The sequence below is a fragment of the Bidens hawaiensis genome, unplaced genomic scaffold, assembly GCF_021521415.1.
Source record: "Bidens hawaiensis isolate Kalapana, Puna unplaced genomic scaffold, B.hawaiensis_p1.1 tig00004444_1, whole genome shotgun sequence".
Lineage (NCBI taxonomy): Eukaryota > Viridiplantae > Streptophyta > Magnoliopsida > Asterales > Asteraceae > Bidens > Bidens hawaiensis.
Window position 1 is genome coordinate 840,630 of NW_027491267.1, and position 72,089 is coordinate 912,718.

General features: G+C 37.8%; 2 protein-coding genes across 2 annotated transcripts; both read left to right on the forward strand.

Moving 5' to 3' along the window:
• The first annotated feature begins 11,500 nt into the window (after nucleotides 1-11,500).
• Nucleotides 11,501-16,951, forward strand: LOC143626593 (serine/threonine-protein kinase STY17-like). The gene is made up of 15 exons (XM_077096644.1): nucleotides 11,501-11,694; nucleotides 11,970-12,084; nucleotides 12,746-12,846; nucleotides 12,982-13,095; nucleotides 13,442-13,496; nucleotides 13,577-13,687; nucleotides 13,783-13,833; nucleotides 13,900-14,072; nucleotides 14,151-14,258; nucleotides 15,185-15,258; nucleotides 15,352-15,527; nucleotides 15,734-15,829; nucleotides 16,192-16,272; nucleotides 16,365-16,418; nucleotides 16,729-16,951. The coding sequence occupies exons 1-15, from the start codon at nucleotides 11,501-11,503 to the stop codon at nucleotides 16,882-16,884; spliced, it is 1,659 nt and encodes a 552-aa protein (XP_076952759.1). The 3' UTR covers nucleotides 16,885-16,951.
• A 3,577-nt stretch (nucleotides 16,952-20,528) lies between these two features.
• On the forward strand, nucleotides 20,529-21,506 carry LOC143626584 (uncharacterized). Its single transcript, XM_077096638.1, has one exon. It carries the CDS (start codon nucleotides 20,529-20,531, stop codon nucleotides 21,504-21,506), a length of 978 nt encoding a protein of 325 aa, XP_076952753.1.
• The last annotated feature ends 50,583 nt before the right edge of the window (nucleotides 21,507-72,089 follow it).

Consider the following 72,089-nt stretch of genomic DNA (forward strand, 5'->3'; position numbering starts at 1 on the left):
GATCATTCAAAGATGAATCTGTCATGAATTCTTAATCCCTCATGACAAAACAACTCACAACAAAACCAACTTGACGAATCTGATATATTTGCAACTCTGCAACTTTCTTTAATTCGCTTCAATGTCTGAAAAAATTTTTGAATAAAAAGACCAATACCCCTGTTTAATAAAAAAAACTTATGCTTCCCTGAATAAACTTTAGCGTATGAACAAGTTTTATGCAACGATGGCTTGGTCTACTGAATAACTTGGCTTCTTAAGAAAATTTTCAAACTAGGCGAATGGTCAAGCGGATGACCAAAGGTTATCGGCTAAGATTAGGTGTATAGACAAATTGGAACACCTCTAGAATTTAAACAAGAATGGGGAGATTGAAACAGTGAACAAAGCTGTCAAAATACTTCCTGACAATAATATTTGTTGTTACTGCTGGAATAATTTGTTACAGCAAAAACTCGATAAACAAACAATTCGCCTAAAAAACTACTTATCGACAGTTATGGCTGGAAAATTAAGGATATCGCTGGAAAATCAAAACGATCACAACTAAGTGTAGCAATCTTCAATTTCATGAGCTAATCCAAAGCACTAATTTAAATCAATTTTACACGTGATGTCAATATTTCCGGAAAAGTAAGCTGTCAATCGGAATATTCACCAGAAAAATGAAGTTCGCTGGAAATGGTAGTTGGGCCGCCAGAAAACACTTACTATGTTGGAAAAACGTTTATCACGCCAGATTCTTCACCGGAATATTCAAAATCATATCTAAATATCAAACTGAACTCAATTTTGATTAAGAACAAACTTGTATATCAAGTCTAAACAATCCTATACATCAACTGATTATCCTCCAAATCAATTGGAATTCAATACGAAGAACACGAACATTCGGAATCAAAATCGAACGTGATCATTGAACGATATCACACGAGATTAGGCGATTAAATATAGAATCGAGAGACCAAAGCTTTGATACCACTTGTAGTTGATGATATGGATCTGAATACACGATTAGATTCTATGTATTCACCGTAAACGTGAGAAAAGGTGTTTATGGTGCTAATCGACGAGCAAAAATGACCGAGTATGAAGACGAGATGTAAACAATAACGCGTTGAAGGTCATATATAAATTTCGGCAGAGGTTCATTGCAATTGGTCAATCGTAAAAGCGTTCACTACTCGAATGCATAACATTTGCACATATATATACTCCAGTCGCTAACTGCTCCTCATACGCTTCACCTAAATATTTCTAAGCGAATGGCATAACCTCTCTAAGGGTATGCTTGGCATAACTAGCTGGTGGCTGCTAGCTGGAAGCTGGTAGCTGTTAAGTGTAGCTTTTTAGATATATTTAGGTGTTTGGTAGAGCAGCTGGAGCTTTTTAGATATATATTTAGGTATTTGGCAGAGTAGCTTGAGCTTTTAATTAAACTAATTGGGTGCCAGCGCGGTGCGGCGGAGTGCGCGCGCAACCTGACATCAACCGCATAATTAGTGTCGGACGTGATTCACTTGATATTAGTGCACGCATAACCCGAATGCAGACGTGTACTTCGTGCAAAGGCAGTAAGAGTGTAATCGGTGACGAAAATCAAGAAACAAAGCTAAAATATACTGTAATTTCAAATAGATAATTTTTTAAACCAATTTCTTTTGATCTGAAACCCTTTCCGACCCGACACCATTTTAATCTGAACCATCTTTTGACCTAGCCCCATTCGACTCAAAACCGTACCGGCATGAACCGAAGTAAATTAACCCTTTTTATCGACTAGTTTCGACCCTAATTTGGTCTTGCGCATGACCCGAGCTCGTCTGACTCGACTTGTTGCCAATCATAATCGGTAAAGAAGTATATCAATATCATACTCAAATTAAAGAGAATAAAATGCTCTTTTTTATGATGTAATGTGTTTAAAAAAATATTAACGTGTGAAAAAGTTATGGACTTTTAAAGAGTCATGGGGGTAGTTAGTTTTGAATAAGGGTAAAATATATAACTATTATATAAATTAACAAAAGTTGATTAAAGTTCAAGTACCAAAATTGTAAATTCAATTGTAAAAACTTCTAGCTTTTTTTCAAACGCTAGTAGTAGTAGCGTTTAGAAAAAGAGCTTTTTCTCCTAATATAAAAGCTTCAAGTCCACTGAACCAAACAAGGCTTTTTGTTGGGTAGGAGCTTTTTCTTAAAAGCTTGAAGCTTGAAGCCCCAAAAAAACTCCTAAAAGCTCCTTGCCAAGCATACCCTAAGTCTCATACACCTTCATTTGCTTAATTCCTTGCGTATGAGCCTCCATGCAAGTGTATGGAACCCTTCATGCAAGCGTATGGCGCATAACAACATGCATATGACCATCTAGAGCTACACACACATACATCTAGACCAAACCAAACATTCTAAACAACATATTGTGACCTAATACAAAAACTAAGTGACGATTCGGTTCAAATCCCAACACTTGCCACATTTAATGTGCTAACAGAAAGATCTAAATATGAGACAACAACGATAGGCCGGGTTACTTAGTGATTATGATTGTGAAATTCGCTACCATACCGATAAAGCAAACGTAGTGGCCGATGCCCTTAGTCGTGAAGGTTATCGAAGGCACAACACATCTCAGTCACCGAAGGCAACTTGTATGACGAGTTTTCGTCTAGAGCCGAACTTTAACTTGAAACCAAGCGCGATGGTGTACTCTATTTTCAAAACCGTTTGTGAATCCCTGATCATAGCGATCTTCGCAAATTAACTATGGATGAGCTCATAAGTCAAAATATTCAATTCTTCCTAATGCAGATAAAATGTATTTCTATCTTCGTTCTACAAAAGGATATTGCTTTATATACGGAAAATGCCTTATTTTCACATAGGTTAAAACTGCGCATCAAAGACCATTCGGCTTACTCGAGCAACCCTTAATTCTCGTTTGGAAATGGGAAGATATTACTATGGATTTTATTACCAAACTTTCGACCACTCGAAACCAAAATGATAGTATTGGGTAATCACTGATTGATTGACCAGGTCAGTTTATTTCCTCCATATCAAAGAAAAGTTTTATGTTAATCAACTCGCACAAATTTATTTCAAGGAAATTATTTGCCGTCATTAGATGCCCTTAGCTATTATTTTCGATCGTGATGGTCGTTTCACTTCATATTTTTGGAAATCACTTCAATCAGCTTTAGGAACTCATTTAGACCTTAGCATTGCACACCATCTTCAAACCGATGGTTAACCTGTGAGAACCATTCAAACTCTTGAAGACATGCTTAACTCTTGTGTCCTTGATTTCAGTGAAAATTGGGATTCTCATCTACCGTTAATTGAGTTTTCGAATAATAATAGTTACCACTCTAGCATTGGTGTGGCACTATTTGGACTTTGAAGAACTTTATGGTCGTAGATGTCACTCTCCTATTTGTTGGAATAAGATCGGTGAAGCTCAATTCACCGGTCCTGGAATGGTTCAACACACCACTGATCGAATTTCTCAAGTCCATCAAAATTTTCTAGCTGCTAGAAGTCGCCAAAAGAGATATGGTAATAAACGAAAAAAACCCCTTGAGTTCAATATCGGTGACCTTGTCCTTCTTAAGATATCACTTTGGAAAAGAGTGTTCGATTTGCGAAGAAGCGGAAACTTGTTTCTCGTTATGTTGGTCCATTCAAGATCCTTGAAAGAATCGGAAACGTATCTTACAAGCTTAAACTACCAAAAGAACTCTTTAGTGGTTCCTCTAACTTTCACGTGTCAAATCTCAAGAAGTGCTTAACCGACAACAATCTTCATATCCCTCTTGATGAATTACAAATAGATGAAACAATGCATTTTGTAGAGAAACTCATGGAGATTATAGACTGTGAGGATAAGGAAACCAAGCGTAGCCGAATCCCATTGGTCAAGGTTTGTTGGGAATCCAAGCGCGGAATGGAATTTACTTGGGTACATGAGGATCGAATTACGACCAAGTACACCCATCTCTTTGTTGCAAATTCTTTATTTTTTGAGACGAAATTTCCAAAAGTATCGAATACTGTGGCATTCATCATTTTTATATTTGTTTACCCAACCTGTTTTGTATTTCGGATCTTCATTATTAATAAAGCTGAGTGTTCATGCTCATTTATGTTGTGTATTTATGATTTATAATTATTTATGTTGTTATGATGTTACAAACTCGACTACAAACGCTATTTCATGTATTTAATACCTTATCGGCATTTAATCTAAGTTTAGGGGATCAAACTTTCAAAAACCAAACTTGCTGCAAAAATCCATTCGTCGAGATACGGGAAAGGATCCTCCTTCATATTTCACGATACACAACAACTGTAGGATATTAACTTGTCCTCAATTGGGTCGTGCTACCCGACAAGTTCATCCTTTGTTCTTCGCCATATGTGATCGACGCCAAGAACAATGTTAGTTATAATTGTGCTGTGCTACGCGAAACTCATTCATTTTATGCATCGTGATACACGACACAGTTGTATCAGACGTGAACTTGGTCTACAAGCCAAGTTGATTAAGCAAATCGTTTCCAAATTTCTTCTTGATTCAATTAACCGACCTAGGATGTTTCTAGTCCCTTACCTACGCAAAATCCCTTATCTTTCTCGTCAATAATTGCTAAATCTTTCTCCTCAATAATTGCTAAAAATGATTGAATTCATTTATTTCTTCCAAACTTAGTTATTGGCAATTCTTTGCAATTAAAGCAATTTGATTCGTTTGTAATCGAAAATGCATTATAAAGCCCATCCTCTACTTCTGCTCATTCGTTTCACCTCTCATTTCACCTTCAATAACTGTTTTATTTATCCAATTAGTGTTCCTACTTGTTTGATCTCTAAAAGTCAAACCCAAGTCACTTTCTCATCCTCTTTGTGCCTCCTCCGGGTAATTGTTTTTTTTTCATCTTTGATTGAAACGAAACCCCTCTATCAATTTCATTTGATTAAGGTGTTTGAACATCTAATTTAGCCAATTTCCAACCTAGGGTGTATGTTCTTGAAAAATTAGGGGTTTTGTCAAATTAATCTTTAACGAGTTATAATCTAACCTTTGATATGTTCAACATTAATGCTACATTCTAATTTTGTCGGAGACGCACGACATATTTCCGGGTTGGAGTCCATAAAACCGAACCATTTGCTTAACAAAATTTATTTCTACAAATTGGTTCCGTTTATTTATTTTGACCAAACCAAAACCGCTAAAATTTATTAATTATTATTTTAACCTAGTTTTGTAATAAAACCAAACCGTAAATTAAAAGGCACTCATTAAACATAAGTTTTTCGTTAAATCTTAAATTTTAAATTGGTTTTGTTTAAACCCCAATTGAAGAATCAAACCTATGGCTTTTCATACTTGTTATTATAGTTTATTGAATTTATTCTAAAAATTAGATTATTTAAATAGGATTTCTTGTTGAACCAAGTCACATCCATTCTCTAGCTTAATGGGTCTTTTGCTTTAGTCTCTTTCTTGCACATTATCATGTGAGTATTTCATATCTTCTTCTTATGTTTTCTATCATTTTGGGGTGTGGCATGTACCTTACACTATAACAAGCTTACTTCATGTTCTTTTATATTTTCAATACGATTTATGCTAATGTCATCAAGTTATTATTCATTCATGTTTGTTCATGCTTTACATGCTACATCACTAAGTGTTTATTTTTCGTTGTTGATGGTGGAAACTCTTTCATATACGCTATAGTAGATGGTCCTTGAGACGAACTTGCAGTTCTTAGTAATTTGACTTTATGTCAAAGAGAATGGATGTTTTCATTTACTTTTACGCATTTACTTAATTGTTTGGATTATTTCTTGTTGGCATATGGTTCGTAATTTTTTGCATAATATATTATATAAACCCTATGATTGCTCACAAACCATTTTGCTGACAAAATTATTTTATACACGCTACAGGTCGAAGATGCTCAAGATGGAAGCTCGCTTAGTTAGGGACCTTTAGGATATTTTAAATAAATTAAACTTATTTGGATTCTTTGTTTTGAATCTTTTTTTTGTTGATGAATTGTATAACGTGACGAGTTTGTTTTAATATTATGGATTCGATATATTATTACTTTAATAGTGTTGTGTGCTATGAATAATCAACGTCTCATGCCGACATATTCTGTCGTTAGTTAGGATGTGACAATTATATTTTATTTTATTAATACTTTAAGTGAAGAAATTAAAAGTTGTTAATACTAAAAGAAAAGAAAATGATAGTTTATTGAAGTCTAATGGAAAAAGAAGAAAATTATAAAATATATAAATACGAAAACAGGTGTACAAATTAACCTAGCACAAACCAAATTAATTAGTGAAGTAATATGTATAATTTAACATATACACACTATTTAATTAGAAGCGCATATGCAATAAATATAAAGATATAAATCATATAGGGCTAAGCGTATATAATGATATAGTGTGACTGTCATAATGTTATCCAATTTTACTAACAAGCATTCAAAATTCTTAACATCTAATCTAATGAGCAGTTTCCTATTTTATCTTTGTAAAATTTTGAAAAATAAATTATTATGTAATACAAGTTTTGAACCCAAAACCTCATGTTTCAAACTAAAATGCTTACCAACTCCACTTAAGTAGTTATTGTGTTAAATTTCTTGACTTCTAAATAATATATTGTTAATTCACTTATAATTAATGTATTACATATTACAATTTTTTATTTTTATTACATTTTTCACCCGTGTGAAACACGGACTCTAACCTAGTATAAAATTAAATCTTTTGTAACCCTAATTTGTTGAACTATCAACCAACAAAAATTCACATTACCAAATTTAGGCATTTATGTCCGAAAATTTCTATACGCACTAAGTCCTCCCAACGCAAAACACGTGACCTTCGACCCGCCCCCCCCCCCCCCCCCATCCGGAAAAACGGTTCAAGCTTCACCATTATTTGGTAGATAATTTATTTTATGTAGATTAAAACAATAAATGCAAGTTAGTAATAAGTAATAATAATGAATCTCCAAATTTGTCATAATCTTAAATAGAAGTTATAATATATATTAGGTAGTGCATAACAAAATTTTGATATATATTTTAGTTATTTTTTGTAAATTGTTTTTGGTATGCATACTTTTCAAAAAGCCATGCGAACCTAAATCATCAAGGGTAGTGGGCCTACCATGCATAGTCAGATTTCAATGTGATGTTAACAAACAACGTGTCAGGTACAAAGGGCAAAAGCATGTTGGTAGCGAATAAGAGTCATCGAGGTGGTGGGGCCCGACCGTGCATAATAGGATTTCAAGGAGACGCAACAAACAATGTGTTATATGGCATGTGTCATTAAGCCAACATGTGCCAGAAACATGTTGGTAGATGTAACATCCATCTTTTGTTAAATAGTAAATAACAGAAAGTTTTGTGATTATCTGTATGTCGTTAAATTAGTCGTGTGATAAGTGTGGATTGTGAATGAGATTTGGGTTTGGGAATAGGTTATGGGACATAGGGCCCATGAAACCCTTATAAATACCCAACCACTTCCTCATTTTCTTTCTTTTTCTTTTCAAGTATATACACACACTAGAACATACACTTTCTCTATAGCACCCACATCTGAATCCAAGCAAAAGGAAGAAAGAGCCTCGTGTGTTTTAATCCCCATTTGATGTTTTGTAATGTAACGCATGAAGTTTAATTATTCCGCGAAAGTTTTAATTAACTTTGATTTTAGAACTGTGTTTATGAGTAAATCCAACACCAAAGTAGGGTTACCGGGAACAGGGTCTTACAGTAGAATCGTCGAATGCTACATTAAACCAAGTGTGCTTGCTGTCCCAATATTCTAATGGTTTTTTAACCTAAGTGTTAACATGCTAGGAAAAAATAATCGAACAAACTTAGAAGCATAATCATTCTTTCTAAGACCTTTAGATACTTTATCATCGCTTGGTTCCTCCTCATGTATGTATCATCTTGGTTTCATACCTATCCTAAGAAGGCATTCTAGCAAGCTTGTAGGTGTAGGAAGGTTGACTATATAAGCTAAAGGACTACAACAATAAGCCAAGCCTGAAGCTGTTAGCTTCAATCCCCATTGGGGTCAAATAAGGAATCCTTCCATGAATAAGATGATGATTTTGTAAAATACAATTTACTTCAAGCATTCCGATTTATTTGAAAGGGGGAAGAAATATAAGGTTCCATACCTAGATAAACATTTGAATCGCCATGAATCTTAAAAAAAAAAATTTATATATGTGTTAGATATATCTTTCAAATAGCTTTTAGAATGCACGCTTTTAAAAAAATAACACGAATATGAATCATCAAAGGTGGTAGGCCTAGCCATGCATAGTATGATTTCAAGGTGACATCAACAAACAACACGTCGTTGAGCATGCATGTATGATCGAACCAATTATTGGCGAATATTGATGGAATCATCCACGGAGTCATTAGTCTGAGTGCAGCCACTTGTCTTAGTATTTTAACCCCCCGGTCAATATTCTATGAAAAAGTAAACAAACAAAATTAGAAACACAATGATTCTTTTTAAAGCTTTAAATACTTTATCATTGCTCCTTAGGTAGCATGTCATATGATTTATACTTATGTTTGATATTTCTTTCTAATCGCATTTAGAATGCACACTTTTCAGAAAGTAACATGAATTTAGGTGTGGTGGGTCGGACAATGCATAGTAGTATTTCAAGGTAATATCGACATACAGCACAACATCTATATGTCTCATCTGATCAACAAGAGGCAAAAACATGTTGGTAGAATTTTCCAATGCATCGTTGGTCAATGTGTAGTTATTTGTTCCAACACTGTAATATCTTTTTAACCCAAATGTCAATATTATATGAGAAAAAAGTAATTATAAACCTAAAAGAGTTATAATTCGTTCTTAAAAGTTTTAAATACTATATCATCACTTGATTCCTCCTCAAGTAGTACACCAAAAAATTTAGATTTATGATAGATATTTCCTTCAAATCACTTTTAGAATGTGTATTTTTCATAAAGCAATGCGGATCTGAATCATCAAGGGTGGTGGGCCCGACAATGCATAGTAAGATGTTATGGTGACGTCAATAAACAACACGTCGTTATACATGTCTCACTAGAACAACAAGTGGCAAAAACATGCTTGTAGAATAGTCCGCATTATTATTCCATGTGTAGTTATTTGTTTCAGTATTGTAACATTTGTTTAACCCAAGTATCAATATGCTATGAAAAAGTAAACAAATAAATTAAAAATGCTTTAATTCTTTCTAAAAGTTTTAAATGCCACCTCATGTAGTACCCACAAAGTTTTATATTTATGCTAGATATCTCTTTCTAATCGCTTTTAGAGCACACACTTTTAGGAATTAACACAAATCCGAATCTTTAAGAGTTTTCATAGTAAGATTTCAAGATGACGTTGACAAACAAAATGCCATTTGCATATCCTCTATTCAACAATTGACAAATGAATGTTGGTAGAATACTAAGTTTTCAAGTTGACGTTAACAAACAAATCGCCATTTAACATATTTTTTAGGATCAACAACTAGTAAATATATGTTGGTAAAATCGTATAATGTGTCCTTTAAATCTTTTAATTCTAGTGACTTTTCGAATGCACACTTTTCAAGAAGAAACATGAATCGAAATCAATAAGGTTGGTGGGCCCAACCATGTATAGTAATATTTCAAGATGGCGCCGATAAACAAAACGTCATCTGTCATAACTTCTCAGATCAACAACTGGCAAAAACATGTTGGTAGAATTGTACGATGCATGATTTATATTTCTTTTTGGTTGATGTTAGAATGCATACTTTTCAGGAAGCCACACGAATGCGAACCAATAAGGGTGGTGGGGCCAACCATGTATAGTAGGATTTCAAGATGACGTAGATAAACAAAACGCCATTTGACATATCTTCTCAGCCCAACATCTGACGAATATATGTTAGTAGAATACTAAGTTCTAAAGATGACGTTGACAAACAAAACGTAATCTGACATATCTTCTAGGACCAACAACCGGCAAATATATGTTGGTAGAATTGTATAATGCGTAATTTATATCTTTCTAATCGATGTTCGAATGTATACTTTCCAGGAAACAACATGAATCCGAATTAATGGTGGCAGGCCCAGCCATGTATAGTAAGATTTCAAGATGACACTGACAAACAAAACGTCATTGTCATATCTTCTCGGATCAACAACTGGCTAAAGCATGTTGGTATAATTAAAATGCATGATCTATATTTCTTTTTAGTTGGCTTAAAAATGCACACTTTTCAGGAAGCAACGCGAATTTCAACCAATAAGGGTGGTGGGCCCAAACATGCATAGTAAGATTTCAAAATGACGTCGACAAACAAAACGTCATTTGCTATATATTCTCGGAACAACAACAGGCTAAAACACGTTGATAGAATCGTACAATGTATGATCTATTTTACAATGCACACTTTTGGAGTTGCAAAACAAGTCTGAATCAACAAGGGTGGTGAGCTTGACAATGCATAGTAAAGTTTCAAGATGACATCGACAAACAAAACGTCATTCGATATATCTTATCAGACCAGCAACTGACAAAAAATTATTGGTAGAATCGTACGGTGCATCATTATCTATTTACATTTACTTGTTTCCAATGTTATAATACCCTTATACTCAAGTGCCACTATGCTTTCGAAACAATATTATTTTCCCGTGGTATAAGCTTACAAGCTGTAAATACTTATAACTACCAACGTATCATCACTTGATTCTTCGAGGAGTACGTCATAGAAGTCCCTCATGTACCTAATTTAGTCAAACAATACACAATGTATAATATCGTGATAAAATAAGTTTTCTAAGCATTTCACATCCACTGTATCTTCCACAAATCACATTCTTAAGATTATGATTAACAAAGCCATCGTCCCCTTATCGTGTGTATCAACTGTCATGTGCCTCATATCTTACCAAACATATCCTCCCGACAATCATTCTTATCACAATCTTCGAACATTAATCATCGTTATCTTTCACGAACAAACTAAACTAATCGTCAAAATTCCTAACGTGTATTCAATTACCTATATCACTCATGACGAAAAAGACACCAGGACACAAACAACACTTTCCATTAACATTTGTTAACAACTTTTAAAATATTGGTTGATCTAGTATTACAAATCATCATCACGATAAGTATTCGACATAACTAACCATTTTGAAGATATACAAATGTAGTTGGGTATATCTAGTAGAAATAAATAAATAGATGGATACACCAAACAACACATATCCTTATAGTAGATAAGTATCAAAATTCCTCAACAAACACCTAAACGCGAATCCGAATCAGCAAAGACGGTGGTGGGCCCATAAATACGTCACTCGCTCTAACAGACTTTTTCACACACACACAGATCTCTCTCTCTCTCTCAAAACAGTTTCCGATTCCGGCCACCGTGGATGGCGGCGGAAGACAACAACGAGAGCTGCGGCAGCAGGGCGGTGGACTCGCCTGTGAACAGCCGGCAACGGCGGCAGAAACTGGAGGTGTATCACGACGTCGTAACGCGGTTGTATGACATGCATCATGAAGAAACCTTACAGCCTGACTTTGAAGACCAGCTGTGGAATCACTTCAATCGTCTTCCTCCCAGGTCATACCTAATTATTCCTCTCGTAATGCTTGTGGTGAATTTTGATCTAATTTATTCAATTCATGTTACTTTTTGGTTCTAGTGTCTAGTTTTATCGTATCGAAATGATGAATGATTGTGTTTCAGTTGCTCGTATTTGTGTTTTGAAATCATGAATGCTTGTGTTTTAAGTTGATCGCAATTAATTCCTAGTTTTGTTGAATTCATGTGTTCTAGTGTTTAATTTGATGAATACGGAATGCAATTAGTGTGTTTGAGATGTGATTGATGAACAGATATGCACTGGATGTGAACGTCGAGAGAGCGGAGGATGTGATCGTGCATAAGAGAGTTTTGCAGATGGCAGAAGATCCTGATAACATACCTGCATTTGAAGTTCGGTTAGTGCAGGTAAACTTTGATTTTTGGATTGAATACTGGTTTAAGAACTTCATAATTGTGAAACTTTGTTGATTGAATTTAAGTTTTCGCCTTGCAATTTTGGCTTTAGATAGCATGTCATTTTGTTACTAAAGAATACTAAAATGTTATTTATTGGTAACACTTAACAGTTTAACTTTTAAACACTGAAAAGTCAGTTTTGTACGATACTTCAACCAATGGTCAGATTTGAAAACTCCCAGACCGTTGCAGTCGGCTGTCTAATCCGTTCAAATACTGATTAACCGCATCAGCCCGTGTCACATGCGGATCACATGATGTGCGCATCGTATGCAGCAGTGTGATGTCATCACCGCATCATGTTATGCGTGCATTTTGACACCACGCATGCAATCGGGCTTGGGTAATTCTTTAAGCATCGGATAACATGTATTTGTTCACTTATTGTTATGTTAATTGGGCCAGTTAGTTGATTCGAGCTGGTTGATGGTTAGGAAGTGTGTTATCAAATGATGTGAAAGTCCAGATTTGTCTTTAAAATTTGTAAATTAAAGACTAAATAAATATGAACATGTTTAAGGGACACATAAGCATTATGGGGGCATTTCCGGAATATTGGCCAGTTACTTTCTTGATTGTATCTTGATTTTAGTGTTAAAATTTATTGTAGGTTCAACCAACCACAGAGGAGAACACACCTGATATGGACAATAATGAATCCTCAATGAAAGAAGATGCTGAAAGTCCCTTTGCTTACACTAGCCCATGCGGGTATTCACATAACAAAATTACGAGTTTGAATTTTGTTTAATTTTTGAAAAGATAACTGTCAGTATTTCTTTATTTGCTGATTTGCATTTGGTTTGTTTCCTGACTTATTGTTTTTAATCTATCCAATTGTTTAAGATTGCACCCGCCTCCGTCTTTTGGTTCAACGCAAAATCTTGAAGCACTTGCACTTAATAGACATCATGACAATTATACTCCCAATAATGCGAGCTCAAATGCAGCATTTTCCAGGTAACCTGTTTTTTAACTCATAAAATTTTCTATCTTGCAAATGCTTTTTTAGTTTTGTATTTTTTCTACTTTTTTTAAAAAATATATTATTGCTGAATTCTATGTTTCATAGATCTGCTTTCCGTTTTTATTGAACGGTTGTAAGTACAACAGTGTGATTTTGAAAATTAAGTATGACAGCATAATAGGTTAACAAGGTTTACACAAATTAATAATTGCGTGTGCTATTTAATCTGGTTGCTATTATCGATTGTCAGCTTTATTACTAAGTTTTTTAGGATTTTCTCAAGTTGTTATTGTGAAATAGTGACTCACAAAATGTACTTTTTAAATTTGGATAATGCAGGCCTATGCATGAGATAACGTTTTCAACAAGAGACAAACCAAAAGTCCTAAGTCAGGTTATTTTTTTTTTCAATAATTAAGGGTGCGTTTGGTTTGTAGAATTATGAATAAGCTTTGACTTTTATCGTTTTTGCAGTTAACTTCTTTACTTTCTGAGCTTGGATTGAACATTCAAGAAGCACATGCTTTTTCCACCGCTGATGGCTTCTCATTGGATGTCTTTGTTGTAGATGGATGGCCTCATGATGTACGTCTTATTATTATCTTTGTTTTAGAAATGGAAATTGAAGTTTTTTTAGATCTTGAAACATTTGTGTACTTATTTGTTTTTAAAACCTACAGGAAACCGAACATCTCAGATATGAATTAGCAACGAAGATCATGAACGCCGAGGTAATTCCTTGTAATATTAATATCTCATGTTTGCGACTTCATATGTAATTTAGAACTTCTTTGCAGGGGGAAAAACAATATCCAGCCACTACTTCTAATAATAATAATCCAACTCCGAGCACCTCGATGCCTTCAAATGGTCATGTTAGAATACCAAATGATGGACTTGATGTATGGGAAATTGATGCTAACTTGTTGAAATTTGAAAATAAAGTGGCATCTGGTAATTTTAGGGAGCTGTAAGGGTTTGAACTCTGAACTTTATTATCTAGAATCTGCAAAACGTTGTTAGCTTTGATATTTTGTAATTTTTTCAGATATAAAGGGTCATATTGTAGTCAAGAAGTGGCTATTAAAGTTCTTAAGCCGGAACGTATGGATTCAGATATGCTAAGAGAATTCTCTCAAGAAGTTTATATTTTGAGGTTTGTGTTGAGTTTTAGTTTCAACTTTCTTCAAGTTTATGCTTGCTAAGAGCATTCGTAAGGGTATTTAAGTCATTTTCAAAAATTTTTATTTTTTTAAAAGATGGGCCCCACATATGAATCTCATTTCATTATTTTTTGTGTTTCTTAATATAAAGGATATTATAGTCAATTTTTAAAATCTTAACTGAAAAAGTTAGCCCTGTCTAAGTCATCATCATCATCATCGTACTCAGTATATCCCACCAATAGCAAAGCTATAGTAGGGTCTGAGGAGGGTAAGATGTAGACAGCCTTACCTCTACCCCATAAGGATAGAGAGGCTGCTTCCGGTGAGACCCCCGGCTCGATAGTAGTTTTGCATCAAGCCTTGGACATAAGGCACATAGCACTCAATCATCGGGACACCGGCTGATCGGTGCATGTACCCTTGTCTTTCGGCTATCAACGCCACTACATGATGCCTGATTAACCGTCCGTCACTTTTAACGTTATTTTCACGAGATTAGTAAAATAACGTCAAAATTAGTGCAATTTCACTTTTGCCCACCCGAGGGTTCACACATATATACATCATATGTGCGCACCGCAAGCAGGGCTATAGCCCTGTCTAAGTGCTGGGACTAAATGGGTTACTTTCTTGGAAATATCTCGTCTAAAGGTGTAATTTTTAAAAAAGTATGTATCAAATCTGTAATTTTGCTAAACCTCTGGACGAACGGTGTAATTTTTTCTTTTTATTATTGTGGTAATTAAACTATAAGATTTAGTTTTCTTTAGTAGTTTAGTTTCTTTAGCTCTAATAAAGCTTCTTTAATTGTACATAGATAATTAAGCCTTTTTGTGTCATTACAATGCATGTATTTGCTTTATTATCTTTATTTGGATGTTTTAAGTATCAAAATGGTAGAAAATATTATTTACAGGAAGATTAGACACAAGAATGTTGTTCAATTCATTGGAGCATGCACCGAACCTTCAAGACTCTGCATTGTAACCGGTACAAATATTAATTTCAATTGCTTTCTATAAAGTGTTTTATTTAAAATACAAGAAATAATGTAACAATGAGTTCATTTTTTTTTCTCATCAGAGTTCATGGCACGCGGAAGCATATATAACTTCCTGCGCCAGCAGAACGGTTCGTTTAAACTTCCTTTGTTACTTAAAATCGCTATTGACGTATCCAAAGGCATGAGTTACCTTCACCAAAATAATATTATTCATCGAGACTTAAAAACTGCCAATCTTCTCATGGATGAGCACGAAGTAAGAATTACCAAACAAACTTATTATCATTATTATTATTATTATTATTATTATTATTATTTTTGTTATTATTATTATTTTTGTTGTTATTATTGTTATTATTATTATTATTGTTATTATTATTATTATTATTATTATTATCATTATCATCGTCATCATCATCTTGCGTATTTCATGTTGGTTTAAAATATTATTTTTATTGATAGGTTGTGAAGGTTGCGGATTTTGGAGTGGCTCGGGTTCAGACTCAATCTGGAGTAATGACTGCTGAAACAGGAACATATAGGTGGATGGCACCCGAGGTTAGTTGTAGTGAGAGAGTAGAGAGAGAAAGTAGTTCGTCTTCATTACTTGTGTTTCTGATAACTATTACAAACGAGACACTAGCTATTATATTAATGTATAATCTGATCACAGATACAAGAAACTAACATGAGTTGGTTAGAAAAGACTAATTCAAAGTCAAAGGCTAACTAACTCATGGTCAACATATGTCTAACGAACAACATCGCAACAAGTATATTATCTAACCTAAGGTTGTAAAGAAGTCGAGTCCGGCCAACTTGAGCTCATGCTCGACTAGGATCGTTTATCTTAACGAGCTGAAAAGTTGAGCTCTAGCTATGGACGTTAATTTTTCTTGTATTTGTTTTATAAATTGAAGGTTATCGAGCACAGACCATACGATCACAAGGCAGACGTGTTCAGTTTCGGGGTAGTGTTGTGGGAGCTTCTAACAGGCGAAGTAAACGTCATCTCAACCACGAAACAAATTTTTATTATTTTTCCGTATTTTTTTGTGTTTTTATTTTTCTTATACTTGCTATATTTTCACAGGTTCCCTATTCATGCTTAACCCCATTACAAGCAGCAGTTGGTGTAGTACAACATGTATGTTTGGATTGTTTGCCTCTAAAACTTAAGAGCTCGCAAAACGTGTCGTGATATGTTAAATGGGTCGTGTTTTTCAACACATGTTTTAACACGCTTATTAAGCCCGAACAAGATGCTTTTAACTAAGCGTGTTATTTTAAAAAACATTAAAGAATACATGTTTAATAAGCAGGTTACAAAACATTAATGAATATGTGTTTTGCGTGGCATTGTTTTTAATCGTGTCATTAATGCGTCAAACCTGTTTTTGACATGAACCCAATTTTCGTTTCATGAAAATAAAATTATTAACCGAGTTGGGTTACAGGGTTTACGACCTACAATCCCTAAGGAGACTCACCCAAAACTCACTGAGTTGCTCAGGAGCTGCTGGCACGATAACCCGACAATGAGACCCGACTTCACAGATATTCTAGAAAAACTAAAGTGTTTAGAAAAGGAGGTAAGCAGATTGTTGACATAATAACCACTTCTTTCTTTCATTTATTAATTAAATATTATGGGAACAGGTCGGGAATGCGGGAGAGAAACGAAAAGGGAAATCGGTTAGTGGATTAAGAAGGAGCATCGCTAAACTAGCAGCAGGTACTAACTGTTGATCTGAGAACACATATTCGAATTTGTTTGCTGTTAATATGATTTATGATCTAATTTTGTTTGGATGCAGATAAAAGATGAAGACTAAGTTTAAGATGATTGGTTTTTTGGTCTTTGGTTTTTTTTTTTAATTCGGTTTAGTTGGAGATGACCTTGTGATCATCTAATGTTTTCTTTCTTTCTTTTTTGTTTTCTTTTTATGTATATATGAAGAACGGTGTTGTGTAAAGTTTGGTGTTTGTAGTGAATGTTAGTAGTTTATATATAACAACCACAATGCCAATTTTCACCATTGTAAATTTATAGTATATAATATTCATGATGAAATTTCTTGGAGCTTTGTTTGTTACCACATTCCATGTTTTTTTCCCTTTTAACTGTATCTTTTATTTCTATGTATAAAAGGGGAAAAAGATAATATAGATGTATCTTCTCAAAGACCATATTCAACCGGACGTATTTAGACATACGTGGGAGATGAGAGGATGAAAAGTCGTGTGACGAGAGGAGAGTGGCTCCTTGTGAAGAATGTGTGACGAGAGGAATGGCTGCATGTGAAGCTTTTGGTTTATGTTAACGTGAAGGAGAGATGATGTTACAAGTGGCTGCTTGTGAAGCTTCTGGTTTGTGTTGACGTGAAGTAGAGATGATGTTGTCTGTCTGTCTGTGGTGCAATGCAGACTTTGTTTCTCTCACAATTCTCTCTCTTATATATGATTTCTTAATTTTTGTCCTCTTACATACGCCTTCTCTAAAACTAACAGACTTTTCTTTTTATCATCGTTATAGAGCTGACGACGACTCATATTTTCTCGATGTAATTATATAAGTTTGATTTCTTGGTCTAGATTTTTAGACTTAGATTGATTCTTAGCTGCGAATTTCGTGGCCATTAATTTGAGTCCATCTATTCAAAATCCTTTTCAATAACCATTTACATAATAGATTGTTATGCACCTGATGACGTGGGTACCTTTATCTACCCACAAGATGAGGCTCACAAGTGAGGAAGCTTAGGAATATAAAAGCAGCTAGCACAAGCTGCCAAGCAAAGAAGCTCGAAGCTTCCCCGCAAGATTTCTAACTTGATCAGGGAGCTCTTGTTACAATAAATGGCAGAAAAAGTCAAGACTGATGTAAAGTTAGTATCTGCCATAAAGTAAAAGCAATGACAGGATAGACAAAGGCTGGACAAAGGTTGCACCAAAATGGTATTCACCCGGTCTGCATAAGCTGAAAGAAAGAAGAGCTGACCTTTTGCCCTTAGGAAGCTTAAGCTCCCTCTAAGGAAGCTTCCGACTTCCTATAAAAGAAACATTTTAGCCAAAGGTATTCTCATTCTCATTTTAACACTATTTCTCTCTACCCTCTCTTCATACTTACTCCTACAATCTAATTATCGTATCATATCACTGATCTCACGCCGAAGGTTGATCGTAGGAGGTCCTACGGTGAGATTAACCGGCCATGTTTTCTTTGATCTTAGCAGGTTAGGAAGCTCTGTTAGGGACATACTCTTCCACCGCCATACCCTTATTGTTAGCTATACTCGTTTTAGCAACACGTGGGGCTGCGCTACTTAGAATAAAGATTCCAGCAGTTTAAGTCCCATTGTTCTCAAGTATTGTTCTTTTATGGCTGAAAAGAGTAATCCTAACAAGAGTATTTCTTCGAACGATGATCGGCCACATGATACCTCCTCGTCGGAGGAAAATATCGGCTGTAGTTCACCGGTAGCGAGAAGGCTGATGGTCACGTTGTCACAATCTTTTGAGTTCTAAACACCACCCTCGTCTAGAAGTGGAATCTTCTCTCCAAGGAATGACTTTTTTACTTCTAGTGGAGAGTATAGATCTGACGTGGAAGGGTGTTAAACGGAACTTCATCCAGCTTAGGGAGCTGATGAACAATTATGCTATGGAAGAGCGAGTTAAGGGGGTGAGAATAAGTTTAGATTATACTAAGGAACCTGAAGTAACACTCTCCCCCATGCCTGGTCCATCAAACACGAGCACAGTTTCTCAATTAAGAAGAAACGCTCAAGGACCCAGTAACTCGCAGATTGGGGAATATGAGAACATCAGTTCTCCTCGGGAAAGGGTAAGCCTCACAGCTTTACCCATAACTCCCAATGGAGCAGGAGAGTACACCATGGAATAGGTTTTTCAAAGCTCACCTGCTGTGGTACCTCCCCCAACGAGTACTTCCTTAGCAGAAGCTCTGATGTCATTACCTCTTGCAGGAAACATGGTGACCTCATCATTGGTAGAAGCTGCATGCTCCAAGCCTCAAGCTTACCTACAACCAGGTCTCATGCTACCTGGTATGACGTATCCTCAGATATCCGCACTCATGATGTCTCGATACGACCAACCATAGCCGGGAAGCTTACAATGGCAAGCTTCTCAAGGCTTCCCAGCTATGAGCTAACATGTGGTAACTCTGGTTCCAAGTATTGTTACCACCAGCATAGGTGACTTGACACACTTGGAACCTTACCAACCTTAAAAGCCTTCAAACTTTTCATGCTTTTCTAAACAAATAGCCAACTTTGTATTCCAAACCAAGATTAAGATGCTAGCCAACATAAAGACTTATGATGGAACAGAAGGTCCCGAAGATCACTTTCAAATCTTCATGGGAGCAGCTACCATAGAAAGATGGAACAACGCTGAGTACTGCCATATGTTCATGCAAACCTTGATATGACCTACTAGACTTTGGTTCAATACCCTCCCATCAAGAAGCATAGCTTCCTTTGATGATCTACACCAAAGCTTCTTAACCAACTTTACCCAACAAAGAAGATGCACCAAGGACGTTGCGGTCCTACACCAGATCAGACAAAATGAGCATGAAGACATCCGAATCTTCATGGAAAGATACAAGAAAGAGTGCTTGAACTACAGTGGTGCCTCAGGAAAGATGCGTGTTTCAAGTTACATGAACGCTATCAACGCAAAGAAGCTTGTGAGAAGGTTCCATGAAAGCATTCCTCTAACCATGAAGGAAGCCTTTGAAAGAACATAAGCTTACCTTCGAGGCGAAGAAGCTTTGTATAACCAAGAAACGAGGACACATGACCATGGGAATTGGAGAAATCACTTCTCGGAGGGGAAGAAGCCTTGATTCCAGTCCATTGTCGAGAAGCATCCAAAAAAGCACTACGAGCATAGAAGGTCAAATGACATGATCCATCCTCCTTGTCAACAAAGACCTCAAGAAAAGGATAAGCTGATCTTCTCAGTGCTAACCAAAACTCCTCAAGAGATATTCGCAACCGAGGAAGTTAAACATAATCTTTGCCCTCCTAGACCGTTATCTAATCCCACAAGAAAACGTGATGAAGGCAAGTTTTGTGCCTTCCACAAGGATGTTGGCCATCATACCAATGATTGCTTCTAGCTAAAAAAACGTATTGAGGATGTTGCCTAGAGTGATGAGCTAGATCAACTGCTTAAAGAACCAAAAGAAGGTAAAAGGGGTGGAAAGAAGGTGTTTGGAGTAAACATGGCTCAGATCTGTAATAAGAGGCAACGAACACTTGCCTGGAACCAACAAAGCTTCCCTCCAACTAATCCTCACAACAAAGTCACAACTCTTGTCATTGTGGAAGCTGAGCTGAATAGCTTCCCCATAAATGGAGCTTACATGGACTATGGGGCAACAATGGAGGTGATGTATGAAAGATGTTTTCTCGAACTTCCTCAAGAAATCAAGAAACAGCTCCAACACACTGAGAACTCTCTTAAAAGCTTTACTGGAGAGAAGGTGATTCCACTTGGGAAGCTCACCTTAGATGTACAGTTTAGAGATGGAGATCTTTCTCGAGTCGAGAAGCTTACATTTATAGTGGTTAGGCACCCTTCTAATTACAACATACTAATTGGTACAACCGGGATTGCTACTTTCGATGCAGTAGTTTCTACAGCTCATGGCATGATAAAGTTTCCGACCACCGGAGAAATAGCTACTATGGTACTGACACCAAAGGATTTACTCTTAGCTACTACTAAAGAGTCATGGGAGCTTGATGAAGATATGGAAGATAGCCATGTACAGGATATAAGCATCAGCCCAGCTTACCCTGAAAAAACTATCAAAGTGAATAGTACGCTCATAAGTCTTTTACAAAATAGTAAAGACGTTTTTGCGTGGTGTCCAATTGATATGATAGGGGTTCCAAAGGAATATGCTGAACATTCCTTGAACATCTCACCCACACATAAGCCATTCTCCCAAAGAAAAAGAAGCCTAGAAACTAAAAGAAGCTTAGCTGTCTGCAACGAGGTAGACAAGCTTATCAAAGCTAATATTCTTCAAGAAGTAAGGCACCATTCATGGATTTCACACCCGGTTATGGTCAAGAAGTCTGAAGGATCTTGGCGAATGCGCGTGGACTTTAAGGATCTTAACAAATCTTGTCCCAAGGATAGATACCCCTTGCCAAAAATTGATTGGAAGATAGACTACCTTACAGGATTCTAGTACAACTGCTTCCTGGACGCTTACAAGGTCTACCATAAGAGCCTAATGAAGATTGAAGATGTAGAGAAGACAACATTCCGCATAGACAAAGGGATCTTTTGTTACAAGAAGATGCCCTTTGGACTAAAGGATGCTGGGGCAACATATCAACGTTTGATCGACAATACCTTCTCCAAAAAAATCAAAAAGAACATGGAAGCTTATGTTGATTACCTGGCCATAAAAGAAAAAATGAAGAAGTAATGATCGGTGACTGTAACGCCCGTTAATTCCGATTTTAAGGATGAAAGATTGTAGGGTATGTATAATTCTCAGGATTTATCCGACGTTTCTCGGAAGCCTTTACGTCATCCCGGTACGTCTAATCGCTTAACATTTTTTCCAAGTTGCATTGTTATTATTTTACGGGGGCTAGAATGAAAAAGTTTTATGATATAACACTAAACAAAAAAAAAAAAATAAACCCTAGTGCAGCCCCTGTCCGATCGGCCACTTCCAGCCACCCCCTCCCTTCCGTGCTTCGACTTTTTGATCGATTCCGAGCTTCTAGAAGTAGTTCAAGGTATGTACTACAAACCCCAACACTCTTTTTGTTCACCCCTAATCGTTTTGATGCTCAATTTTGCTGAAACTTTTCGTTGGACAGATTTTCGGCCAAGGTGTAATTGACCCACTTCCCGTGGATAAAAATTAGAGTTTCCGGTGTAGAAAGGTCCCCAGCTATGGCATTTACATCATATTAAAATTTCGTGGTCATTGGAGGTGTTTAGGTCGGTCAATCGATTTTAGTTCGAAAACTAGGGTTTATCGGGTGTAGAATTGCAAATTGTTGAGTTTGATGCGTTAATTGATCGGGTGACTGACCGAATCAGTTTGTACAGCCCTAGGGAGGTTTAAGGGCTGTGGAAAAATGATTTTTTTGATGCTCGGGGCTGTTGTGGTTAGTGCTTCGTCAATCGAGTCGGCGGTGCGCGAATTTTCGTTTAAACGTTAAAATAAGAGTTGTAAAAAGGAACCGTCAACCCTATCAACTCGGGTAACATAATCTTGATGAATGAAAAGATTTAAAATGGAATTTGGTCCATTCGGGGCTGATTCGTTAATTAATGTTTTTAAGGTTTATTACACGCGCATTCGACCCGATTTAATTGTCGTTGGGCCTTGGACCAAGTTTTGGGCCTTGGGCCAAGTTGTTGGGCCTTGGGCCAAGTTGTTGGACCTTGGGCCAAGTGTTAGGCCTTGGGCCAAGTTGTTGGGCCTTGGGCCAAGTTGTTGGGCCTCGGGCCAAGTGTTGGGCCTTGGGCCAAAGTGTTGGGCTTGAACGGCCCATTAGGCAGGAGTGTTCTTACGGTCTAGTCTAGTAACGTGTTGTGTATAATTTACAGGCGCTTGCTTGTGATCGTGCACTTAGGAATTTCCTAGCTCGTTGCAGGTGTTCGTTTGATTTCAGGTGAGTTCATGATGCCCTTTTTAACTCTTTTAACTTTTGGGCTTGCATGCACACCTAAGAGTTTTCCTATTGGATTAAATGTTTTAAACAATTTATATAGGCTTGCTAGCATATGGTAGGCCTTGGGATGTTATATATATATATATATGTATATACATTATTGCTTGGCCTATATCTGGCGATGTTGTAGTCGTTTCGACTACTGATGTTGTGTATGCCTACTTTGTGTTTGCATGCACTGATGTTACGTGTTTGGGTTGTACGTTTGCTCGACCCTGATGTTATACGTGGATGTTATATATATATACTGTGATATATATAGAGATGTAATTGAATGGATGTTTACATATACATTTTGTATATGTATGTATGAGGATGTTTAGTTCTCAGTAATGAGGATTTGATGGATGTACCCTTTTACTTTTTAGAACATTTGGTTTGACTATCTTAACTATTACTACTGATGTTATTTACTTAAAACTTGAACTCACTTAGCTCAAGCTGACTTTGTGTGCATGTTAGTGTGAGTTTCAGGTTAGGAAGAGGATGCCTTATCGCTTGGACGTGTACGAAGCTACTTGGACGGTGAAGGGCATACGGGAACTGCAGTTTTACTATTAAACATTTATTATTAAAAGTTTATATAAAGATAACTATGTTGATTTTGGGCAAAATTCCCGGGTTTTGGGAACTTATTTTATTATTTATGTTTTCCGCTGAATTATACTCTGAGATGTTGGTTTTAATGGAAGAAACCGTTTTCAAGTTTAATTATTTTCTTAAGTGTTTTGTATGATTACCAACTGTGGGGTTCACGGGTTCGGGGCCTTACAGTGACATTGAAGAAACATTTCGAAATCTTAGAAGCATCAACATAAGCTTAATCCGGTTAAATGCTAATTTGGTTTCGAAGAAGGTAAATTCTTAGGTCACCTGATTGACAAGCAAAGCATAAAAGCTAACCTAAGTAAGGTACAAGCTGTTCTTGAGTTGCATTGTCCAAAGACAAAGAAGGAGGTCTAGAGCCTTAATGGTAAGATTGCTACCCTTAAACGATTTCTTTCAAAATCGGAAGAAAAATCTGTACCTTTCTTTAAAACTTTGAAAAATTGCAATGACAAGAAAGACTTCCAATGGACTTGTGAGGTAGAAGTTGCCTTCCTAGCCCTAAAGGAACATATGGCTTCCTTGTCTTCTCTAGCAGCTCCTTAAGCAGGAGAGGCAATAACAGTTTCTGTCTCTGCAGGTAGGGAAACTATTAGCTCGGTGCTTATTGTTGAACGCGACAATGTCCAAGTTCTTATGTACTTCATCAGCAGGGCACTAAGGGAAGCTGAACTCAATTACACGCCTATTGAGAAGCTAATCCTTGCACTTGTGCACGCAGCTATGAGAGAGCTTGATACGGATCTAGATCTCGGATGACATCGTGTGATTCGTTGATTTGGTATACGATTAGGTCGATTACGTTTAAGTGTGTGTACCATGTGTGTTAAGAGGATATTTTGGCAGACTAACGACACTAGAGGAATAATAATAAGAACTGATACATTAAACATAACCTTACAGGTATATATAGGTGATGACTACATTCGTTAAGATATCTTAACGAATGTGTCATTCGTTACATTAACCTAACGAATGAACATACTCATTCGTTAATACATTTAATCTAAGCGAATGGCCCTCATTTGTTATCTCATTCGTTAAGCTTGGTTAACGAAAGAGCTTACATTAGTACGAATGTGATACATTCGTTATGGGGTAACGAATGTAACTTACAATAGAGCGAATGGGAATATTTACATTAATAGCCCTTACATTATAAACTAATTACAATAATAAACTAATAAAGACCGACGTCCAAAACGTGCATCAACAAACTCCCCCTCGTCTCGAGCTCTTTCTTTTTTATTGCTGGAACATCTTAGTCTTCCAGTCGGTGCAACTGTGAATCTTGAATGCATAACAGACTCGTACAATGCTCTGAAACTGGATTGCAAGATCGTAGTCGCTCACGTTAGCAAATCTGACCTGACTATGAAATAACGCGTCATTGTCAGACTCAGATAAGTTAAAGAGCCACATCGGATCGGTCAAACAAATTATCCTCGTGTTAGACCTGGTGCCTAATAAAATCATGGCTTCACCCGTCTGGTTGTCGTAGTACCATCTGTTGAACGTGGTGAACAGACTCTGAGGGAATATCTTCATTGGTGCCCTCTTCATAGTCTTTGGCGGCTTTATCTGTAGGATCATTTTTCTCCAGCCAGTGCGCGGATCAATCTCATCAACGTACTTGTGTGTCGGCACTTGCGGCTTGAATAACTTGAAACCATAGCGAGTTTCATGTTGCAAATGAGCAAAGAACCACTCAGCCCATACATCTTTTCCTCTGTTCACAAACGGTCTGTTGGCTAGTGTTCTAACATCCCACCTCGGCATAGATAAGATATCGTATGGGCGCTTAAAATAATAATTACCATTTTCCCACTTCACGATATATACCTTAAGCTTAGAATCATACTTCCAAGCGATCAAATCACCCTTCACATCTTTGACGGTCTTGTACTTCTTCATCTGGTATGCAGACGCTTGAGCCTTGGCTAATCTGACTTCCTCTAGTTCAATATATCGAAAGGCCTCGATCATCTTGTTCATCCTTTTCACATCATGCTCAAACATACCCTCCAAAGCACGTTTCCGTTTCTTTTCTTTAGCAGATAGGTGACTTGTCTCAGCTGCCTTATTCCACTTCTCGATTTCTTCTTGTAAACGTTGTTCTGCTGAATCAAAGTGTTCTATAGTAAATAATGGAATACCTGAATCGTTGTTGTTGTCTATGTAGAACTCAGATACTCTTCAGCAGTCACGTCTTCTACCTCAACTTCTTCATACTCAGGCACATTCCCGCGTGGAATGCCTGGATTATCACTTTCCTTAAACTCAATATCAACCTCCCAAAGTCTTACCAAGTTCCTCAACCTCCATTTCATTCAGATCTAGAAGCAGGGCAATTTGTTCTTTAGTCAACGAGTGATCAACAAACTCACCCTCTTCAATCTCATCCACGTTCACCATACTGTATACAATCCCGTCCATACCTGCCGACGGTGCAGAACCACCGCCTGGTTACTGATCAACATCACCAGCACCACCCTGTTCATTTTCATCATTCTTTAACTTCTTCAACTCGTCATCTTTGCATGTGAGCTGAAGAATGATCTCGTCTTGCTTATCAAGTCTCTCCCACCTGAGCAGCAACAAGGGCTCTAAGTTCCCTATTTTCTCGTTGAACGAACTGAATATGTCGATACATATTCCTCTGTGCTAGCTCATGGGCAGCTCTGTCAGCTTGCATCTGTGTCTATTGAAGATGCAACAGATTCATCATGTGAAACCACTGAGCCTGATGAGCCATACCATAAAAGTTAGGATGAACTGGTTGCATTGGACCCTGAGGACGATTAAACGCTATGAAGGAATGCTCAGGTCTTTGCAACTGTGTAGGAGTAACTGGAGTAAATGGAGTTGTCGGCTGTGGAGTAGGCATACGTGCCAATACAGTCTGAAGCACATCACCAAATACTGGATCCAGTCTTGAAGTTGTCATCAACGTCATAGACGGAGGTACCGGAGAGATAGGCATATGCACTGGAGTTAGAGATAGTGTCATAACAGGATTAGGAGATCTTGGAATACTCTGAGGCAATGGAGAAGTCGGAATAGGAGCTGAAATAGAAACTGGTGGAGTCGATCGTTCAAAAGGTTGACTTGGTATCTCGATACCTGAACCACGTCGTACCCTTTGCTTCTTTGGTTTCTCCCCCTTATCTACCATAGGTTCTTTGCACTTACGCTTACGCTTCTGCTCATGTGACAACCGCCAAAAATTTAGTCTAATTCCGTGACATTGTAACCCGCGTTTATGTAAAATAATATAATAAACAAATGACATTACTTTAGTCCAAAAAGCTCCAAAAATATGTATATTAAATTTTATTATATTCAAAAAGTCAAGTTTGTCTCGTAGTGAACACCGGGCGAAACAAACAGTGACGATGACCCGGGTAAAGCTAAACGTTAAAAAATACTCCAAAACATCGGGAATGACCTAAAATAATATGTTATTAATAAAGACATTTATAATAGGTCATAAACTTATTAATTTTGAAGTTTCGGTTCGTGAAATAGTAAATAATCGCGCAAAACCCACTCTAGCACACTATAAGAGACCAAACCTAACTTTCAAAATAAATAAATAAATAAATTTAATTAATATTTTTATTACTAGTATATAGGAAATTTAATTATAGATTTAACTAGTAAGTTTATTTGATATAAAATCATCATGAAGTAAGTTATATTTTATAAAATATCTACATATGATAAGATGTAAGCTAGTTTGGCAACACAATAATAATAATAATAATAATAATAATACCAAATACCATTCTAGATGTCATACCCAACCTCTAGCTTCCATTACAAATTTAGATGGAGTGTGTTGGTACTGCCAAGTATCACACCTTTACATGCAAAAGGACAATTGTCCATCTCTTACCACTATAAAACCATTTCAATCAATTTTCCAACACCCAACCCTTTCTCTCACTTCACCTTCAACCGTCCACTTCATTTGCCATCTCCACTTTTTTTCTTCCATTTTAAAATAATACAAAACTTGAAGATTCTAGCATAAACCATGAGTTAGAGATCAAAATTGGAGTTAAGGGAACGCTATGAAGCATTTTTAGGTGAAATCAAGGAAAAACCTACCAAGAACCTACCCTACCTTCTTTATCTAACTCTAAGGTAAAACCCTTATGTTTATATCTTCATTTTTTTTTTAAATTGATGCTCAAAATAGTGTTCATATATATATATTGAAGATTCACACAAACATGAAAACACAAGTAAAAATGGAACAAAGTGATGGTTGTGTGTGGCATGTGTGAACCATGAAGAGTATGTATGTATGTATGTGTATGTGTGTCGTACACATATACATACACACATATGTGTGTAATTTTACTCCCATTGCTAAAGATCGTAATGTCTAGATTAGTTTTGGTTTAAATGTGAATGACGAAATGAGGAAAGAATTGGGTGTGTGTAAATGTATGTTTGTGTGTGTGTCGTAATGTATATATATATTGTGTACACATGAATGTCTTGTTGGAAGACTAGAAGTTGGAAATATTAGATGGTTGTTGTTTTAAGTTTTTAGAATGATAAAAAGTCTTAAATGTATGATTAATTTGATCTAAAGAAAAAAAAATCCTTTCTTGTATGTATGGAAAATGTACAAGTGGGTATGCATAATGTACATATTATTCATGTGCTTCTTAATATGATGCTAGTAAGATTGTTGTAGGTTAAGTGATGAAATAACATGAATGATTATATTTGATGCATTATATGTATACCATGTTTTATTTGGTTTAGTTTGTGATGCTAGTAAGATTGTTGTAGGTTAAGTGATGAAATAACATGAATGATTATATTTGATGCATTATATGTATACCTTGTTTTATTTGGTTTAGTTTGTGATGCTAGTAAGATTGTTGTAGGTTAAGTGATGAAATAACATGAATGATTATATTTGATGCATTATATGTATACCATGCTTTATTTGGTTTAGTTTGATAGTCGTTTACATAAACGGTCGAAAGTTTGGATTTTTAATGAAAAACCGACAAAAAAAAACCGTTAAATTTAACTATATAATATAAAATTTACAAACTTATAAATAAATGGCATTAAAAACATAAGTTAATAAAAATAAATAATTTTTGTTGATGAAAACATTATTATATAAATTATAATAAAACTCATGTGCATGTTTCATTTTCTAAGTGTTTTACGTGCATTGAAAGAAATAAGTTAGACCTAATATTTTAAATATTAGATGATTATGACTGTTAGGAATTGTGTGCTTTGGTAAGGATTAACAACCTGGATTTAACCCAACCATAAAAATCGCCTACCGGTCGTTCGAACACAAAATTTATAAAATGATGAAAAGGAACATTTTCAATAAATAAAATGTTTGTGTGAATATTTTAAGCTAAATGAAAAAATTAATATATTACTAAAGCGGGTGCCATATTAATAGGACAAGAGTCGTTTGGACGTTACCAATATTATACCCGCTAAAGGTGAGTTTCTCACAATCCCCTCACTTTTTTATAACGTTCATATGTAACTGTTTTAGGGGAAAAGTATATTTAATTGATGCATTTTATTTTACAAAACGTATTAAATGGGATGAGTCTCTTGAATGGGAAAACCGTTAACCTTGGTCTAGGGCGTAGAAATATTAATAGATCTATTGGGGTGACGCCCCTCATTTAGCCAGATATACTGGTTACGAAGGTGAGAATATTTCGAGTTTGTATGTTTCGTGTTATTCATTTGATAGTCATACATGTGTTGTACTCTTAGCTCGTTTACAACTAATAAGATTTGTTTAAGAAATAAAATGCAAGATTTAAAATTATTAAAGATATTCTCATTAATAAAAATGATAAAATAATTGATGTAAAAGCCGAAGCTATTATATCATGGTTTTAAATGAGAACTCACCAACATACGTGTTGACAAATATTTTAATATACTTTTCAGGTAAATGATAATTTGGAACTTCGTGGAGTGTGATGGAAAAACGGTGACGTGTGTTTGAATGGGGTAAAATGTTGACTTTTGTCTAGTTGGGCTAGTAATTTGAATAAAAGTGGTGTATTTGAACACGTGTAAAAACGTTGTTGGTTAAATAAAGTCCAACTTATGATTTCATATGTATACTTGAATGTGATTGGCTGAAACGGCATCTGTCACCACCCGAAATGACTTAGTCAAATCTTCCGCTGCTTAAGTTAAGATTTTCGGGGTGTGACAGCTCATACGAACTCAGCTTGTGGTCCTGGACCAATATCACCACCATCATCACCACCATTACCACCATCATCGCCACCCTCACGCTCAGAATCCAAATTATCATGAGCCCAACGATCATCAGACGGCTCTTGATAGTCGATATTGGCAAGATGACCAATCAACCTCTTGTACGTCGGGCGAGCTTGAACACTTTGACCACGATAAGATCTCAAACGTCTCATAGTCTCTGCATTCATGTGCTCTAGCTTCAATAAATCATCTTGATCTTTAACCAAAGTGGGCTAAAGATCATTAATCATCATCTGTAAGAATCTCGGATACATAAGGAACTTGTGACGGCTCGTGAGATTCTCCTTCAAGTGATAAAAAACCAATTCAGAAAATTGAATGGTTTGTTTAACACTAAGGCGAAAAACGCAAATTGTAGCATCACTCGACACTCATTGAAACCTCCTTTGTGTCCGCCGAGACAATGTATCAACACATGAAGCAAATACTTGTATTGTTCACACAAGTTTGCTTTGTTATACATAGATTTAAACAAATCACCATTATACCTAACCCGTCCGAATAACCCACGAATCAAACCCTTATCGAACTCGCATCTATCGTCCACTGTATCACGAAAACCCAATGAGTCTTTAATAACTCCAACATTAATCATCACTCGTTTATCCTGAATAACCACTTGTATCTGATTCTCGGCCTCATTAAATCTAGCGGTATCCCAAAAGGCTCGAATAATGCCTTGATAAACCACAGTCTGTGTAGATATGGCCTTGTATATCCTCGAGCGTATCAAGAAACTAATCATGCCCCAGAAGATTGGTGAGTCTTCAAATTTCATCTCCAGAAAAGCACAGATGTTATGGCTTTTGTTCCACGATAAAAGAACTGGAGCTTGTTCTTGTTTAGCTTGAGCCTCAGATTGTTGCTCTGGATTAGCCTTTGAATTTTTATCGGGAACAGGGTTTTCAATAATCTCGTCAGCCATTTCTGTTCAATTAATAATAAAAAAATCAGTAAACTGTTTAAAGACTTATACTGATTAATGAATAATGAATCATACTTATACGTTAAGTCATTCGTTATAATAGTGAATCTGATCGAATCAACCCTGATTCGTTATTCATTTGAACATCCATTCGCTACCTTAGCAAATCAAATATTCATTCGTTAACTATTTAACGAATCAGATATGATTATCCGTTAGACAACAAACGAATCTGATCAGACATTCGTTATATGAAGAACAAATATGACTTAAGTTTGCCATTTGACTAACAAAAGTCAATTATACATTTAATTTTGACTAATTTCAGTAAAAGACGATGAGTATCATCGTTGTACCCATTTGTTTTCCAGCCATTTTCACAATTAATCTCAATGACTATGATCTGAAATCGTTTTATATATTAATCAATGATCATCGGAACTAAGTTTTATCAATATATGAGTTTTAACCGTGTTAAACTTTTTAGTTTATGACCCGTTATAACATCAATCAGTTAACACATAAACACCCGATGAGATTCCATGAAAATTGATGTGCTAAAAGTAGTTATAAATTTATTAACTAAAATTACATTAATCTAGACACTAAGTAATAATTCTAGACTCTTAACTTAACTAAAACTACTAACCGGCAAGTGAACCGGTCGACTCTAGTATAGCTAAGTAACTCCGGATATCGAACCCACGAGACTCTTTTAATAACGTAAACTAGCTAAATTCGACTCAACTACATACACAACTATTTATCTGTTATTATTGGGGGGGGGGGGGGGGTTTACTAAAAACTAATATTAAATTAATCACTAAGAATTAAAGACGACTTAAACCTAGACTTAATTCAGATGATGACAAGCAACTACCTAGGCTAGAATCCTTAATGTATCAATTATCAATTAGTTGAAAAATGCTAAGTTATGGAACCAGTATCATAAAATAGTCACTTAAAGAAAACCTGAAGAGGACCCCTGTCCCTTCTCAAGAAGACACCTATGGATCTCTATTAAGTTCTTAAAAACACCAGTTTAATTAGACTCGCTTACGGTCGCTAATTATTTTATGACAAGTACCTCTATAAGAAATCCTACCTTACAGCGCGGAAATCAAAGGTAGTTTAAAGTATTCGCTCGACTAGATAAACAAGGCTGAAAAATCAAACCTAGACGGACTCCTTACGAAGAACTAAATCTAGCAATCTTAAACAACCAAGACTTATTATAAAATCTATCACCTTACAGTTATTTAGATTAGCAGCACACTTAAGTCTATTTGATTTATTAACATTGTTCCTATGGATTTATTGCAAATCAACCATAAATTAGTAAAAAACACACAGTAGATGACCTAAAATAATCCTATCATATGACAGACAATTCATATGACAGACAATCACCAAGGAAACTGTGAAACAATAAAATTTGTCAAACAATCCTAAGCACACATATGCATCGAATAAATAACAATAAACCTCTTACTTAATCATAAACCATAACAAAAACTAAATCCATACTAAAATCCAACGTCAACAAAAGTTCATCATAACCTAGGCAGTTTGAGGGTTTAGCCAACAACCATACTCAAGAACAAACCAAAATAAATAAATTCAAATAATGAGTTCATAACGAAAACAATAAATTCGAACCGAATAATAATGATGTTTGGATGAGTAGGTGTTAAACACAAAAGCTCTCTGATCGAACCAAAGCTTGCTCTCTCTTTTCCTTCTCTCTTGCGGTCGGCTGCCCTCTCCTGTTTTGAGAGACCTTCGAAATCAGGAAAAAAAAAGACAATAAATCTGCCGATGCCTTTTCTTTATATATCTCTCGAACCCTCCTACGGCTATTGTTATTTCTTGGCTTTTATTCAATTGTTAGCGGGCCCACCTATGTATGTTTTTTAATCCACGCCCAGCCCAACATTCTTCCTTCCTTTGTTTCGTTCCACAAGAACTAGAACTTCAAATATTCAATATAAGCATTGTACTTTTCTTTTGAGATTGCTGTACAAAACAAACAAAACCATATATAGCTTTTAAATTCATGTATGTAAGTTTCGAATGAATCTTTATAATATCGTACGTGTAATTTATAAAGTTTAATTTAAAATGGATAAAAACAATAGCAATACTAATATATAAAATTTATTTGAATATCACTCGTTGGATCAAAATTTGTATTTTTATTTCATTTTAGTTCGCTATCGTTAAAACCATTAAAATTTGAATACGAACCAATAAGAGATTTTATTCCGTTATAACCATTATTTATGTGTAATTTAGAGCACATCAAATATCCCCACACTTAAACCTTTTTCGTCCCTGAAAATGCTATTTGCAATGGAATTAGAATCGAAAAATATGGTCTTAAAAACATATAGGTTATTTAAGGCTCAGATAAACGCAAAAACCGGGATTGCCGATATTGTTGTCCACTTAAACCTAGCCACCAGCCTATCAAGCCCCCAAACACATTAAGCATTTAAGTTCATGTGATATAAAAAATTTATGGGTCTCAAACCTTTAGAGTTACAGATCGGTAAAGTCAATTAAAAATTGAGTTGAAACAAACTGGTTCAACATATCACCATACGATGAGAACCCCTTAATGGTAAGAAGAAAATACACTTAGATGGAATTATGAATGTTAGGTCAAATGAGGTCGTACGAGCATGTCCTAAATATTATTGGACTTTGTCTTATATATTACCTAAGAAAATATTTATTGACTAAAAACTTTCGAGTCCCAATAGTGTATCCTCAGAGTTGTCATCCCCTTGGTAACACGTAAACTCTCAGTCTCGTCTAGTATGTGCCCTTTGGCCTCTTTTTCTAATTTGAGAATGATTCTTTGGCATTTTTCATTACATAACTTTTCTCACTTTTTCTTTTTAGATCAACGTTTGGAATACTTTTATTTATTAATTTTTTTTTTTATTTTTTTCGTTGTGCACTTAGGCATCTTTAACCTAAAAATATATAACTAAAGACTAAAGCTCGTATAAAATTGGACATTTTGCGGGCGCTACCACTCTTTATTTATTTTCATACAAAGGAGCGGCATGCTAATTTTAAAGTGCATTCAATTCTCACCAGCTTAGGGTAATCAGCTTATGGTAATACTCCCTATACCTTATCGAATTTCAACTTCACCGTCCCTCCTAGGATGAGAACCCACAAAATCTAAGATTAATTAGGTTTATTTAGAATGTGCAATGGGAAACATTTCAAGACTAGTTGGGCCTACCGGCACATCCCAAGCTTAGTACGCCTTCTTTAATATGATCTCACATTATTAGTAGTTTGAAAAACCAATCCTCGATTATACTATCATTTTCCATTATAATGCAAAAAATATTCGTTAAATTCTTGGGACACTTTTTTATTCAACTTTTTTAGCTTTCCTTTTTTTTTTCAAATTTTTTTTATTATTTTTTTATTTTTGCAGAAAAAATATCAATTTCCCATCACCACACTTAAATTTCACACTGTCCTCAATGTGAGAAAAATGAAATTACAAATAAAATTACGCAAAAAATAAAAATGAATTAATGAATTGGAACAGACTCCCCTGGTAAAATCCGATATGCCTCGTGAGTCGTATTCAGTGCCCTCCAATTCGAACGCGATCAGCAAACTATCTTCAAATAACGCCATCTCTCAAGACCAAAAACAATAATCCTGAAGCAAGTGGCATCCCCACACTTGTATAAAACCATAGCTCATCAATCATCACATACGCAACATGGAGCAACCTGCAAGTTAGAGAGGCAACACCCGACAGAGGAAAGAAATAAAACCAAAATAAAAAAAAGGATGAAAATATAGTACCGGGTTGACTCCCGGAAAGCGCTAAGTTTATAAAAGAGTCTTCACCCGGACTCGTTCCCGAAACCTCAATCAGGAGGTTTCTCCTTTATCCTCTTCTCATTAGTGCTCTTCAACACTCTACGTTTACAACTAGTTGAGAAGAAACTAGTTCCCAAACTCATGTGGCCACAAAAATAAGTACTCAGCTTGATCCACCAATTATTGAAATTCTGAGGATGTAACAAATTCGGCACACTTTGATTCCTAACTTTAGCTGTCCTCCTTCTTGGGGCTCTTGATTTACGTGGCGATCCATGAACGAGTATTTCGAAAAACCTGCCAGCTTTACTTCGCACACGCAGATGATGTTTCACAATGAGATGCAGCTCTTTATTCTTCAATTCTTTGGATATCTCATGTGATTCATCTTTGACATTTAGCTTCTTAACCGGCTCCCTGAATAGCAATGCTTCAAGCTCCCTAATATCTCTTTTGGGGTCAAAATCTCTCTCATCCATATCGGTAAAACCCCCTAACTCTTCACCAAATTCATCTCTAAACTCGTCTCCCAAGAGGGAATACACTCCTCTATTTGATTTTGCAAACCAACATCCTCAACCTCGATCACCGGCTCACTATGATTCAAACACATTCGTAATGTGCCAAAGTGGTGTACTTGGATTAATGCTATGGATGACACGCATGAAATCCAGTAATATCTATTCTGGATGTGGTATGTAATCCATCATTGCACTTGATGAGTCCTTACAACCAACAACATTCCCCATCTTATCATATATCGGGCAAAATTTTGTCTCATAGTAGCACTCCATGAAGATCAATGCAAAGATAAACTTAAACAGAAAAGGATAACGGGCACCAGATAACAGTAAAATAAATTATATATTATAGAAAAAACTAAACTAATTTAAAGCAATTAGCTAAACTATATTTACCTAATATTATAAAAATAAAATAAAATAAAATAAAAACTACTTAGACTCCTATGACAAAAAAAAAATATATTACAAATAGCACGTATGTAGCAATTAACTCTAATCAAAGCTGATAACGCAATCGACAAGAGTCCCCGGCAACAGCGTCAAAAACTTGATGTGCTAAAAGTAGTTATAAATTTATTAACTAAAATTACGCTAATCTAGACACTAAGTAATAATTCTAGACTCTTAACTTAACTAAAACTACTAACCGGCAAGTGAACCGGTTAACTCTAGTACAGCTAAATTAGTCCGGATATCGAACCCACGAGACTCTTTTAATGATGTAAACTAGCTAAATTAAACTCAACTACATACACGACTATTTATCTATTATTATTGGGGGGGGGGGGGTTACTAAAAACTAATATTAAATTAATCACTAAGAATTAAAGACGACTTAAACCTAGACTTAATTCAGATGATGACAAGCAACTACCTAGGCTAGAATCCCTAATGTATCAATTATCAATTAGTTGGAAAATGCTAAGTTATGGAACCAGTATCATAAAATAGTCACTTAAAGAAAACCCGAACAAGACCCCTGACCCTTCTCAAGAAAACACATATGGATCTCTATTAAGTTCTTAAAAACACTAGTTTAATTAGACTCGCTTACGGTCGGTAATTATTTTATGACAAGTACCTCTAAAAGAAATCTTACCTTATAGCGCGGAAATCAAAGGTAGTTTAAAGTATTCGCTTGACTAGATAAACTGTTGGTACATGTATGTCAGTAGTTCATAGTCTAGCATTTGTAATCGAGTCTGTAATGTAATTATGTTTTGTTTATGTTTGTTTTGTAATGCGCGAAGTTGTCAACAAGTTCGCTATGGCGAACTTGTTGAATCAGCGAAGTTATTGACAACTTCGCCTGTGGCGAAGTTGTCGTGTTTATATACTGTTTCAGACGAAACAGTTTGATAAGTTGGTTTAGGGTTTTCATTTCAGTTTTCAGTAACCGAGTTACGTGTCATAGTCTGTAACAGTGACCTCGGGTCACGTGTTTGTTATCAATATAACGTGGTTGGTTTATTGCTTGTGTGTTCGATCTCTACATACTCTACACTCGTATCTACCTACGCAGGGATTCCGCACCTGCGTTGTTAGAGACATCCCGTGTACGATCCGTCCAGGAACCTGCAATTGGTATCAGAGCGAATCGGCTCGATTGTGAGGTTCGGGATTTCACGCGGGTGTAGAAAACGTCTCGTTTGACCTATTCGCGGGACGTGTTTTTGTTGGGATTGAGTTTTGCTAGTGCTTGACAGTCATTTTCAAGCCTTTGCATTGATCGGGAGCTGCTGGATTGACGAAAACAGATCTGAACAAACTTCCCTGTTCATCGGGCGAAGTTACCGTTCATCGGGCGAAGTTACCATTCTTCAGGCGAAGTTGCCGTCGCTGGGATTAGGGTTTTTGGCGAAGATATAAGGATTAGCGAAGTTAACTACAACTTCGCTCACTTCATAAGTTCGCCTTAGCGAAGTTATCCGCAACTTCGCTTCAAACCCAAGTTCGCTCAACTCATAAGTTCGCCAAAGCTAAGCGAAGTTATTCTTAACTTCGCCCAAATCAAGCGAATTTAAGGTCTCAGCGAAGTTCTCTTTCAGCGAAGTTAACCTTCAAGCGAAGTTATTCTTAACTTCGCCAACTGAGCTGTTTTAATATTTTTTTTGTTTTTTTCAGGTTTTTCAGGTTTTTGCAAGGATGTCGTCGATCAATATCTCCGATTTGGTCAAGATGGAGGTAGAAGCGGGGTCTGCCACTAAGGCCCCGAGGCTTATGAAAGGAACTGACTTCGTGGCATGGAAGGATAGATTCATCCAATACATCAAATACCAGGATGCCAAAATGTGGGTGTGCATCCAGGATGGATATATCCCTCCTACTATGCAATACGAAGGCCGTGACGTAGTTAAGAAGTACAGCAAAATGGAGGACGAAGAAAAGAAAATGTACGAGGCCGAAAGCAAGGCACATGCTGCGATAACAATGGCACTTCCTCAAGAAGTTCTCCATACGTTCCGAAAATACACTTCTGCAAGAGAGCTTTGGGATGCTCTTGAAAATAGATTCGAGGGGAATGTGGGTATCCGTGCATCGAAGGTAAAACTTTTGAAGACCCAGTTCTCCGTCTTCAAATTTTTGAAGAACGAATCGCTGGATGATATTATCACCAGATACTATCATCTAATGACAGAGCTTAGCAATTATTCGATTGCTTACCGAGAAGAAGAGATCGTTGAAAAACTTCTCGATGCTCTTCCACCGAAGTGGGAAATGTACACCGTTCTTATGAGGGAAGACAGAGACTTTCCTAATTATGATCTTGAAACGGCAGTGAACAAGCTCAGAACTTATGAGCTTAATATGGTTCGAAAAGAAACACCTACAGATCAGATACAAGACCCTGGTATGTATGGTGCAAAGGTCAACTCAGGCTCAAGTTCAAGGCCTGAATCTGCTGCTTATTACTCTAAAGGGGAGTCAGGCTCTGACTCGTCTCATGAAGGAAAAGTTTCTGTAAACACGAATGGTGATGTATGTTTCGTTGCTGGAGGATCTAGTACTTCAAAGCCTCAAGCATCCACAAGTAGTTTTTCTGCAAATGCATCTAGCAATAGTTATTCCAAGATGCCTATGAGTGTAAAATCTGCTGAAGAGCAGTTTGCAGTCTATGCATCATTTATTGCTTCCTATGAAAACTACATCCAGGGGAAGATTGTGGACCCTGCTGTTCTGGATGAGGATTATGACCAGATCGATGCTGATGATCTGGAGGAGATGGATTTGCAATGGCAAATGGCCATGATAGTGAGGAGAGTCAAGCGTTTCATGAATAAGACGGGGAGAAAGTTTGTTGGTGGTCGGCCCGGGTTCGACAAGTCCAAAGTAAGGTGCTATAATTGTCAACAGTACGGGCACTTTGCCAAGGAATGCAGAAATGAGAGGGTTGAACGAGGACAAGGTCGACCTACACAACACTCAGGAGTTAACAGAGAGATAAATGCCATGTTGACCAGAGAGGCAGGAGAGTACAACTGGAATCAACGCTCAAGTGGTTCTGGTGAGCAAGCAAACATGGCTGAGTCTGAAGCTGAAGAATGTGAGAAGGTTGAAGAAATCGAGAAAGCAAATGAAGAAGAAACCGCTTTCATGGCAAATGACAAAGATAATCGCTCCGAGGTAAGTCCTAAAACTATTTGTACTAGTTGTGAGAATTTGTCTGAGCAACTTAAAACAATAACTGATCAGTATGTCCATTTAGATGCTGACTTTAAAACTATTAAAGAAGATCACCATTTTACGAAAGCAAGAGAAACGAGTTATAAAATTAAAATAAAAGCATGTGAAAAAGACGTTCAAAGCTTAAAAATTAAACTTGCTGAGAAAATTGAAATAATTGATCTTAGTTATGAAGTTTTGGAGGAAAAAACTAAAGTGATTGCTGATCGGGATAAACAGATTGCTGACCACCAGGTAAAGGTGGTGGAACTGAACCGCAAACTTGAGCAGTTCAGGAATTCCTCGGCCATCCTTGATCACCTCGTGAGTGATCCAGGTACCTCTGCAAAGAGGGGAGGAATCGGATATAATGAAGTTCCACCACCCTTTAACCACAACTATACTTATAATCCAAGTGTTCAGAAATCTGTTGATTTCGAGGTTTCTCAGACAACTCCTATCAAGATTACAAGTGTTGAATCAAGTGTTAACTGTGGCGAAACAAGTTCGCCTGTTTCTAGTGTGAATATTTCTGTTTCAAGTCCAGTCTCATCAGATTCGGATAAGTTGTCCGAATCTGGTCAGACAAAAGAGAAGGTAGGTTTACCCACCGATGGAGATAAAAATGAAGTTTCTAAAAAGAGTTCTCCACTCAATCCGTACGTCCCACCTTATGTGAGACGAACGGCTGGTAACGCTGCCTCTACATCCAAACCAACATTTGACAAGAAAATGGAGAGTCGATGTTGCTTTAGATGTAACAAGTTAGGACATCTAGTTGCAGATTGCCCTTTGAAACCGAGATTTAGAGATGTAAAGACAAATAAAAATGAGAATAAGCGTCATTTTGTTCCTGCTAAAAATGAAAACTTTAAAAAATGCCAAAATATAACGAATTCAAGTTTTCATAAAGACCAACCTCATTTTTACAACCAAACCTCAAGATATAACACTTTCAATTCTCAAAGGTTTGGAAGGCATTACACCCAATCTGCAAGGAGATACCCTAACAGGACTTACAGAAATTATCGAGTCTCTAACTTGAGAAAGCCAGGGTACGGGACGTATCGATCCAAGACCAATTGGTCTTGGGTCCCAAGATTCTAACTCTTTGTTTTATTGTGCAGGAACAGTTGAACAGGGCTGCAAACAATCTTTGGATTGTAGATAGCGGCTGTTCCAGGCACATGACAGGCAACAAACACTTGTTGCAAGACTTAAAACCTGTTCAGGGAGCTAGAGTTAGTTTTGCTGGTGAAAGCGGAGGAAGGATTACCGGTAGAGGAACTGTGTCGAATGGGAGAATGACACTTGAAAATGTAAACTTTGTGGAGGAATTAAAGCACAATCTGCTGAGTGTGTCGCAGATCTGTGATAAAGAATACACTGTCCATTTCACTAAGAATGAAGCGATTGTATTGAAGCCTGGTTTTCATATACCAGAAGAATGGATAGTAATGAAAGCTCCACGTGAAACGAATACATACGTGATGGATATGAGGTCTACTGAAATGGCCACCGGAGAATCCTGTTTAATGACAAAGGCAAGCGAATCAGAATCAGAATTATGGCACAGGAGAATGGGACATATTCATCTTCGTAAGATGAACTTCATTGTCAAAAATGGGCTTGTGATGGGCGTTCCCTTAAAGAGTTTTAACTTTGAAGATAAATGCATAGCGTGCAAGAAGGGAAAACAACACAAGAAAAGCCATCTCACCAAGACGATCAACTCAATTGCTGGTACTCTAGAACTACTTCATATGGATCTCTTTGGTCCGGTGAATGTACAAAGTCTAGGTGGTACTTCTTACTGCTTGGTGATAACTGATGACTACTCACGATACTCGTGGGTATATTTTCTGAAAACGAAAGACGAGACGACTCAGATGGTGAAGAATCTAATTACAAAAGTCGAGAACGTCATGAGTAAATCAGTTAAATTCATCAGAAGCGACAATGGGACAGAGTTCAAGAACTTTGAGATGGAAATCTTTTGTCTTCAGAAGGGTATTGAGCATCAATACAGCGCTCCGTATACTCCACAACAGAACGGAGTAGCTGAAAGGAAGAACCGAACGTTGATTGAAGGAGCCAGAACTATGCTGGCAGACTCAAAGCTTCCTGTGATGTTCTGGGCTGAAGCAGTTGCTACAGCCTGCTATATTCTGAATCGGGTGTTAACCGTTAAGAGACTTGGAAAAACTTGTTACGAGCTTATGCACGGAAGGAAGCCCAACTTGTGCGGTCTTGAACCTTTTGGGTCTCCTTCTTCGATTTTGAAGACTAACTCGAAATTTGGTGAAGTAGCCGATGAGGGAATCCTAGTCGGTTATGTTGTTGGGACTCCCAACAGACGGGTCTTCAATACGACAACTTGCAAGGTGGAGGTGGTTTGTAACACCGACATTACTAGTTACCAACCGCCAAAACCAAGCAATGGACCTGCTGAGCTGTTTGACTATGTTAAACTTTTTAAGTCGTTTAACGTACCTACTTTGGAAATTTCTGAGGAAGACGAAAGAGCAGTGACGAAGATGATTTTTGATGAGGAAGAGGAGGTAGTGCAACATCAGATGACAGAAAAATCTCAGCCTTCCACATCAAATCCTATCGATACCCCTGCGGCCTCAACTGAAGATGAGTTTATTAATCCTTTTCACTCTCAGCCAGAAACAACCATAGATGAGATCTCTTCGAACTTGGAAGACAATTTACATGTCGGTGCTGTTCCGACCACGAGAATTCACAAAGATCACCCATTGGAGAACGTTATAGGTGATGTGTCCTCGAGTGTACAAACCAGAAGTAGCTTGAATGAGCACACCTGTGTTTATACAAGCATAAAAGAAACGGGTATAATGAATGAATGTTTGTACTCCTGCTTTATAAGCCAAATTGAACCAAAGAATTATCAAATGGCTTTAAAGGACAGCTCGTGGGTCGAAGCCATGCAAGAAGAATTGGCTCAGTTCGAGAAAATGGAAGTTTGGACCTTGGTTGAAAAACCAAGAAATGTGCATGCTATAGGCACGAAATGGGTGTTCAAGTGTAAGAGGGATGAAAAGGGGATTATCGTGAGAAATAAGGCGAGGCTGGTTGTTAAAGGTTTTAATCAACAAGAGGGTATTGACTACAATGAGGTTTTCGCTCCTGTTGCCCGGTTAGAAGCGATTCGATTGTTTTTGGCGTTTGCTGCATCTAAAAAGATGAAGGTGTTTCAGTTGGATGTGAAGAGCGCGTTTCTTAACGGGAAAGTTGATGAGGTTGTGTTTGTTGAGCAACCTCCGGGTTTTCCTGACCCAGACTTTCCGGATCACGTATACAGGTTGAGCAAGGCGTTATATGGGTTACATCAGGCACCTCGTGCCTGGTATTCAACGTTATCGGACTACTTGCTGGAAAATGGTTTTGAAAGGGGATTGATTGACAGTACGCTGTTTGTGAAGAGAGAAGGATGTGACTTCTTACTGGTTCAAGTCTACGTGGATGATATCATTTTTGCTGCATCAAGAGTATCCATGTGTCAGGATTTTGAGGCTGTCATGAAGAAACGATTCGAGATGAGTGCTATGGGTGAACTAACCTTCTTTCTAGGATTGCAGGTTGATCAGAAGAAGGATGGGATGTTCATTCATCAAACAAAGTATGTTCATGATGTGCTGAAGAGATTCAAGATGGAGGACAGTTCTCCATATGACACCCCAATCTGCGTCAATCACAAGTTGGGCGCTGAATCAGATGGTGACGCAGATGTGGACCCTACTCTGTATCGGGCGATAATAGGTTCATTAATGTATTTAACTGCTTCTAGGCCCGATATAATGTTTTCTGTTTGTCTTTGTGCTCGTTTTCAGGCAAACCCAAAGGAATCTCACATGAAAGGTGTGAAGAGGATTTTGCGGTATCTTAAGGGCAAGCCGAAACTAGGGTTGTGGTACCCAAAGGGAGGAGACGTTGAACTGGTGGCGTATACAGATTCTGATTATGGTGGCTGTAATCAGAGTCGGAAGTCAACAACAGGAGGCTGTCAGTTTCTTGGAGGAAGATTAGTTTCCTGGCAGTGCAAGAAACAGACATCAGTTGCAATTTCAACATGCGAAGCTGAATACATGGCAGCATCCAACTGCTGCTCTCAGGTTTTGTGGATTCAGCAACAATTGCGCGACTATGGTCTGAATTTCTTACTTACTCCTATTTTAATTGATAACACTGCCGCCATCTCAGTAATTAACAATCCCGTGAAGCACAGTAAAACTAAGCATATTGACATTCGTCATCACTTCTTACGGGATTGTGCTGAGAAGAAACTGATCAAGATCGAAAAAGTTGATACACTTGAAAATTTTGCTGACTTGTTTACAAAAGCGTTTGATAAATCCAGATTTCAAAACCTAATTGAGCTAAACGGGATGATCAATCCCGAGTAACCATGTCTTTGATTTAAAAAAAAAAAAAAAAAAAAAAAAAAAAAAAAAAAAAAAACATGGGTCATTTCTGCTTAAAATTAGTCGGTTACCTCAGTTTGATGGACATATCCTAGGATATGTTTTGGTCCTCGTTTCAACGTAGAGAATGAGGATAGCCATTAACTGGAAGACTGAAAGTAACCGGGGCAGCTATGACGTGTGTTCTTTCAGTTGCTGAAAATTAGTCGGTCATACTTAGTAAGAAGGACACATACTAGTATGTGGTCGGTCCAGTTGATCCATTGGATCTTCAGGATAGCCGTTTACCTGACGACTTTGACGTGATTGGGGCGATTGAATTTAAAGTTTTTTTTAAGGGAAATGAAATTAATTTTCAAGTCTGTTACTTCGTATGAAGTTCTATGCTGTGTTTAACAGAAAATTGATCCAACCTTGGAAAATGATATATATACTGATCGTGTGTGCTTAACTAGTGAAGTTATTAGGCTTAAAAGGCTTTAGAACAGTCATTGTATGTCGTGGTAATTTTTATGGTGCGTAAAAGTGTATGTGATACTAACTTAAACTACTCGAATTTACGTGGAAACTCCTTAAGAGTTTTGAATGTCTTCACACATATCTTTCCGAATGATAAGCAGAAAAGCGACTACCCAGTCATACACGAGCCCGTGAGTGATCTGATTCCCGTGAAGAAAGCATTTCAAGACACTACAGTGATCCAGATTCGGGACTTGCAGTAGTTTAATACTCCGAAGTCAATAAGAATGATTGCTTTAAAAAAAAAAAAAAAAAAAAAAAAAAAAAAAAAAAAAAAATGTGTGTATATCTTTAGTACTTATGAGACATAGTAACAATCAAGACTTCTCATGTCTGGAGTAAGAAAAGAACGGGAAGCAGTCAACGAGTATATACAAGTTAATCAGACACTATGGGTCGAAGTCAATTCGGGGTGACTTGGGTATAGCCAAATACGCTTTGAGAATAGATAGAAGACATCATTATCTCTGAGATGTTGCCAACTTAAATTTTTGAGCTTAACTGAACCTTAATCCGTATCACAGAAACGATGAAAACCATTTACGTTATTTACATGCTTACAACCTGTGTCTCTATATCATAATACAGCTAAACACGGATCTAAGTGACAGTCACATCGTTAGTATGATTCCTGTTAGGATCTTTTCTAAAACGTAGTGGTCCCTGACTAGACTGAAATTTGATCCCTTATTTCGTTAAAATTTTTTCTAAGATTTTTTTTGTTTTTTGTAGTTATATCATTTTATTGTTGGTTACTAGATCTTGATCATATTTGTTTAACTCTTTTTGGTAATTTCTAAGGTTAAATTCAGGATTATTCAAACTTAAAGGGCTGACTTTGAAAATTACGGGCGAAGTTGTTGAATTCAGCGAAGTTGTGCTTAACTTCGCCTTGGCGAAGTTAAGCGTAACTTCGCCTGAACCAACTCTGCCCTATATAAGGGATTGTAAACAGTAAACTGTATCATTTTTTCTCGATTTACCAGCGAACTTGTTCGAATAATCAATTCATCCGGATCTTATTCTTCACTTTCGATTTCGATCTTGTGTTCCTTGTTTCTACTATACTAGTGGTATGTGTAGTCAATATCATTCTATCTTTCTCGTTATAGTTTTACCCGGTTCGAGACCTCGGGTCGTCGAACCTTAGAAACCAAGTTTTCCGACCACACGTTACGTGTTCATGGACGACCTTTTCATCCTAACACCATTGAAATATGTTGGACTTCATTGTTAGATCGTTAAATCGGTCCGAAACATCGGATAAACCTTGTTTGAATATGAACAGTCGCCGTTTCAGATTCAGGCGAAGTTAAGGTTTACGCGAAGTTATTCTCAACTTCGCCAGTGGCTTAAGTTCGCCTTCAGCGAAGTTATCCACAACTTCGCTTGAAGCTTAATTTCGCCTATGGCGAAGTTATCCATAACTTCGCCTTGAACACAACTTCGCCTATTTCAAATTTTTAATAAGTTTATAGACGAACTTACAGATGAAGCGAAGTTGTTCCCAACTTCGCCTCAACTTTAAATTCGCCTATACATCACAACTTCGCACATGGTACTCAGCGAACTTGTGAGATGGTTATATGGTCTCTCACTTGATTTGTTTTGTGCAGATATGGCTGCTGTTGGAGGTGCTGGAGGTGATGATGGTGATGAGCAACGACAATTCTTCCCAGCCCATAACCAATACATCACTTTGGATCCAGACGCACGAGGCGTTGAAGACTATAGGGAGATTATCACATTTCTCCAACGATCACGAGTTTTTCACGCGATCACTAATACACTACCCATATCTCTGCCCAACATTCAAGATTTCTGGCAGACGGTGTATTATGATTGCAGACCTGAGCCTCCAGTGATGCGAGCAACTGTCAATGGTCAAGACATACAGTTTTCCTCGGAAGACATACGGTTGGCTCTGCAGTTCGGTGATGAAACGAGAGACGACCCAACGGAATTCGTAGCTCCTTTCCGTGACGGAGCTTACTTAAGGATGGGTTATTCGGGTCCGCTGGGGGACTCGCAGAGGAGGAAAGGCTTTCTGCTGGATCAATGGCGCTTTTTGATGCATGTGTTGATAGTATGCATGTCCGGCAGAAAGGCAGGAACAGATGGGATGGGTGCGACGATGCAATCGGCTATGATTGCGCTGACTTACAACCGCAGATATTCGTTTAGTCAGCTAATCTTTTACGAGATTGATCGTCAGAGACGGGCGACGGCGCGCGAGCGTTTTATTATGTATCCTCGGTTCCTACAAATGATTATCAATCATGTCGCTCCGTCTGTACCGCAAAGACGACCTATCAGATACGTTGAGTGCGTAACAAAACGTATCTTTGCTCAGTGCAGAACGTCGAGTACTCGAAGCAACCCTGAGCGGCGTCCCAGGCATACTCCACTTTTCGGGTATCTCATTAACCCGGAGTATGTTCCTGCAGGAGGGGACGAGTTCAGGGATCCGCAACCACATCAGGCGGCAGCACCTCATGCTGTATCAGCTGCGCCTGTTGTATCTTCTGCTGCTGTGCCAGCTACTATATCTCAGGCTGTGTCCACTGCTGAAAACGTTGATCTAGATGCTGCCTTTAGTGGACATGGTTTGTTTGATATGGATGTCTCGGGTCCTCAGTTTATGGATGTTACCAGAGCAGCTACTTCGGTAGCTGACTCTGATCTAGACGAGACGTTTGCTGAGGCAAGAAGACTTATGGTGTCTCGTGAACGGACTACGGGAAAGAGGCCGAGAACTGTGGGGGAGGATGAGGATGAAGTGGATGAAGAGGAGGCAGTACAGATTGTGCTAAGACGCTCAAGAAGAGAACAGAGAGGGATAGGTTCGGGAGCTGGAGAATCTTCAAGACTAGTACGTTTTGCTCCACCTGCCTTATCTGGTATGTCTCTTATTCCTACTACTGCACAGGTTACGGCGATCGAGACGTCGGCACCAACAATTGTGTCCCTACCACCTCAACCGCTTAATCCACCGGTGGTAGTTGCACGGTTTGTGGAGTCGACAATAACTTCTACTGCAGGGTTACCAAGTGTACCACCTGCGGTCACTTCTGCTGATGTTCCACCAACTCCATTGCCTACTTCAGATACCGAGAGGATTCTTTCGCTAGAGCGGATTGTTGCTGAACAGTCAAATACTATTGACCGCCTAGTGGAATCCAATCGACTACAAGCTGCCCTCCTGGTTGAACATGGACGAATAATAGATGCCTTCAAGGATTACTTGGCATCTCAGGGGGAGAAGACGTGTAGGGGCGATGAGTTGAGAACGAAAAGACGAGAAGATCATGACGATGATCCCAATGCACCTTCAGGTGCAGGTGCTGAGCTGCCAAGAACCTCTCAGGCTCTTGGAGCTTCCACAACTGAGGGGGAGTCTACAAATGCAGATGGTGATGATGTTGTAGTTGTGGATGACGACGCTGATGTTGAAGACGTTATTGATGCGTTGAAGGAGTTGGATGAGGAGGAGGACGATGAGTTGATGGATGATGATGACGTGTTGCCTATGGATGAGATTGAGAGGATTGGAGAACAGATTAATGTGGAAGATGTATTAGAAGAAGGTGAGATTGTGGATGATTCAGTGGAACATGAGATTCCAGCTGTTGAGAGATCAGAATTGGGGGATGAGAGCGTGATAGAAGATACAGTATGGGAGGAGCAGCCGAACTGGAAAGAAGGCTGTGCTCAGTGGTTTGTTAAAACCAAGAAGCCTGCAGTGCCAACGATGTTCAGAAAGACTTATAATATAAAGGGCTATGCAGAGTCAAAGAAAGGAATCATATGTTGGTTGTACGACAAAGAACTGAAACTATTTGTGATCAAACGGTACGACGGCATTCAGTACTTTAAGAGATTGTTGAGATCTCTGAATTCCTTACCAGAATGTGAGGTGAGAGATTTAGCGAGATTGGGGCTGATCAATAGAAGTAATGATGATATGGCAAGAATCATTGGGAAGATCGTCTGGAAAGAAGCCATTAAAGACAAAAAGTTTGAACTGCTAAAGCCTCAAAAAGGAAAGTTGATAGAAGACAAAGATCGTGGAATGAGGGCTGACGGCAAACCTTGGATGGTAATGAAGTATAAACCAGTCCGTCATTTGAAAGAAGTACCGATGAAAGTTATGCCCAAGAACGTCCTAAAAGATTTAAAATGGTGGTACGTGGATTGTGAGACAGCTGAGGCGGTAATGGAAGATGAGGATGAACAAGAAGTACTTCGGGTGTACGACCCGATGCATCTTGTTAATCTATCGAAGGATGATTTGAAAGTGCTCAACGAGAAGAAGATCTTCTACATTCCTGCTTGGAAGGATCAAGCTAGGAAATATCAAAGGGTAGTGTCGGTATGTGTGAGAGAAGGGGCGCACGCGTAGAGGTAAAGATTACAAGACTCAAGATTTGAAGATCAAGATATGAAGCTACTGCCAAGGGGGAGTCTGTTGGTACATGTATGTCAGTAGTTCATAGTCTAGCATTTGTAATCGAGTCTGTAATGTAATTATGTTTTGTTTATGTTTGTTTTGTAATGCGCGAAGTTGTCAACAAGTTCGCTATGGCGAACTTGTTGAATCAGCGAAGTTATTGACAACTTCGCCACAGGCGAAGTTGTCGTGTTTATATACTGTTTCAGACGAAACAGTTTGATAAGTTGGTTTAGGGTTTTCATTTCAGTTTTCAGTAACCGAGTTACGTGTCATAGTCTGTAACAGTGACCTCGGGTCACGTGTTTGTTATCAATATAACGTGGTTGGTTTATTGCTTGTGTGTTCGATCTCTACATACTCTACACTCGTATCTACCTACGCAGGGATTCCGCACCTGCGTTGTTAGAGACATCCCGTGTACGATCCGTCCAGGAACCTACATAAACAAGGCTGAAAAATCAAACCCAGACGGACTCCTTACGAAGAACTAAATCTAGCAATCTTAAAAAACCAAGACTTATCATATAATCTATCACCTTACAGTTATTTAGATTAGCAGCACACTTAAGTCTATTTGATTTATTAATATTGTTCCTATGGCTTTATTGCAAATCAACCATAAACTAGTTAAAAACACACAGTAGATGACCTAACATAATCCTATCATATGACAGACAATCACCAAGGAAACTGTGAAACAATAAAATTCGTCAAACAATCCTAAGCACACATATGCAACGAATAAATTACAATAAACCTCTTACTTAATCATAAACCATAACAAAAACAAAATCCAAACTAAAATCCAACGTCAACAAAAGTTCATCATAACCTAGGCAGTTTAAGGGTTTAGCCAACAACCATACTCAAGAACAAACCAAAATAAATAAATTCAAATAATGAGTTCATAACGAAAACAATAAATTGGAACCGAATAATAATGATGTTTGGATGAGTAGGTGTTAAACCCAAAAGCTCTCTGATCGAGCCAAAGCTTGCTCTCTCTTTTCCTTCTCTCTTGCGGTCGGCTGCCCTCTCCTGTTTTGAGAGACCTTCGAAATCAGGAAAAAAAAAGACAATAAATCTGCCGATGCCTTTTCTTTATATATCTCTCGAACCCTCCTACGGCTATTGTTATTTCTTGGCTTTTATTCAATTGTTACGGGCCCACCTATGTGTGTTTTTTAATCCACGCCCAGCCCAACATTCTTCCTTCCTTTGTTTCGTTCCACATGAACTAGAACTTCAAATAATCAATATAAGCATTTTACTTTTCTTTTGAGATTGCTGTACAAAACAAACAAAACCATATATAGCTTTTAAATTCATGTATGTAAGTTTCGAATGAATCTTTATAATATCGTACGTGTAATTTATAAAGTTTAATTTAAAATGGATAAAAACAATAGCGATACTAATATATAAAATTTATTTGAATATCACTCGTTGGATCAAAATTTGTATTTTTATTTCATTTTAGTTCGCTATCGTTAAAACCATTAAAATTTGAATACGGAACCAATAAGAGATTTTATTCCATAAAAACCTGAATCGAGACAACTCAAAAGTGTAGGAAATATTTATATTATTTATGTGTAATTTAGAGCACATCAAAAATCATATTGTTGAGATTGCCTTTACTTGTAGAACACGAAGATGTTAAATCAATTGTGCAAATAAGCAGGTAATGAATTTTGGAAAAATTTTGCAAGAGTTCTTTTAGGTTGGTAATGAAATAGGAACAAGCGAATGAAGAGTCATTCATCTGACATTGGGATTATAAACCTCATTAATTTCACGCATTCCGAGGTCATTCGTTCACATTTTTACTAATGAATGGCCTCATCGTTAACTTACATTCTGATTCGTTCAAAATTTTAAACGAATAAGAGTTCCATTCGTTAATACTTTAACGAATAATACTTTAACTCTTTCATTCTTTAAATTTATAACGAATCTGACAGTCATTCGTTAAAATTTTAACGAATGATAAATTATCATTCTATTCATTAACTGTTTAAACGAATGTCTTCCATTCGTTATGCACAACGGAAGCGAATGTCATTATAACGAATGAGAGACTCATTCGTTATGTTTAAATAACGAATAATAAATTATCATTCTATTCATTAACTGTTTAAACGAATGTCTTCCATTCGTTATGCAAAACGGAAGTGAATGTCATTATAACGAATGAGAGACTCATTCGTTATGTTTAAATAACGAATGATAAATTATCATTCTATTCATTAACTGTTTAAACGAATGTCTTCCATTCGTTATGCACAACGGAAGTGAATGTCATTATAACGAATGAGAGACTCATTCGTTATGTTTAAAGAACGAAAGGCTTGACATTCGTTAAACCAAGATTAACGAATCACCAAACATCCTTAGCGAATGAGATAAAATCTCATTAAAGAATTAAATCATTAAAACCAATTAGGGTTTTAATCTCATATATTAAAATACCCGATCAATCCAAGGATCGTAATGTTTAAATTAAACGGATTTTTACATTAAAATCCAACTGATACCAGTTGAAACATACGTTAAGCACGATTAACTTAAAACTTTTGTGGCAACAAATTTTCTTTTTGTTTTGAATTATTCGCTAGCTCGGTAAATCGAAAATAAAGCAGAAAAAATAAAATGTTTTGGATTTTGAAAATTTTTAAAACAAAATGAGATGCAGTAAATGTAAAACAGGAACAAACTAATATATACCAAAGCAGTACATATTTTTGTTAGTTTGAGCAGGGAATCATATTGATAAAAATTTCTGTCCGTCACAGTTTTATTTTCAGCCTATTATGACTGGCGTTAAGTTGATTATTGGTATTGTTGTCCACTTAAATCTTCTAACAAGTGTTTCAGAACATTCGGTGATAATTCTTAATTGGTTCGATTAAGCACAAATATCAGAAAGAATTAGGTCAAATCTTGATTCAAGCGTAATTTGCTTTTCTCCAAATCATCCCAACTTGACTTAAACCTAAGAATCAATTTGATGTAAAATTGTGATATTTGAGCAATCATAGTCCGTAATCCTCACTACAAGATATACCCCCATTATCAAGCAATACCCTAAGGTCCGTTTCCATGGATGAGTATGCATGATTTCATCTGTCGGTTACAGACAACGTGTCCCTTGTGGTCTGTTTCTTAATGGTAATAAGACACGAGCAAGGGGACGATGTATGACTCACAACGTGGTTTGATCAAGTTTGTAATTCATTTTGTACACGAAGTACTTTTTGTGATCAAGTTTAGGGACTTAAGCAGTTACATTGCGGGTTCGCTATTTACAAGCATTTTTAATATTCATCGTAATGAATACCAGATGTAAAACCACATAAAGACCCAATGATGTCAGGAACCTTAAAGCATCCCATCAATACAAGATTTAAGGCCATAAGACCATACATCGTTGAAGCGTTAACCACCAACTAGACTCTTTTTCTTTAAAATGATTTTCAAATTGATTAGAAGGCTTGAGTATGACCAGATTATTACATTTCTACCATCATCATCAAGACCTTTTATAGAGCTAATCTTCCTGAGTATTTAGCAATTTATGTTTATATCACTTACTAGGCCGTACTTGTTTGTCACAAGACCTACCAGTACATCAATGCAATTAAGCACACAATCTTTTATTACTTACTTTTTACTGAACTTAGGAGCAAATGACCAATGTACTATCATTTTCCCTATTTGCTCGAAAACTCATTTTTGAGGAGCATTTTTCAATGTTTTTGAATTTTTCAATATTTGAATGTTTTTGGAGTTTTTAATTTTTCTGTACAAATTGAAAATCACAATCTTTTTGGATTTTTTTATATTTTTCTCCCCCTAAAAACAACAAATAAATCAAAAATAAGAAAAATGAAAAGAAACTGATTCAACCAAGCTGTTGAATATCTGTTAATCTTTGTAAACCGTTTATACCCAGCAAGTATTGAAAACGTGTTTTATCAAACGCCTTTGTATAAAGGTCAGCCTTTTGAAAATCCGTATGTATTTTTTCAATATCAATTAATTTCTTTTCAAACAGTCACGTATAAAGTGATATCGGATTTCAATATGCTTAGTTTTTGAATGTTGAACCGGATTTTTGGTGATAAAAATAGCGGCTGAATTGTCAATGTAAATAGGAGTAGTAAGAAACTTCAAACCGTAATCCTTCAGATGCTGCTGGATCCAGAGAACCTGTGAACAGCAACTCGAGGCCGCCACATACTCCGCTTCGGCTATTGAAGTTGAGACCGTTGTCTGCTTCGTACACTGCCAGGAAACAAGCCGGTTTCCTAACAATTGACAACCCGCTGTTGTAGACTTGAAGTGATCTTGCATCCTCCGTAGTCCGAATCAGTATAAGAAGTGAGATCAAACATATCATCCTTGGGGTACCACAACCCGATGTCAGAATTTCCCCTCAAAAAACGTAAGATGTGCTTAACTGCCGCCAGATGAGTCACTCGACGACTCGATTGGTACCTGGCACACAAACAAACAGCAAACATTATATCAGGACGAGATGCAGTCAAATACATAAGAGAACCAATCATTGCTCGATATAGGGTTGGATAAACGGTATCCTGTTAAACCTTATGCATCCACTCTCGCTAACACACGGCACTAGTTATCAAACGGTCCCTGCCAGTGTGACTCAACTAAGGGCAAACGTATGCTTTCTTGCAATTAACAAGTCAAAACAGTCCTACAAGCAATTATCATAGCAACTGGCACACTAATCGTTCCGATCGAAATAAACCTAAACTGATGTTGTGCACAATAATACTAGACATCAATACACATAGATTAACATCAAAGATAGTTACAATCAATTCGTTCTTAATACATGAGAAAAACTGAAAGAGACAATACTCTACATCCCGGGTATGACTCGAAGGAAATAGCCGCGCATTGGGATCTCTCAGGCTTCGGTTATGATCTGGTAGGCCATGTATGATGCTTAAAGATGATTGGAAGTGATGGGGGCTCTCTCTTCTGCTCTGAAAATCGCCTGGAAGGTGTTTTATGGCGTCTAGGGTCATCAAAACGTAATATAAAACAAAACCCTAACTTTCACGATTCTGGGGACCATCGCGTAGCGCAATGGTCCTCTCTCCTGGTCCATCGCGCTACGTGATGGACCAAAGTCAACGCCAGTAAAATACAGGGCATCGCGTAGTGCGATGCCCCACCTTCAACACCCATCGGGCTACGCGATGAGTCTCTCTTCTCAGCAACTTCAAATAACTGTCTCGGTAAGCGTGCTGGACATCCCGGGTCTTCATTCCATGCTCGTACAGGTCCAAATTAAACGCGTTAAGTACCTGTGACCTGAAACACAATAAACATGTATGAAGTACCATAGTTCCTAAACTAAACGAGTAAAACGAGTAAGTTAACACACATAAATATGTACAAATAAACTGAACATCACTGGTCCCTAACATCACAGATATTATAAGGGTCTGGTCCATTCTGCCTCGAATAGCCATATAACCATACCTGTCTTGTCAACCATCCATACATTTATCATACTCTTGAGCATACCTTAGCTGGCTTATGTATACAATATATATATATATACACATTCTCATTCATACAATCATCATATAGTAATAACATTCAATACTTAGTCATACGCGTATCATACACTTATCAATTAAGTAAATGTATTAACTATCGCATAGGAGTATGCACACAGCCCCGAAAGCATATCAGATAAAGGGGCTATAACTCACTTGTAGCCGATTTCTCTCGCCGTTATTGGTAATGCCCTTCCTTAGCTGTGCACGGCTAACTGTGTAACACATTACAAGTGTCAATTATCTATTACTACTATCTCATACATCTACATTAATGAAACTCTCAACTAAGGAGGTCTGGGGGCAGCGCCCCTGGTAGTGGGGTCTAGGGGTGGCAGCCCCTAACAGGGTCCAAGGGGCAGAGCCCCTGGTTGGGTTGAGCTGCCTGGTCAGCTCGGAAAAATTTTATTTTCATTAACAGTCCTTTAACAAAATTGTATCAGAAAATGAATTTCATGAAATTTCGCATGGCCATTTCGCATGGAATTTCGCTTCCATGGGAAGGTTTCGCTTTACATGAGAAGTTTCGCTTCGCATGGAAAGGTTTTGCTTCGCATGGGAAGGTTTTGCTTCGCATGGGGAGGTTTTGCTTCGCATAGGAAGTTTCGCTTCGCATGGAAAGGTTTCGCTTCGCATGGGGAAGTTTCGTTTCGCCTGGGAAGTTTCGCTTCGCATCGGAAGTTTTGCTTCGCATGGAAAGGTTTCACTTCGCTTGCTTATTTCTCTTTGCATGGTGTGCGATGCGAAACCCTTTTTAATGCGAAAACCTCTTTTTACTTCGTTTTTACCATTTTAAGGCCATTTTCCTACGGGATTCTTCCTTTGGACCCGATTCTACTATTTTTATGGGTTTTGGGTTGTACCAACTTTGTATACCCGTGTTTTCAAGGTCCGGATAAAACTTTTTGTTCTATAACACACCCTTGTGGTTATAACTCACCAAGTTTAAGTTTTTCTTACATCTTACAACCCGATCTACCATTTTATCAGTTTGCATGTCGAACTCAACCACAAAACTTAACCTTTTAAACCAAAACTCACATTTTTCTCACTGGTTCGAGTTCAAATCTGGACAATACGTAGATCTGGATGTGTTCTTGCTATTTGAAGACTCTTGCGCACTAAACTCTTCCTTACTTTAACCCGGTTTTGGATTTGGCTATTGAGAGAGTGTATTTGTGTGTTCTAGGGTGTGTGTGCGTGGAAAGAAAGAAAATGGTGAAAGGGTGGAGGGGTTGGGTTTATATAGAGGGTTATGGGCCCCACAACCAACTCACAATTCCAAATCCAAATATTATCCAAACATCTACACACACGATCAAATTAACGACACACACGAAATAATAAATTCTCTTTTATTTATTATTCTCAAAATACGGATGTTACAAGTCTACCCTCCTTAAAAGAGGTTTTGTCCCCGAAACCTAACTATTACTACTAAACAATTGCGGGTAAATCTTGCGCATCTCTTCTTCAACTTCCCAAGTAGCATATGATCCTTTACGATGCTTCCATATCACTTTCACTAGGGGAATAATTTTGCGTCAAAGTTGCTTTTCCTTACGGTCAACTATCTCAATTGGCTGCTCGATATAGTTCAACTGTTCGTCCACCTCAATGTCCAACAGTGGCACATGGGATGTGTCATCAGCTAGACATTTTCTTAACTGAGAAACATGAAAGGTAGAGTGAATTCCTTCCAGCTCATCGGGTCACTTGGGCTAAGATTCTGAATAGTCCGATGCACCTTAGACTAAACTTTCCCATCTTTCTAAAACGTATAATTCCCTTCCAAGGCGAGACCTTAAGCATCATGTGGTCTCCAACATTAAACTCAATCGGCCGTCTCCGCTTATTGGCATATGACTTCTGATGATCTTGAGCAGCTTTCATCCTGGCCTTTATCTGATCAAACCTTGAGAAGGTTTCTTGCACCATTTCTAAACTTAAAATTTCTTTCTGACCAATTTCTCCCCAACATACGGGAGTTCTACAACGTCTACCATACAACATCTCGAAAGGAGGCATGCCAATACTTGAATGATAACTGTTGTTGTAAGAGAATTCTGCCAAGTGCAAATGATCATCCCAGCTTCCTTCAAAGTCTAGCACACAAGCACGTAGCATATCCTCAAGGGTTTGGATAGTCCTCTCGGACTGTCCATCTGTTTGAGGATGATACGCCGTGCTGATGTTCAGTCTTGTCCCCATGGCTTCATGGAACTTCTTCCAAAATCTTGAAGTAAATCGGGTATCTCTATCAGGCATGATCGAAAACGACACTCCATGCTTCGCCACAACTTCCTTAACAAACATATTTGCTAACGTTTCTGACGAGACAGCCTCTCGTATAGGTAGAAAGTGAGCACTCTTAGTCAAACGATCCACAATCACCCATATGGTATCATGGTTCTTAGCTGTACGCGGTAGCTTAGTTATGAAATCCATGCTGATGTATTCCCATTTCCATTCGGGTATCTCCAAAGGCTGTATCTTTCCAAACAGGTTTTGGTGCTTGCCTTGACCTGCAAGCAAGTCAAGCACTTACTGACATCATCTACTACTTCGTTCTTCATACCCGGCCACCAGTAGTCTTTCTTCAACTCTTGGTACATCTTGGTAGATCCGGGATGGATCGAGTATCGAGACTTATGGGCTTCGTCTAGGATTCGATCTCTAAGATTTCTATGACGTGGAATCCACATCCTGTCAAACCTGGTCTTTACGCCATGAGTATTATCTATCAACTCGTTCTGTTGCCCAAAAATCCTTTCTTTCTTCATCAACCCTTCATCTACCAACACTTCTGACTACGCCTTGCTGATCTCTTCAAAGAAATCTGAGTTGATTATCAACTTGTAAGACTTTACTGTCGCGACGACTTTTGCGTTCTTCCGGCTTAAGGCGTCAGCAACTACATTAGCCTTCCCCGGGTAATACTTGATATCACAGTCATAGTCCTTTATCAGTTCTAACCACCTTCTCTGCCTCATATTCAACTCTTTCTGCTCGAAGAAGTACTTCAGACTCTTGTGATCTGTGTATATAGTACACTTGGTACCATACAAGTAGTGCCTCCAAATCTTGAGAGCATGCACCACAGCTGCTAATTCTAGGTCGTGCGTCGGGGACGTACATTCGTGAACTTTCAATTGCCTAGACGCATAAGCTATGACCTTCCCTCATTGCATCAACACGCAACCTAACCCCTGATATGAAGCATCAGTGCAACCTACCAAATCCTCTTCACCATCGGGCAGAATGAGGATTGGAGCCTGAGTGAGTCTTCTCTTCATTTCTTCGAAAGCTTCTTCTTGATTCTTACCCCAACTGAACAATACAGTCTTCCGGGTCATGCCGGTCAACAGTGTGGTTATCTTGGAGAAGCCCGGAATGAATATCCTATAATAGCCAGCTAGCCCTAGGAAACTACGTATATCGGTCAGGTTTCGCGGAGTCTTCCAATTCTTTATCGCTTCAATCTTGATTGGGTCCACAGTAATCCCCTCGGGATTAATTATGTGACCTAGGAATTGCACTTCTCGTAACCAGAACGCGCATTTCAAGAACTTAGCGTATAATTTCTCCTTCTTCAAAACTTCCAATATTTTCCTCAGATGCTCAGCATGGTCAGACTCGCTCTTCGAATAAATCAATATATCGTCAATGAAAACGATAACCGTCTTGTCTAACATCGGCCAACATACCCTATTCATCATATCCATAAATGCTGCGGGGGCGTCCGAAATGCTGTCTTAGGGATGTCCGACTATTTCACCTTCAGCTGATGATAACCCGATCTGAGGTCTATTCACGAGAACCAGCTTGCACCTTGTAGCTGATCAAACAGATCATCAATCCGTGGCAACGGATATCTATTCTTCACCGTGAGCTTATTCAATTTTTTGTAGTCAATACACATTCTCATGCTCCCATCTTTCTTCTTAATAAATAACACTGGTGTGCCTCACGGGGAAATACTCGGCCTTATGAAACCTTTGTCGTGGAGTTCTTGCAGCTGGGACATCAATTCTCTCATCTCGGACGGCGCTAGACGATAAGGTGCTTTCGCGAAAGGCTGTGCTCCTGGTATTAATTATATCTGGAATTCTACTTCTCGTTCCGGAGGCAACCCCGGAAGGTCCTCAGGGAATACTTCTGGGTAGTCACACACTACCGGAACGTCTTTCACTTCTTTCGTCTCAGCCGTAGCTTTGACAACATACGCTAGGTAGGCACTGCACCCTCGCCTTAACAAACCTTCGGCTTTGATCATCGAAATGACGTTAAACCCTAAACTTTCTTTATCACCATAAACCGTTAATGTATCGCCATCCAACGACTTTAGTCTTATCAATATGCTCTTACATACTATCTGGGCTTCGACTTAAGATAACCAATCCATCCCAGGACTACATCGAATCCTCCTAAGGTCATCACGTACAGGGTAACAGGGAATTCGTGTCTTTCCAACTCTATCTTACAACTCTTAACCATTCTCAAAATCTTAACTGAGGCCTCTTTAGCGGTCTCTACCATAAAAGTTTTAGGCACACAACAACATTTCATCCTCGCTGCTTTACAAAATGTGGTAGCCACAGAACTCCTAGTCGTACCTAAGTCAAAAAATACGGAAGCGGAAATACCGTTTACTAAAAATGTACCTGTCACGACACCCGTGATTTGTTTGGCTTGCTCTTGGGTAAACATGTAGGCTCTGGTCCTTGGCCTAGCCTGCTTGGCATCCTTATTTACACTTCCCCCAGCTTCATCATCAGTGCACTCCCTTGCCATACGACCCGTCTTTCCACATTTCTAACAGGCGGGTTTCGCGATACATTCGTTCGCGTAATGCCCCACCTTTCCACATTTATAACGAGCCTTTGACCCTTGCCTGCATTCCCATCCATGGGCCTTCCCACACTTGCTGCACATATCGCTACTCTTACCCCACTTGCACTCACCACCGTGCATTTTCCCACAAGTCTTGCATGACTTTTTCTCCCACACCTTCTGTTTCTTATCCCTGGGATTCCACATTTGAGTACCAGGTTGCTTGGCAGGAGCAACCCACTTCTTCTCCTTCTGCTCTTCCACCACCAAATCATCCACAGCCAGGTCATCATAAACCATTTCTCCAAGTTCGACAGCAGAATCAAAAGTAGCAGGTTCACAAGCCCGGACAAAGGTGCGGATATTTTGTGGCAGTCCCCTCAAGTAGCACTTAACCCTCTTCGCTTCAGTGTTCACCATTTCGGGCACTAGTCTTGACATACGGTTAAATTCAGTGGTGTACTCGCGGTGTGTCATTTTCCCCGCCCTCAAATTTAGGAACTTCATCTTCGCTCTCTCAACTTCAGCATCTGCACAGAATTTCTTCATAACCATTTCCTTCAGGTCCTCCCACTTCAAGTCCTTGATCTCAACAGCAGTCTTCCTTTGTTCAACTGTCTCCCATCAAAACATAGCTTCATCCTCAAATGACTGGGTAGCAAAACCCATTGCTTGGTCGGGGCGGCACTCGCTAATTCGGATAGCCTTGGCCATTGCGGTTATCCATTGGAGGGTGGCGATTGCGTCCCACGTACTAGACAGTTTTGGTGGGTCACAACCCTTAAACAGCCTGTAGCTGCACCCACCCCGGCCTCTCTTACCATCATTAACCTTCACGGACCGATATTCACTCGATTCCTCTCTCTCAGTCTCTTCATCTTTCTTACTACCCTCCCCAGTTTTCTCAACAGTTCCTGTACGGCTTACAGTTAACCTTTCTTGTTGGTGATTCTGCATCGCAGCAGCTATTTCCTGATTGATGGCAGGTTGGATAGCAGGGTCGAGATGCTTCCCTTCATCCGCCACTGTCATGCTTCTCTCTTCCTCATACTCGTGTATTGGTTCCTCAGGGGGTACTTGGGTAACACGTGGTCTACCACGGTGACTCGTGCGACTCCCTTGTCCAATAGTCTTCTTAGCACCAGCCATTCGTATTCTATAAGAAAACACAAACGTCGTCACTTCAGGAATTGTTTAGTATAGGGATAGTAAGGCTAAAAGGGTAATAATAACAGTGGCCAGTTGTGATTAGCTGATCACAGTACTCTCCGTGTCCTACACACTTCCCTTTGTGAGTCCACTTGTGCTAGTTTCTACGTATAATAATTGGTTTATCACATGTTTCACATCTTCACACACAAACAAGCTATTCTATATCTAGCTATTAAGTTAGCTTTCTTATTCATTCTTTACTATACACAAGATCATGATCAACTTACACATGATGACTACTTTCTAGGCTTTCTTGGGAGACACATGGCATTCTTGGACTGGCATCTTCTTTCTTTTATTCCCCAAGTCCCATTCTCAGTTCGAGTTTAAGCATGAAGGATTCTTATTCTCTCGAACTTATGCTCTGATACCAACTTGTGAGGCCCCATTCTCGGAAGCCCTACTTTGGTGTTGGATTTACTCATAAACATAGTTCTAAATATCAGAGTTAATTAAAACTTCGCGGAATAATTTAAAACTTCAAACATCACATTAAAAAACATTCGTTTTTGTCTTAACATACAAATTGTCTTTTCATAAACATTAATTAAAACAGTCATGACACTTCATCGCGGATGCCAGTCTCTTCAGTTCGTGCCATGTGTCCCTCCTCAAGCCAGCCGCCTCAACCTATTTGCCTGCGTGCATACTAAAAGTCAGCTACGCTGAGTGAGTTCTAGTTACTCAATTACCATGCATTACATTCATATTCTCACCCATACACATCCAAAGATACATATATATATATCTTACTTACTATTACTTCCTTCATACATACTTTACATACATGCATACGTACCTACATACTTTCTTTCATAAAACCCTATGGTATACCATACGCTATTCTACATTAAACATCACAGATATTGTAAAGGTCTGGTTCCTAACATGACAGATATTATAAGGGTCTGGTCCCTAACATTACAGATATTATAAGGGTTTGGTCCCTTCTGCCTCGAATGGCCATATAACCATACCTGTCTCGTCAACCATCCATACATTTATCATACGTGCATACCTTACCTGTCTTATGTATATAATATATATATATATATAAATGCTAATTCATACAATCCGCATATAGTAATAGCATTCAATACTTAGTCATACATGTATCATACAATTAGTAATTAAGTAAATGTATTAACTATCACATAGGAGTATGCACGCAGCCCCGAAAGCATAACAGATAAAGGGGCTGGAACTCATTTGAAGCCGATTTCTCACGCCGTTAATGGTAATGCCCTTCCTTAGCTGCGCACAGCTAACTGTGCAATACATTACAAGTGTCAATTATCTATTACTACTATCTCATACATCTGCATTAATGAAACCTTCAACTAACGGGGGTCCGGGGGCAGCGTCCCTGGTAGCGAGGTTAGGGGCGGCAGCCCCTAGCCGGGTCCAAGGGGCAGAGCCTCTGGCCGGGGTGAGCTGCCGAGTCAGCTCGGAAAAATTTTATTTTCATTAACAGTCCTTTAATAAAATTGCATCAGAAAATGAATTTCATGAAATCTCGCGTTGCCATTTCGTATGGAACTTCGCTTCGCATGGGAAGTTTTGCTTCGCATGGAAAGGAATCGCTTCACATGGGAAGGTTTCGCTTCGCATGGGGAAGTTTCGCTTCACATGGAAAGGTTTCGCTTCGCATGGAAACGTTTCTCTTTGCATGGGGAGGTTTCGCTTCGCATGGGGAGGTTTCGCTTCGCATGGAAAGGTTTCGCTTCGCATGCTTATTTCGCTTCGCATGGCGTGCGATGCAAAGCACTTTTTCATGCGAAAAACCCCTTTTTACTTCGTTTTTACAATTTTAAGGCCATTTTCCTTCGAGATTCTTCCTTAGGACCCGATTGTTCTCTTTTTATGGGTTTTGGTTTGTACCAACTTTGTATACCCGTGTTTTCAAGGTCCGGATAAAACCTTTTTGTTCTATAACACACCCTTGTGGTTATAACTCACCAAGTTTAATTTTTTCTTACATCTTACAACCCGATCTACCGTTTTATCATTTTGCATGTCGAACTCAACCACAAAACTTAACCTTTTAAACCAAAACTCACCTTTTTCTCGCTGGTTCGAGTTCAAATCTGGACAATACGTAGATCTGGACGTGTTCTTGCTATTTGAAGACTCTTGCACACTAAACTCTTCCTTACTTTAACCCGGTTTTGGATTCGGGTCTTAAGAGTGTGTATGTGTGTGTTCTAGGGTGTGTGTGTATGTGGAAAGAAAGAAAATGGTGAAAGGGTGGAGGGGTTGGGTTTATATAGGGGATTATGGGGCCCCGCAACCCACTCACAATTCCAAATCCAAATATTATCCAAACATCTACACACACGATCAAATTAACGACACACACGAAATAATAAATTCTCTTTTATTTATTATTCTCAAGATACGGATGTTACATTCAAATGTTTGGTTTGATGGATGAAATCCCAGAATCGGAATGGTGAACTTGCAATCCTAAGAAAAAGCTCATCTCTCCCATCGAACTCATCTTGAATTTGGTTTGCATCGTCATCTCCAAATCTTTGCACAGGTTGTCGTTTGTCGAACCAAAAATTATGTCGTCCACGTAAATTTGGATGAGGAGCAGATCATCACCAACGTTCTTGTAGAATAATGTAAAGTCCACAGTCCCCCTCTTGAAGCCACTATCAATCAAATGGTCCGCAAGTGTGCTGTACCTGGCTCTCGGGGGCTGGTGTAAACCATAAAGAGCTTTGTTTAAGTGAAAAACACGCTCTGGATAGTCAGGATCCTCAAAGTCGGGAGGCTGCTTCACATATACTTCGTCGTGAATTTCTCTGTTTAAGAACGCCTATTTAACATCCATCTGATAAACCTTAAAGTTCTTGTAGGCTACATAGGCAATAAAATACGTATAGCCTCCATTCGTGCCACATGAGCATATACTTGGGTCTAATCAATGCCTACTTGTTGATTGTAACCCAATACGACCAATCGTGCCTTATTTCTCACGATTACCCCACGGTCGTCCTTTTTGCATTTAAAAACCCATTTAGTCAGTATTGCCTTCTTAACACATTTGGGTTTGTCAATTAGATCCCATACACCCAGCCGTACAAACTGTTGCAATCTGAGATGGTTCCTTGAGTGCCATTGTGACACTTGTTGGTTCAATCTGAGATAAAAAGTAGGTGTATCATGCAATATTAAGGATCCCCGATGAGTGCAAATCCGCATAAGCACATACTATCGGATCCTGGGAAGGTGATAAGTTACATTCAATCACGTCGTCGCATACATTAGCTAATTTGTTTCTCGTGCGAACCCCATCGTTCACATCCCCAATTATCTGTTCCTGCGGATGGTTCATGTGAATCCTTAAAAAAGGATTTGCAGGCACAAATACATTATCACCAAGATTGGTGACATTTTCCTCTGCTGTGTCTAAAGAAACAGATGATGAAACGTCTTCGACTAGAATTGGCTCGTGCGGTTCTTGAGTTTCATCCAATGGAATTAAAGATGAATCAAAAAAATCAGAATTATCGGAAGAGTCAGACACATCATGAGATATCTCTGATATGTTAGGAGAGTCATTTACATCAACGGACGAAGAACTTGGAATAGGAAATGATGTGTTGTAAAACACACTTATTTTCCGCACCTTTTATCTACGTATTATATTATATTTTATGTGTTTTAACTCGTTTTAGATAGGTTTTACATATTAATCTTTATCGTGTAGGCTATGGGTGAAAGATTGAAGAAACCAAGCTTTTTGAGGAGTTTACGAGCCTTTACACATACGATTTCAAGAAACAACTCAAAGCCTGGTCCATATGCATCAAGGAGGCCCAAGTCTTACAATGATATTATAATATAAAAAAAAATAAAACCTAGGCCACCATATCAATTTCAATCGGCAGCTGGGCAGGAAAGAAAGGAGAGAAAAAAGTGTTGTTCGGCTAGGGTTTGGGTGTTTTGGCGGCTAGGGAAGGAAGAAGACACAAGAACCAAGCCTCAGGATCATTCATCATCAATTTTTACAGCCGAGAGCAGCCCGGAACATCTCATATCCTTCCATCTTTTACATTGTTCATACACTTTGATTTTCTTGCTTAATTGTTGATTTGTTTTGCAATTGATTGAGAGATTGAATTTTTTATGATATTTGTTGATCATTGAATGCTTGAATTGATTATTAAGATGAGTTATATGATGATTTTATTAAGTGTTCATGGCTGTCCAGATATGATTAGAGGCTAAACTTGTTAGTTCTACCAAGGAATGATGATAATTGTTAGTGTTTGATGAGCTTGTTGGATTGTTTGATTGATAGATGTTAATTGTTATTGTAAAGTTTGATTTAGACATGAAATAGGTTGTGTTTAAGGGCTGGAAATTCTGGTCATTCATTGCTTAAATCCCTTGTGTTGGTTAATTAGTTTTGTGTTGATTGATCGATGCATTGTTTGATTCTAGACTTTGTGTTTAGGGTTTGTTTGCGGTAGGTACAACCGTAGGGTTTTGTTGTGTGAATTTGAGGTTAAAGTACAGCGGTTAGGCACCTTCTTAGAGACCGAGAGGTGATAAGAAGTTAGGGTTGTCTCATTACCTTTGCATGCTAGAATAAGGATTGCGCGAGAGCGAGTTTGTTTCTTGTCAGGTTTAGGTGTTTTGAGCGACTAGTTGATCTATTTTGGTTTAAGTTGGATTGTTCCTCTATCCTTGGTTGTGTAGTATTCATTTCCATTAGGGTCGAGTGTTGATGAGACCGCGAGGTGAGTCAACATTAGAACACGTTAGCAGTTGTTTCTCGGTTTGGTCATTTTAGTTGATTTTGAGTAGTTAAGGCTTGTTGAGTGAGACCGAGAGGTAATCCAGTGAGCCCGAGCGATCCTTAGTCGTGTCATCTTTAGGGACCAGTGTCTAGATATCATTCAATCCATTAGCTTGTTAGGCCCACAGTTTGATTCAAACCTAGGTAGACGTTTTTCTCTATCCGAAGTTAACACAGTTAGTTTTCTGTTAAGTTTTCTATTTTAGGTAACTTTTGTCAGTCAATCTAGTTAGTCCAGTTAAGTTACTAAAAATCAAAAATCAATTAAATATTATTCTTAGGTAGGTCTTGTCTAGGGTTAGTGATCATTAGCGCTCTGACGTGTCTTCGTGTTCGATACTCAGACTTCCTAGGTCTATACTAGCGATCGGTACACTTGCCGGTTGTGTGTGGTTTTAGGATTTTCGTTTTATATTTAAAGCTTAGTTGTGAGGGTCATTGTTATAGGGTTATCCGACACACATCAGGAAAACATAGTTATTCCAAATAAGATCGAACAAAGTCTTCAGGTATCACCTCAACCGTTGGTGTAAATGAATTAAATAACCCATCGTAATCGAACATCCAATCGGGACCGGTACCGGCAGGAGGTGTAGTGTAGATTTGACAGTCTACGTGATACCATTCTTCTATACAACCCGAAGAGATATTGAAGATCCGCTTCTTAGGAGAATTATACCCTAAAAAGTAACCCTCGAAAGCCTTTTCGTCAAACTTTCTGGCATCTCTCTTCAGTACCATACATGGACACCCGAAAGGTTCCAAATACTCTAAGTTCGACTTGCGACGATTTAGAAGTTCATAGCTTGTTTTCTTCAACTTCTCTATAGTTAATACGCGATTCAGCGTATAACATGCCGTATTCACAGCTTCATTCCAAAATTGAACCGGAAGCTTAGAATCAGCAAGCATTGTTCTCACAGCCTTTATCAATGTTCGATTCGCTCAGACACACCATTTTGTTGAGGAACATACGGCGCACTGAATTCCCGGTGTATTCCCTTTTGAATACAGAAGAAATCCAATACGTTGTTTTTAAATTCAGTTCCATTATCACTACGAATTCGTCTCACTTTCAGTTTGTAAAGTGATTTGATCTTCGTGATAGGGTTCTGAATTAAAATAGGCGTCTAACTTTCGAACCCATAAATAATACCCATGAGTATCATGAGAAGTCATCAGTAACAACCAAGCAGTACAAATCACCCGCAATACTAACATGATTCACTGGACCAAATAAATCCATATGAAGTCGTTCTAGTGGCGTGACAATCGAATTAATCAACTTGCATGGGTGTGACTTCTTCTTTTGTTTCCCCTTCTTGCAAGCAACGCAATGATCATTTAACTTGAACTTCTTGAGGGTTACACCATCCACTAAATCATTAGAGATTAAATGATTCATTTTGCAAACATGAATGTGCCCTATGTGTCGATGCCAAAGAATAGAGTCTTTCTCCGTGGCCTTGGAGACAAAACACGTTGCCGAGGGTGAAACTTTTACACTAACACTCATGTCAAGTATGTAAATATCATTTGATCGAAGTGATCGCATGACAACCATTTCTTCAGGAATTGTGTATCCCGGTTGAAGAATAACACATTCCTTGTCTGTGAAAATCGTGGTGTACTTCTTATCACAAATCTGCGAGACACTCAACAGATTATGATCCACCTTTTCACAATAATTAACCTTTTCAAACGTAACTTTCCTGTTTGAAACCTCTCCTTCTTTAGTAATCATTCCACCGTTATTACCAGCAAAATCCACATAACCACCCTGAATATCTTTGATGTTATTAAGAAGATCCAGGTTGCCGGTAATATGTCGAGAACATCCACTGTCCAAAATCCATTTGTGACTTGATACAGACTTGGATGAACTTTGCACAAATAGGTAAAATGATTAGTTCAAAAAGGCAGCCCAAGCCTCAGTCTTGGGATCTCCTTTTGATATTTACGGAGATAAATTTAAGTTAACACATGTATTCGGTACTTGAGAATTGGTGACAGTTTTCTTGTTTTTCTTCTTAAGGTAACAATCACGTATTATTCCCAAATCAGTGGTTTTGCAAATTGGTTGAGCACGGTCAACAAATTTGTCTGATACATTAAATGTTTCAACCCGAACCACCTTCTTCGGATTGACATTTGAATACATTATAACACACTCATCAATATGATTTTCTTTCAAATTTTGATTCATTTCAGTCTTACGGGTTGATGACGACTTGATATCGTCAACCTTTGCTTTGCACTTCTTTGAGACATGACCTGGTTCACCACATTTAAAACATAAACGAGTGTCTAAATATTTTTGAGGTGAAACACTTGATTTGTTTTTAAGCAAAGATTGAGGAATATTAACCTTGGAACTTTCAAAAGTTATTTTCTTTGAAACTTCACGTTGTAATCCCTTTTTATTTTGATAAAATTCCAGATTGGTGGAATTCGATGAATTCTCCATTCTGGTTGATTTCACAAATTTTATAGGGTTAAACTTTTTGATATTAGCATTCACTTGAACATTCTTTAATTTTGATTTGTTAAACTATCGTTCAAGTTCAGTAACTTTTGAAGTGTCGTCTTGAAAAACAATTTCAATCATTTCAGGATTCAGAAGATTCAAAGGAACTTCCTTATCCGAAAATACTTTAGATAACCCTTTTATCTTAAAGATTTTCCCATTGACATATTCAGGTTGAGGATTGATAAATCTCATCAACTCCTCATCAGACACAGAAGGCTTGTCTGATTTCTGTACCTTAGGAGATACCTTAAGAGATTTCACTGAATCACCCAAAGGCTTTAAACCATATACTACTTGTTCAAACTCCTCGGGTTCACACACGATGTGATTGTCAGAAGGAATGTTATCATTTTTGACAATCACATTGGGTTCTGTCAATTCCTCAATCAAACCGTCCAACTCATTTTCTGTAAAAACTGATTTACTCTTAATGTGAATCGGTTCTTGAGTTGTTGAGGTTGGTTCAACAATTTCAGATTCAACAGTAGGCATTTCTAGAGGTATATATGATTCAACCACAGGAATGCTACTGTAATCTCCTTTAAAAGGAGGAGGGATCTCAACATACCCTAAACCAGCTTTCCCATTTTCTTGTGAGAATTATTGACTTCAATAATCTCATTTAAAAGAAAGGAGGAATCTCAAAATTTTCCAAGTTTATTTTTCAGTTCCAAAACTTCATTTTTAAAGGTGAAAATGCAGGTTCGGAGTCTAAGAATATCCTTGAAATGTTGTTCAACAACTACCATCTTACAATTAACTTCAGCTTTGAGATCGTGATTGCTAACAGACAAATCATTAATTTTCAAAGACGATTGTTCCAATAATTTGGATTTTTGTCTATAGCATTTATTGATCATGAAATGCTCTTTTGTAAGAGAATTGTTCTGTTGTAATGCTGACTCAAGTTTGGCTTTGAGTTCAACAAACTCAGCACACTCTGTCACAACAGGTGAAGTTATTGTTTCTTTTGATTCAGATACATTACTTGAAGGATTAGGATATACCTCTTCAATTTTAGCCATACATGCAAAGGATTCGATTTGTTCAGGTGCTGAAAGATCCGAATCAGTTTCTGAATTAGAGGTCGTCACTTTCTTCAGATAGATTATCACCACTTTCATCTTCAAACTTTTCAACTGATTCAACCAAAGCAAGGTTTGCTTGATTTCCTAAAAGTCGTTGAGACCAGTCCACGTCATCATTAGTAACAAGAGCTTGAGTATTGGTCGGCTTATTCTGCTTACCATCTGAGGAACTTTTCTTATTCTGATCATTTCCTGATGAATTCTTTCCTGAAGTTCTTTCAGAATTGCGCGGACCCGAATATTCTTTCTCGGTTTATCACACTCCTTTGTAAAATGACCGAAATCTCCACAATTATAACAATTGACCTTCAGTTTGTCAAATCTAACTCGCTTGTTCAAAGTTGGTAAATCTTTTCCTGTTCGTTGCATGAATCTTTTAACCTTTCTGACAATCATTGCCATGTTCCACTTTAGATCCATTAACTCAAGATCATCGGGATCTATTTGGTCATAATCTTCATTAGCCAATTCACTTGTGGCTATCTTACTCCCAACGAGTTTTGTAAGATGTCATCAATGCACAAAGAAAAGCGAATTGCTGCTCAGCTTCTTGAAGATTCACATTCGGCAACGAACTTGAAGAATTTACACTTGAACCAGGATTAGCACCAGATGCCATGAAGCATACTTTAGGAGAACCATTACCATTAGTACCATTAGCAGACTCTTCTGGTGAAGTTTGTGTGAAGAATGTAGTGATTGGGACTGAGCTTAAAGAATTATTAGCCGGTAATGAACCACCATACAGAGAAGGGTTTTGATTCTGATTATCCTTCAATGATGTTTGACACTTCAAGTCAAATTCTCTTTCTTCAATCTTGTAAATGAATTGCTCAGCAGTGAATTGATCATTTCTAAAATAACCATTTTCCTTTAGCACCAATAAGAAAGTAGAATACGAAGGTGGTAAAGCATTCTTCAAGGTGTCAATCTTATCTGACTCAGTCGGTTCCAAATTCACAGTAGTCATCTCCACAACCAGATGACAAAATCGACTTATCATCTCTTCCACCGTTTCATTTTTCAGCAAAGTAAAATTTCGAAACAGAAATTCTACTAGAGTCTTTTTACTTTCAAGAGTATTTCCCAAACTTCTGGTCTTTAAAGTAGCAAATAAAGACGCACAAGTCTTGATAGTGCTATAATGGTGAAAGATTTGCTCTGGTAAAGCCATCGTGAGCGTAGAATACGCTTTGGTCTCACTCTCATAATCCTTAATTTCTTGGGCTTCATAATGTTTATGATCCTTCGGAGTCCAACCAAGTGTATCACTACCTACAAGAGGTGCCTTGTAGACTTCATCCAAAAACCGAACATTGCTTGGATGTACCGAACACAAATGAGCACGAAACCTCGGTTCCCATCGAGCAAACTCAGAAAGCTTCAGGTGTTTTGGACACTTGTTATGAGTACTAATTTCATTGTCCAAAGAGAGCATCTGTTGCATTAAAGCATTCTGGGATGCTAACGCAAAACACGTGGCATTTTGAGAAGCCATATTATCACACTTTTGAAAAGTCAGGGACCAAACTTGTCAAATTTCAAACAAATTATGGTTACTGTTCAAACTAGGTTATTGCTCAAACGAATGAGAGAACACTAACAAATGGGTCTGATCTAACGAATGTGTAACGAATAGCGAATGGTAAGAGTAACGAATGTGAAATGAATAGCGAATGTAGGAAGTCTTAGCGAATGAGAAATGAACGAATGTGGTTAACGAATGGTTAATGGTTGGTTAACGAATAATGATTGAGATTAACGACTGTGAGGACAAAGGTAAGGTTTAACGAATGATCTGTTGGAAGATTAACGAATCAGTCTTCAAACTGATTAACGATTCAATATTCAAATCTTCAACCGGTCAGATCTTAGTCCATACTCGTCCGAACTAAAAAAAACCTATATCAATCTACTCGTCACTCAAATCCGAACCTAATTATACTCGTCCGTAATCACAAACTTCCACTTAAACACTCAATAGACCAATCCATATAACACTTTTTACCGCCATTATCAATCAATATCAAATTCCACTTTTATACATACCAATTAACCTTCAAATTGACCTCAAACTTCCATAAAAAGTTCCAATTACATTAAACACAAACCTATTTACAGTTATCTCAGTCCAATTACAATTACGACAATACTCTGTTTCACAGGAACTTAATCAAATACCGCTTCCTATTAAATCATGCTGAAATTGACTCAATACTGGATGAATGAACACGAATAAGCAACAAATTAACACGAAGATCAGATAAATTATCTCTGATACCAATTGAGAAAACGTTAAACGAGCCAAGATCTAGTTACAAATCGATACGTTAACTCGTGTTCATACATTAACAGAATACTTTATTGATCATGGATGATGAATACATTAGGCGTGGAGAGAATCCGGCAGCATAACGTTACATAAACATAAATATGGCACAGATCTCTATGCAAGTCTACTATGGATGGCCTATTTATAGGTTGGTCTCATTCGTTAACAAGGTTAATGAATAAGGTCTTTCCATAGCCCATTCTCTAAACACCCTTAGCGAATGGGTATACCTTAACGAATGAGCCTCCATTCGTTACACTGTAGTAACAAATGGGCTCTTACATTAATGAATATGCCTAGTCTTTAACGAATGAGGCCTCATTCGCTAAACATGCTTAGAGAATGAGGCCTCATTCGCTGAGCCTTTATACATTATGTGTAAAGACTAAACTACCCCTAGCCTATTCGAACAGCTGCGGACACCAAATCCGTGCACTTACATGTTCCTTATGGGGGTATTCTTCTAATTCGATCTCGTAGTAACCCTCCATGAAGATCACTGCTAAGATAAACTTAAACAGAAAAGGATCATCGACACCAAATAGTAGTAAAATAAATTAAATAAGAATAATATGAAACTAAAACTAAATTAATACTAATCAAAACTAAATATAAACAAAAAAATACAATAGATAAGTCCCCACCTCGCGTCGTTCTCCAATCGCCTCAAACCGTGTCCCCGGCAATGGCGCCAAAAACTTGATGTGCGAAAATATATATAAAGAATAAAACGGTTCGTAACTAAGCTTTAAAAACCAAACAACCTAATCTAGTTCACACAATCGGCAAGTGTTCCGGTCGCGTGTAGCAAAGAGAAAGGAAGTTCGGGTATCGAACTCAAGGACACGCGAGATGGCTTGGAAAACTAGACCCTAACTAAGTATTGCCTAATGAAAATATTTAACTTTTTATTATTATTTTATTTAAATTAATTGAAACTAATTTAACTAACTTACTTAACTTAACGAAACTAATGAGAAAAATTAACGGCACTAACGAGGTTTTAACGAATATGGAGAAACGATTACGTAGGCAAGAATCTTATTGACAGTTCAACGGCTAACGGAATTAACTTATCACACAACACCGAAATCTTAAAAATAAATAAATCAACTATGGCTCACTAAAGTTCGCTAGATCACCTCTTGGTCTCACCAACTTACTCTCACGAATCTAAGAAGATTGAATTAACCCACCGGGATAAAGATTACTAAGGTACCCTAATGGCGCATATCCTCTCGGACTCAACGACACAAAATCCGCTAAAAATTGGCACTAGAAACTCTAGGGATAAAGGGGTAACAATATCTAACTTGATCTAGGACACTTATTTGCATGCAAATCTAAACCAGACAAAGCCAAA

Bases quoted from the DNA above. Each gene is read 5' to 3' on its own strand.
- LOC143626584 (XM_077096638.1), top strand. From the start codon at position 20,529: ATGGCTCAGATCTGTAATAAGAGGCAACGAACACTTGCCTGGAACCAA.
- LOC143626593 (XM_077096644.1), top strand. From the start codon at position 11,501: ATGGCGGCGGAAGACAACAACGAGAGCTGCGGCAGCAGGGCGGTGGAC. The intron at 11,695-11,969 runs GTCATACCTAAT...ATTGATGAACAG, and splicing joins TTCAATCGTCTTCCTCCCAG to ATATGCACTGGATGTGAACG. The intron at 13,497-13,576 runs GTTATTTTTTTT...TCGTTTTTGCAG, and splicing joins AACCAAAAGTCCTAAGTCAG to TTAACTTCTTTACTTTCTGA.